Source organism: Chiloscyllium punctatum, chromosome 12 (assembly GCF_047496795.1).
Source record: "Chiloscyllium punctatum isolate Juve2018m chromosome 12, sChiPun1.3, whole genome shotgun sequence".
In the NCBI taxonomy this organism is placed as follows: domain Eukaryota; kingdom Metazoa; phylum Chordata; class Chondrichthyes; order Orectolobiformes; family Hemiscylliidae; genus Chiloscyllium; species Chiloscyllium punctatum.
In genome coordinates, this window is record NC_092750.1 from 892,501 (window position 1) to 963,768 (window position 71,268).

Sequence of the window (71,268 nt, forward strand, 5' to 3'; positions counted from 1 at the left end):
AAGCGGCTGGAGTGTGGAGGGAAATATCATTTTAGTGGTGGGGTTATTTGGTTGCAATGTGAGAATGGCGGCCTCTATCCTTGTTGTGGTTGGGGGGATGGAGTTTGAGGGCAGGGGTGTGGAAAATGGAGGAGAAGCTGTTGAGGGCATTGTTGATCATGGGGAAGAGAAAATTACAGTCCTTGAAGTAGGAGGACATCTGGGATATCCTGGAGTGAAATCACTCATCTTGGGAGCAGATTCGACAGAGGCAGAGGAATTGGGAGTATGGGATTGCATCTTTGCAGGAGGGAGGTGGTGGGAGGAAGTGTAGTTGAGACAGCTGTGGGAGTTGGTGAATTTGAAATAGATGTCAGTGCTGAGTCGGTTGCCAGAGATAGAAACGAGCAGGTCCAGGAAGGGGCGCAAGGTGTCAAAGATGGTCCAGGTGAATTGAAGGTCAGGGTGGAAGGTGTGGGTGAAATTGATGAAATGTTTGAGCTCCTCATGGGAGCATGAGGCAGTGCCTATACAGTCATCGATGTAGTGGAGGAAAAGGTGAAGGATGGTGCCGGTGTGACTGCAGGGGAGGAACTGTTCCACATCTCCTCTGAAGAAGCAAGCATAGCTCAGATCCACATGGGTGCCCACAGCCACTGGTCTGTAAGAAGTGGGAGAATTGAAAGGAAAAGTTATTAAGGGTGAGGACCAGTTCCACCAAGTGGATGAGAGTGTTGGGTGGAGGGGGACTGGCTGGGTCTGCAGGAGATAAGAAACAGCGAGCCTTGAGGCCCTCCTCATGCGGGTACAGGCGTAGAGAGATTGGATGTCCATGGTGAAGATAAGGTGTTGCAGGCCAGGGAATCAAAAGTCATGGAGAAGGTGGAGGGCACGAGTTGTGTCTCAAACATAGATAGGGTCTTCCTGGATCAAAGGGGAGAGACAGAGTCACGATAAGAGGAGATGAGTTCTGTGGGGCAGGAGCAGGCAGAAACAGGGGCAGTCAGGTTTATGAACTTTGGGTAGGATATAGAAAAGGGTGGTGCAGGGTTGGGAAACTGTAAGGTTGAATGCAGTGGAGCAGGACTGTTGGACAGTATAACCTGGTGTCATGTGACTTCTAACACTTATGAAAGGGCCAAGATTGAAAGGGCAAAGATTTAAAGACATTGATAAAAACAACATCAGGAAAACTTTTTCCATGCAGTAAGTGGTTAGAGTATGAAATGCCCTGTCAAACACTGCGGGGGAGACCAGTTCAATTGAGGCAATCAAACAAGGTATTAGAAAGATAGAAACATAGGAAATCGGAACAGGAGTAGGCCATTCAGCCCTTCCAGCCTGCTCCAATATTCTATATGATGTGGCTGTTCATCTAACTGAATATCCAGTTCCAGCTTTTCCCCATTCCCCTTAATCCCTTTACTCCCAAGAACTATATCCAACTCCTTCTTGAAAGCTGTTGACTGTATTTGAAAAGGAACCATGTGCGGGGTTGGGGTGAGAGGCAGGAAAATGTATTGAAATACTGATCCAGACCTAGCACAGGCATGATGGATTGAAAGTACTTTTTGTTTTGCTTTAACAATTCTATGTTACTGTAAACCTGAAGTGATTTGAATTTACTCCCTTACGTAAAACAAATACAGAGTAAGATTCCAGAGCCCCAACTTATGATTCAGCAGGAGACTGGGGGAGAGAAGACCATGTGGCAGTCGCTAACCCTAACCCTAGTCCTAGCCCTAACCCTAACCCTGACGCTAATGCTAACCTTAACTCTAACTCTAACCTTAATGCTAACCCTAACCCTAGTCCTAACCTGAGCCTGGCGTTGTGCAGACTTGGTGTAGAATGGAATCATTTGAGTTGGAGAGGATGAGACAGAGGCCATTGGAAAAAGGGCACGGGGAAGGCCTGTTCCATCTGAGAATTGTCTCTTCTCATTCACTGGGCAGCAGGCGGAGAATGGGGAAGAGGTCACTGCACAGAGTGGCCTCTGTTCATTCTACTGTTATCTCAGGATATGGGCATCACTGGTTGCTCTGAGAGATAGTGAATCCTCTCTGGCAGCTTCACAGAAAGCAAATGTCTCATTCGATTACAGCAGAGGGTCAGGTCAGGCCAGTACATTGCTGTGGGACTGGAGTCACATAGAGACCCAGACTGGATAAAGAAAGTTGGTGTTGGATAGTAATCTAACAGCTTCACAGACACTTTTCTTGACATCTACTCAGCTGAGCTTTGAACCATGGTCATAGATTCACAGAGTCATACAGCATAAAAAAAGAACCTTCAGTCCACCGTGTCTACGCTGATCAACAAACACCAAGTTACATTTACCTTAACTTCCCATAAACTTATGCCCTCTGGTTTTTAAACATGTCTGTCTTGGGGAAGGGACCTCACAATCTACTCTGTCTATACCTCCCATTATTTTGTAAACCTCAATCAGATCACCTTCAGCCTCCTTTGTTTCAAAGAAAAACACATTCTATCCAACCTGTCCTCATAACTGAGACTTTCCATCCCAGTGAATCTCCTCTGTGCTGTTTCCAGTGCAAACACATCCATGGTGCTGTGGAGTTTCAGACCTCAGGATCCCACCTAACCAGCACATGTCTTTTTCCTAGGAATGGGGAATTGAAAACTAGAGGGCATAGCTGTAAGGTGACAGGGGAGCGATTTAAGAAGGACCTGAGGGGCAACTTCTTCATGCAGAGAGTGATGCTTATGTGGAATGGGCTGCCAGAGGAAGTGGTTCAGGCAGGTACAATAGCAACATTTAAAAAACATTTGGATAGGTACATGGATGGAAAGGGTTTAGAGGGATATGGACCAATTGCAGGCAATTGCAACTAGCTGAGTGGATACCATGGTCGGCACAGACCAGTTTTGGCTGAACAGCCTGTTTCCATGCTGTATTACTCTACTCTTCTCTACTGTATGACCATACCCATCAAGAAGCAGGAGGTTGAAAAGTGAATAGAAAAGATGGGGGCAGTGTGTTTGAGGCAGTCATTATGGACGATGTCATTATTACCCTGCCAATGAGGGACAGATCTGTGTGAGTCACTGACCCTTCAAGAAGCCCCTTTCCTTTTCCAGGATTATCTCTGAGCCAGCTCCCACCTGCTTCCACAACCACTCATCAGTTTCCTTTCCAATGGAACTGCCTCAGCACTCACTGGAAGAAAACACTGAAACAAGCTGCTGTTGGAAAAACTCATTTCCTTCTTCCAGGCTCTGATCTGTGCTGTGTAATATCCTTCCTGATCCACATATGTCCCTCTGATAAGGTTCTCTGAGAGTTAAATAAGGTTTCCTCTCTTCTTTTTCCTCCTTGTACAAACTTTAGCTCGTTGTCCACTTTCTGCAATCAAGGAAACAGACTGGGAGTGGATACTGAAGACTCTTGCCCCCGGCTGACCACAATGAGTGGCAGCATGGTGGCTCAGTGGTTAGCACTGCTGCCTCACAGTATCGGGGTCCTAGGTTCAATTCTAGCTCGGACGACTGTCTGTGTGGAGTTTGCACATTCTCCGTGTGTCTGCGTGGGTTTCCTCTGGGTGCTCCGGTCTCCTCCCACAGTCCAAAGATGTGCAGGTCTGGTGAATTGGCCATGCTAAATTGCCCGTAGTGATAGGTGCATTAGTCAGAGGGAAATGTGTCTGGGTGGGTTACTCTTCGGAGGGTCAGTGTGGACTGGTTGGGCCGAAGGGCTTGTTTCCACACTGTAGGGAATCTAATCTAATCATTACACATTCCCAGATTGTTATTGCTGCGCCACTCCTTTGCGAAGGGGTCAATTGCTACTAAGTGGAATTTGTTAGTGCAAATCGCACCAAGATCAAATTAACTGAACGATAGAACAGGTCTGGTGAAGGTGATGAAGATGATTGATGAGGGAAAAGTGGCTGATGTTGTTTACATGTTTACAGTAAAGCTTTTGACAAGGTCCCTCATGGCAGACTGGTACAAAAGGTGAAGTCACGTGGTATCAGGGTGAGCTGGCAAGATGGATACAGAACTGGCTGAGTCATAAGAGAAAGTGGGTAGTGGTGGAAGGATGCTTTTTGCAATGGAGGATTGTGACTAGTGGTGTTCCACAGGGATCAGTGCTGGGACCTCTGCTGTTTGTGATCTACATAAATGATTTGGAGGAAAACAAAACTGGTCCAATTAGTAAGCTTGCAGACAATACAAAAATTGTTGGAGTTCCAGATCGTGAGGGTGATTGCCAGAGCACACAGCAATATATAGATCATAGAACATAGAACATTACAACGCAGTATACACCCTTCAGCCCTTGATGTTGCGCTGACCTGTTAAACCAATCTGATGCTCATCTAACCTACACTATTCTAATCTCGTCCATTTGCCTATCAACGACCATTTAAATGCCCTTAAAGTTGGCGAGTCTATTACTGTTGCGAGCAATGCTTTCATGCCCCTACTACTCTCTGAGTAAAGAAACTACTTCTGCCAGCTGTCCTATATCTATCGCCCGTCAATTTAAAGCTATGTCCCCTCATACTAGCCATCTCCATCCAAGGAAAAAGGCTCTCACTGTCTCCCCTATCAATTAAGAGTAGATTCCCTACAGTATGAAAACAGATCCTTCGGGCCAACAAGTCTGCACTGACCCTCCCAAGAGTAACGCACCCAGACCCATTCCCTTACACTATATTTACCCCTCACTAACACTATAAGCAATTTAGTATGACCAATTCACCTGGCCTGCACATCTTTGGATTGTGGGAAGAAACCTGAGCACCAAGAGAAACCCACACAGACATGAGGAGAACGAGCAAACTCCACACAGACAATTGCCTGAGGCAGGAATCAAACCCGGGTCCCTGGTGCTGTAAGATAGCAGTGCTAACCACTGAGCCACTGTGCCATCCTAAGTCACCTCTCAACCTTCTTCTCTCTAATGAAACTGCCTCGAGTCCCTCAGCCTTTCCTCGTAAGACCTTCCTTCCATACCAGGCAACATCCTAGTAAATCTCCTTTGAACTCTTTCCAAAGATTCCACATCCTTCTTATAATGCGGTGACCAGAACTGTACACAATACTGCAAATATGGCCGCACCAGAGTTTTGTACAGCTGCAGCATGACCTCATGGCTCTGAAACTCAATCCCTCTACCAATAAAAACTAACACATTATATGCCTTCTCAACAACCCTATCAACCTGGGTGGCAACTTTCAAGAACCTATGTACTTGAACACCAAGATCTCTCTGCTCATCTACACTACCAAGAATCAGTTGGAGGCATGGGCAGAAAAATGGCAAATGGAGTTTAATGCAGACAAATGTGAGTGATGTATTTTAGAAGGTAAAATATGGGTGGAAATTATACAGTAATTGGCAGAGCTCTTGAGTGTATTGATATGCAGGGGGATCTGGGTGTGCAGGCCCACAGATCACTGGAGGTGGCATTACAGGTCAATATGGTAGTATAAATAGGCCTATGGCATGCTTGCCTTCGTTGGAAAGGACATTGAGTATAAGGATAGTCAAGTTATGCTGCAGGTAAAAACAATGACTGCAGATGCTGGAAACCAGATTCTGGATTAGTGGTGCTGGAAGAGCACAGCAGTTCAGGCAGCATCCAAGGAACTTCAAAATCGACATTTCAGGTTCTTTAGTTAGGCCACACTTGGAATATTGCATGCAGTTCTGGTTACTATACCACCAGAAGAATGTGGATGCTTTGGGAAGGGTACAGAAAAGGTTTACCAGGATGTTGCCTGGTTTGGGTGGTTTTAGCTATGAAGAAAGGTGGGATAGGCTGGATTTGTTTTCACTGGAATGCAGGAGGTTCAGGGCGACCAAATAGAAATTTATAAGATTGTGAATGGCATGGATAGAGTGGAAAGTGTGAGGCTTTTTCCCAGGGTGGAGTGGTCAATTACTTGGGGGGGGTAAACAGGTTCTAGGTGTGAGGAGGGAGATTTAAAGGAGATGTGCGAGCCACATTTTTTGCGTAAGATGTGGTGAGTAGTTGGAACATGTTGCCAGAAGAGATGGTGGAAGCAGATGGAATAGCAGCATTCAAGAAGCACCTGGAGGAATACATGAATAGGAAGGGAATAGAGGGATACAGATACTGTAAGTGAAGACAGTTTTAGTATGGAAGGACAAAATGTATTCCTGCAGGCTTGGAGGGCTGAAAGGCCTGTTTTTGTGCTGTATTGTTCTTTGTTCTTTGGAATGGTCTCTTTCTGATTCTGTATTCCTAGCTATGATTTAATTATCAGAATATTTGTGCATTTTAAAAAAAATTGCACAGGATATGAGTTTGAAACCCTCTCAGCTAAAAACATTTGCCTCATGAACAAAGTTCATTGATTTTTCATCTTGACTATTGAGGCAATGGCAGTGCCCATGTCAATGCAGTCCTTTTGCCCAGCTGAGGTCTGAATGTTGGAGGCAGAATCTGAGTGCCTTCAGTTTGGGTGTTAGCAAAGGACAGTAAGCTCAGTGACACAAAACTTTCTGTCCACCTGTTCACTGCTCATTGCCAAGCAACTACCCCAAGTCCTGCCCAATTGAATTATCCATCCCCCAACTCAACTCCTCCCACCCCAAACTCTACCCAAACTCCCTGCTCTGTTGTCCCAACCCCACTGTACCCTCTCCTGATTCCCACTTCAATTCCAGCAGTTCCATTCCCTGTCCGAAACCAACTCTCCTCATCCCAAATCCCAAGTAACTCCATCCCACCCAGCCCAACCTCACCCAGGCCCCATGTCTGTCCCTTCACCCCACCCTCCCCAAACCTGACAGTATCAGCGCAAATCCATCATATAAAAACCAAAAGAACTGCATATGCTTAAAGCAGAAACACAAACAGAAGTGGCTGGTAAAGTTCAGCAGATCTGGCAGCATCTGTGAAGAGAAATTAAAGTTAACGTTTTGGGTCCGATGACCGTTCCTCAGAACAGATGGTAGCTATGAAATGTCAATTTATATGCAGAAGGTAGGGTAGAAGGGAGGGGGTAAGGAGTAATGACAAGTAGGAATAGAACCAAAGAAAGAGAAGAACAGTTGGACATACAAAGGAGTCGATAATGATCTGGCTGGGAGAGTGAACAGTCTGGGGACTATCAGTGGATAACAATAAGTGGTGGGTAATGACAGACCGTGAGCTATTCCTAATGAAGGGCTTATTCTTCTGCTCCTTGGATGCTGACTGACCTGTTGTGCTTTTCCAGCACCACACTCTCAACTATGAGCTAACAAGGATAGTGTGTGTGGTAGGGAGCTAGGCCTTGGAGGAGTTCAGGCCCTAAAATTATTGAACTTGATATTGAGCCTGGAGGGCTGCAGGGTCCCCAAGTGGAAAATGAGGTGCTGTTCTTCCAGCTTGTGCTGAGCTTCACTGGACACAGCAGCAAGCCTGAGACAGAGAGGTTGGCCAGGGAACAGAGTAGGGTGTTCAGGGAAGCTCAGGGTCTTTTTTGTCGGCAGAACATAGATGTTCTGTGCAGCAGTCACCAGTCTACGCTTCATTTCCCCAGTACAGAGGAGATCACATTGAGAGCAGCGAATGCAATAGACTAGATTGTGAGAAGTGCAGGTAAAGTGCTACTTCACCTGGAAGGTGTGTTTGGGTCCTTGGATACTGAGGAGGGAGGAGGTAAATGGGCAGGTGTTACACCTTTGGCAGTTGCAGAGGAAGGTGTAACGGTGCTGTGGGGGATATTGGGAGTGAAGGAAGCGTGGACCAAGGTATCCTAGAGGGAATGGTCCTTGCAGAAGGCGGATAAGAGAGGGGAGGGGAATGTGTCTGGAGGTGGGATCTCGCTGGAGAGGGAGGAAATTCTAGCTGATGATCTTCTGGATGTGGATGCTGCTGGGATGGTAGGTAGGTCAAGGGGAACCCTATTGCTGCTGTGGGAGGGAAGAGGGAGGATGAGAGTGGAAGTGCAGCAGATTGGTCAGACCCAGCTGAGGGCCCTGTTGAATATGGTGCTGGGGAATCCTCGCTTGAGGAAGAAGATGGACATTTTGGAGATTCCCTTGTTGAAATTGGTCTCATATGCGACAGAGATGGAGGGACTGGGAGAATGAAATGGAGTTTTTACACGAAATAGGGTGCGAGGATGTATAATCCAGGTGGTTGTGGGAGTCAGTGGATTGAAAGTGGATATTAGTGGTCTATCCCCAGAAATGTAACATCTGCCCATTTACCTCCTCCATCCTCATTATCCAAGGGCCCAAACATATCTTTGTGGTGAAGCAGCCCTTTATCTGCACTTCACGCAATCTAGTCTATTGCATTTGCTGCTCACAATGGGATCTCCTCTATACTGGGGAAATGAAGCATAGATTGGGTGACCGCTTCACAGAACATCTACATTCTGCTGCAAAAAAGACCCTGAGCCTCCAGTGGTCTGCCACTTTAACACTCCACCCTGTTCCCTGGCCAACATCTCTCTCTCAGGCTTGCTGCAGTGCTCCAGCGAAGCTCAACACAGGCCGGAAGAAAAGTACTTCATTTTCCATTTTGGAACCCCACAGCCTTCAGGCCTCAATATCGAATCCAATAATTTTAGGGCCTGAACTGTCCTAGGGCCTTAGCCTCTACCCCACAAACCAGGCCTTGTTATCACATGGTCTGCCATTACACACCACCTATTGTTAGCACTAACAGTCTCCATTAACAGCTATTCACCCTCCCAGCCAGGTCATTATAGATTCCTTTGTCTGTCCAACTGTTCTTCTCTCTCTTTGGGTTCTAACCCTACCTATCAGTTACTCTTTACCCCCTCCCTCAACCTATCTTCTGCACATGAACTGACACTTCCCCCCCTCGCTACCATCAATTCTAGGGAAGGGTCACTCAACCTGAAGCGTTAACTTTGATTTCTCTTCACAGATGCCGCCAGTCCTGCTGAGCTTTTCCAACAACTTAACTTCATAGTGTCTTACTGTCATAAAGTCATAGAAATGTACAGCACAGAAACATCCTTCGGTCTAATTCATCCATGCCAACTAGATATCCCAACCCAATCTAGTCCCATTTGCAGGCACTTGGTCCATATGCCTCCAAACCCTTCTTATTCAAATACCCATCCAAATGCCTTTTAAATGCTGTAATTGTACCAGCCTCCACCACTTCCCCTGTCAGCTCATTTCTTACATGCACCACCCTCTGTGTGAAAAAGTAAACCCTTAGCTCCCTTTTATATCTTTCCCCTCTCACCCTAAACCAATGCCCTCTAGTTCTGGACTCCCTCACCCCAAGGAGAAGACTTTGTCTATTTATCCTATCCACGCCCCTCATGATTTTATAAACTCTGTTTTTGTCAAATCTGCTGTATTGTGGGTGACTGTAGGATACAGAGGGAAGATTAAATGACCATTTTCTACCCTGGTTGACAACACAGCCACCATAAAATAATCTCCATTTTACTTTTCAATTAATTCTTGTAATTTCTCAACAAAGCTTCACTTTCAGACGGTTCCTGCTTCAAAGATGAGAGGGTGTTCTCAGATTGTGGAAAGGAATGAAGAATGACAGAGGCACCATCTTCTCAAGAGGCATTTCAGAATAGGCAATAAATAGACCTTCTAGGAGAAAGTGAGGACTCCAGATGCTGGAGATCAGAGCTGAAAATGTTTTGCTGGAAAAGCACAGCAGGTCAGGCAGCATCCAAGGAGCAGGAGAATCGACGTTTCAGGATGAGCCCTTCTTCAGGAGCCTTCCTGAAGAAGGGCTTATGCCCGAAACGTCGATTCTCCTGCTCCTTGGATGCTGCCTGACCTGCTGCGCTTTTCCAGCAACACATTTTTCAGCTCAGAATAAATAGAGCTTTGCCAGTGATGCCCACCTTCCAAGAAAGAAAAGAGAAACTTCAGGAAAGATGAGACAAAATTACAATGTATTTTTTGATCAATGTGTGTTAAACTCTCAGAAAGCCTTTTTTTAGACAACATCCACCCAAACTGAGAGAAACTTTGGTTCTTGATTTGTCCAATCCAGCAGTATATTTTTTGAGATGAATGCCCTCGGAGGTTATTACTAATTTGGCTCCAAATGTCAACATGGATCAGTAAAGGAATCTACCATTACATTTTTGCGATTCTTCTGGTTTCTCACTCCTCTCACCATTTCCTCACTGTTCCTCTCTTCTCTGTCCTCTATCTTTTCTTCTGGTTTCACTAATCTGGTCTCTCCTCTCCCCCTTGGGAATGAATGTGGTCACCTTCAAACAGGCATTAGGACATTCTCAGATGAGTCAATTCCTGGATTATATCTCTCGATGCAGAAGAAACCTTGGAATCATAAGGGAATAATTCGATGCTGCATTGGGATCTGCATATGAATAAGTAAAAATGAGTTCAAATGCTTCTCTTCTGAATGATGCTAATGACAGTTCAACAAATCTGATATGTGGTGCATGTATGTGTGTGTGTCTGCATGTATGTGTGTGTGTCTGCATGTATGTGTGTGTGTCTGCATGTGTGTGTGTGTCTGCATGTATGTGTGTGTGTCTGCATGTATGTGTGTGTGTCTGCATGTGTGTGTGTGTGTCTGCATGTGTGTGTGTGTCTGCATGTATGTGTGTGTGTCTGCATGTGTGTGTGTCTGCATGTGTGTGTGTGTGTCTGCATGTGTGTGTGTGTCTGCATGTGTGTGTGTGTCTGCATGTATGTGTGTGTGTCTGCATGTGTGTGTGTGTGTCTGCATGTATGTGTGTGTGTCTGCAGGTGTGTGTGTGTGTCTGCATGTGTGTGTGTGTCTGCATGTATGTGTGTGTGTCTGCATGTGTGTGTGTGTGTCTGCATGTATGTGTGTGTGTCTGCATGTGTGTGTGTGTGTGCGTGCAATATGAGGGTGGTGGTTGTTTGTAAACTGCTATACAAAGATTAAACAAGGCTGTGTAGGCTGGGGTAATGTGGGAGGATGTTGGGAGTGAGAGCCAGGTTACTGTGGGGGTAGGGGGGTGGGAGCGAAGGGTGAGGGGATTTAAGAGGGATTTATGGGTAAGAGCAAGCTGGAGTCCAGTCTGACACATGGAGATCTGTCCCACTCTGTCTCTGAGATCAGCTACAGCAGAGTTATCTCTTTCTGAATTTAAACTTTGCTTCAGGATGAGTGTCCCTGTTAGCAGCAACAGGGAGGTGTGAAGTAGCAGGGAGCAGAGTGGACTGACAGCTTCCTTTAGGGATAGCTTTGGTTTAACTGCTCTGCTGTCCTCAAACTCCAAAGATTTTGGGTGGGTTGATGGAAATCAGTAAGTAAAGAATGATCAGCATTTTGCTTGTCCTCAGCAGGAAACTGGACTGACGCAGAAGGAAATAGCTTTTAGTTGGAACTGGAACTTCAGAATCTTAAGGTAAAAGGGAATGTGCAATCAGTCGATTCAGTGTCTGCTTTACACAAGACTGAACAAAGCCAGCAGGTAGGAATTCCGTTGATTTCATCCACTCACCCTTCCTCACACCACTGTATGTTAGTATTTCAGTCACTGGGTAATTAGCTCAGTGATTCATACTTAAAAGTGGATATAAACTGGATTGTGTCAATATAAGGCAAAGATCTCTAGATATCTGAATTCTGAAGAAGAAATAGGAGAACATGTGAACAATTTAAATTTTTTTATTCACTCACAGGACATGGGTGTTGCTGGCTGGCCCAGCATTTATTGACTGCTCCTAGTTTCCCTTAAGAAGCACTTCATGTTCAAATGCAGCAAGACCTGGATCTTCCTTCTTGAATTGCTGCAGCCCTACTGCTGTGAGCTGACCCACAATGTCTTTAGGGAGGGAATTCCAGGACTTTGACCAAGTGACAGTGAAGGAACGGCGATACATTTCCAAGTCAGGTTGGTGAGTGGCTTGGAGGGAAACTTGCAGGGGGTGGTGTTCCCATGTATCTGTCAGCAGTAAAGGCAGTGAATGTTGAAAGTGGTGAATGGGGTGTTGATCAAGTTACTTTGTCCCTGGGTGGTGTCAAGCTTCTTGAGTGTTGTTGGAGCTGTACCTATCTAGGCAAGTGGGGATATTCCATCACACTTTTGACTTGTGCCTTGTAGATGGTGGACAGGCTTTGGAAATCAGGAAGTGAGTTACTTGCTGCAGGATTCCTAGATGCTCTTGTAGCTACTGTGTGGCAAGTCCAGATCAGTTTGCAGTTAACAGCAACCTCCAGAATGTTGATAGTGAGGGATTCAGTAATGATAAGACCATTGAAATCAAAGAGTGATGGTTATATTCTTGTTGGAGATGGTCACTGTTTGACATTTGTATAATGTGAATGTTACTTGCCACTTGTCAGCCCAAACCTGGGATACGGTCCAGGTCTTACTGCATTTGAACATGAACTGCTTCAATATCTGAAGAGTTATGAATGGTGCTGGTCATCAACAAACATCTGACCTTATGATGGAAGGAAGACTATTGATGTACTGTTCTGGGACTCCCCGATTGACAGATGTGTCCATGACTACTGCCCTAAGACTCTGAGAGCTGGCTGTTTGCTCGTTGGACATGTACTGTGTTTGCCATGTAAACTGTTGGCACATGGAGCAGATGTGAGATTGATGTAGCACCTGGCTGTACAGTAAGATGGGTGTCCCCTTGATTGAGCACCACTGAATAACAAGACAGGTTGCTGGGTTGTGTGTCTGTGAAGCAGGGATACTGTTAACCTGCGAATACTTGCTAATTAAGTGAGCAGCCCTGAGATAGAGTCTGGAACAGTCTACATAACCTATCCCTGCAGTAGCCTCTGAATGTTCATTGCTGGTATGCCCTGCAATGCAGTACCATGCTTCCTGAGTATACAGAGAGGTGCCATGATGATCCTGAGAGGGTGGATGAGGAGTGTGCATGGCTAGTGCCTGTGGTTCATGCCCCGAGATGCTGTTTGGTGCAGAGCAACATAAAGGCTCCTCACAGCCAGTATGAAGCTGAAATCACCAGGTACCAGGTCTTGGTCAGATCAGAATTTGAATTCCAATGAGGCGAGTTGAAGCATTAATGAGGCATTTAGCAAGCTATAACTCCCCATCATTGACAACTGCTGCCTCATGAGGAACCCACCTCGCTGCTTGTTAAGAGAGTAACAGATGGGTTAGTGAGGGGTCCAGATGTTGAGGTGAGTCTCACTGGATGACTCGTCCCATTCTGCCACAAACCTCACCATCACCCACTCAGTCAGATCCTGGTAAGATTCCAGCACTGAGAATTAGTGAAAAGCTAATGGTCAGAATTTAAATTGTCCTTGATTTGGACAATTTTAAATGTTTTTTGTTTTAATTTATTTGGAATCAGATGTTCAAGTCTGACAATGTGAGAAAGTCTGAAATTCATCCTTGTCATTAGATCATCCTACTTCAGGGAGCATCAGTCGTGTTGATAGGCAGGACAGCTGCTATCATCCCAAAAGGACATCAGTTCAAGACACTGGGAGACTCGTTATTTGCTGAGCACAGTGCTCCCTGTGATCACTGACCTTCAGAGAATTCCATCTGAATTTGCAGAATTCCTTTTTCAAAATCACTCACAAACCATTGGCAGCACAGGCACCTCACATCATAGATTTACACTTGCAGACAACTGTGTTCTCTATCCCATGCACTAGGAACACTGTGGTTTTACACCATATTATTAGGGAAGGTGGGATAAGATGGGAAGATGCATACGATGGGAAAGGAAACTGCGGGGGATGGGCACAATTGAAATGTGGAGTTTATTCAAGGAACAGCTACTGCAGGACCTTGATAAGTATGTGCCTGTCAGGCATGGACGAAGTTGTCAAGTGAGGGAACTGTAGTTTATTAAGGAAGTTGAATCTCTTGTCAAGAGGAAGAAGAAGGCTTAGGTTAGGACGAGATGTGAAGGCTCAGTTAGGGCACTTGAAAATTACAAGTTAGCCAGGAAAGACATAAGAAGAGTTAAGAAGAGCCAGGAGAGGACATGAGAAGTCATTGGAGGATAGGATCAAAGAAAACCCTAAAGCTTTCTATAGGTATATCGGGAATAAAAGAATGACTAGAGTAAGATTCCTAAAGAAGGGCTTATGCCCGAAACGTCAATTCTCCTGCTCCTTAGATGCTGCCTGACCTGCTGCGCTTTTCCAGCAACACATTTTCAGCTCTGATCTCCAGCATCTGCAGTCCTCACTTTCTCCTAGAGTAAGATTATGGCCAGTTAAGGATAATAGTGAGACGTTGTGCATGGAATCAGAGGAATTAGGGGAAGCGCTAAATGAATATTTTTCGTCAGTATTCACACTAGAAAAAAACAATGTTGTCAAGGAGAATACTGAAATACAGGCTATTAGACTAGATAGGATTGAGGTTCACAAGGAGGAGGTGTTAGCAATTCTGGAAAGTGTGAAAATAGATAAATCCCCTGGGCTGGATGGGATTTATCCCAGGATTCTCTGGGGAGCCAGGAAGGAGATTACTGAGCCTTTGGCTTTGATCTTTATGTTGTCACTGTCTACAGGAATAGTGCCAGAAGACTGGAGAATAGCAAATGTCGTTCCCTTGTTCAAGAAGGGGAGTAGAGACAACCCTGGTAATTATAGACCAGTGAGCCTTACTTTGGTTGTGGGTGAAGTGTTGGAAAAGATTACAAGAGATAGGATTTATAATCATCTAGAAAAGAATAAATTGATTAGGAATAGTCAACACAGTTTTGTGAAGGGTAGGTCGTGCCTCACTAACCTTATTGAATTCTTTGAGAAGATAACCAAACAGGTGGATGAGAGTGACGTGGTTGATGCAGTGTATACGGATTTCAGTAAGACATTTGATAAGGTTCCCCATGGTAGTCTATTGCACAAAATATGCAGGCATGTGGTTGAGGGTGATTTAGCAGTTTGGATCAGTAATTGACTAGCTGAAAGAAGACAGAGGGTGTAGTTGATGAGAAATGTTCATCCTGGAGTTCAGTTACTAGTGTTGTACTGCCAGGATCTGTTTTGGGTCCAGTGTTTGTCATTTTTATAAACGACCTGGATGAGGGCATAGTGGGATAGATTAGTAAATTTGCGGATGACACCAAATTCAGTACAGTTATGGATAGTGCCAAAAGATGTTGTAGGTTACAGAGGGACATAGATAAGCTGCAGAGCTGGGCTGAGAGATGACAAATAGAGTTTAATGAGGAAAATTGTGAGGTCATTCACTTTGGAAGGAGCAACAGGAATGTAGAGTACTGGGCTAATGGTAAGATTCTTGATAGTGTAGATGAGCAGAGGGATTTCTGTGTACATAGATCTCTGAAAGTTGCTACCCAGGTTGATAAGGTTGTTAAGAAGGCATATGGTGTGTTAGCGTTTATTGGTAGAGGGACTGAGTTTCAGAGCCATGAGGTCATACTGCAGCTGTACAAAACCTGTGCTTCCACACTTGGAGTATTGTGTACAGTTCTGTTCACCGCATTATAGGAAGGATGTGGAAGCTTTGGAAAGGGTTCAGAGGAGATTTATTAAGATGTTGCCTGATCTGAAGGTAAGGTCTTATGAGGAAAGGCTGAGGGACTTGAGAATGTTTTCATTAGAGTGAAGAAGGTTGAGAGGTGACTTAATTGAGACATATAAGACATTCAGAGGGTTAGATAGGATGGACTGTAAGAGCTTTTTTACTTGGATGGTGATGGCTAGCACAAGGGGGCTTTAAATTGAGGAGTGATAGATATAGGACAGATGTCAGAGGTAGGTTCTTTACTCAGAGAGTAGTAGGGGATTGGAATGCCCTGCCTGCAACAGTAGTAGACGCTCCAAGTTTAAGGGCATTTAAATGGTCATTGGATAGGCATATGGACAAAAATGGAATAGTGTAGGTTAGACGGGTTTCAGATTGGTTTCACAGGTCGGCGCAACATCGAGGGCCGAAGGGCCTGTGCTGCCCTGTAATGTACTATGTTCTATATTGTATGTACTCTTGGGACACTGTGTTATTGACCCCGTGCTGTCTTCTCCCCATAAGATTGCTGTTCAGCTGTAATTATTGATGGTGAAAGTTTGCTGACTTGAGACAGTCAGAATTAAAGACAATTATCGCTTAGCCACTGATTACCTGCAGAAATCATACAGAGAGTGATCAGGAACAGGTTGAGATGACATTTTAATCTGCGGGGCCAACTCTTAACTGAAAATTCAGGACTTATTCAATCTGAAGATGAGTTCTTCTCTGTTCACAAGGGTAATTGGCAGTGTGGCCAAACTCATTCTCAGGTTTTCCTTTTCCAATCAACAATTGTGGTCTGGAATGTCTCTGGTCTGATAATATGCTTATTTTCACATCATAGCCTCCATCCCCTAGACATCAGCTCCTACCTTAACCCTGATACTTCACTATAACATTTAGAAACTTTGTGTTAAACCTAATCTGACAATAAGCTTCCAATTACAGACCACATTATCCCTAAATCCATCCACTTTCAACCAAAATATCACCAAGCACCACCTCATCTCAGTTCATCTACTGCTAAGATCTCCTTCAGCCTCTAGACCCCTCCCTAACCCTAACACCTTCCAGTCTTAGAATCCTACACTGTCGGAGGGTCAGTGCTGAGGGAGTGCCACACTGTCAGAGGGTCAGTGCTGAGGGAGTGCCACACTGTCAGAGGGTCAGTGCTGAGGGAGTGCAGCACTGTCAGAGGGTCAATGCTGAGGGAGTGCCACACTGTCATAGGGTCAATACTGAGCAAGTGCCATACTGCACTTTTGAAGGTTCAGTACTGAGGGAGTACCACAAAGTCAGAGGTTCAGTACTCAGGAAGTGCTGTACTGGTAGAGAGTTAGTGCTGAGCGAGTGCCTCATTGTCGGATGGTCAATGCTGAGGGAGTGCCACACTGTTGGAGGTATTCCTTTACAAATGAGATGAACAACTGTAGCCTATTCTATCCTCACATGAAGTTGAGAAGTTCCTCTACATGACAGGGTGAAGTGCTGGGAAATTCTCAGGAGCGTCATGGGGTCGATAACTATCTTCCAACAAAAATCAACAGATTGTGTTCCTTAATTTGTGTTTTTTTGGATCTTGCTGTGTACAAGCTGACGGCTGTGTTTCTAGCAACAATGTCGTTATTTTGAAATATACTTTATTGATAGTATTAATACAGAAGGCACTTTCTGAAACCGAATTCCTCATGAGTGCAGGTTTCCCTCGCAGAACTTGAAGTTGTCCAATTAGCTCATCCAGTGTGGGTTCGGACAGGAAGTGACCAAGAGTTGTTAACTCAGAGCAGCAGGAATTCAAATTCTGTAATCTGATTTCCTGTCAAGTTCATACCGGATGCCTGACTTCCTGCTTTTCAAAGTGACTGGTGCACTTCTTGCCAAAAGCTTCACATTGACACTCCCTGTAGCCTCTGATAACGAATCGATCACTCAACAAATCTCGGAAGAAGCTACACAATTGAATGAAGTAAGAGCTCGCTAATAGTGGAGGACCCTCCCACATTGGGACAGATTTTCCGAAGGCCAGGCAATCCTTCTTCCAGAGTAAAAGGGAGTTGGTTTTGGGGAAATTCCAAATCCCGATCGCAGCAAATCCCGAAGGAATAACGGGAAATTGAATCTTCCGTTGGCTAATTCCTCACTACCTAGAAGCTTCTGAAAGTATCCATTAAAATCGGATAATTGGGGTGATTTTGTTGAAATTAAGTAAACTAGTTACTCAGAAAAAGTTACATTATTGAACACAGTTTCTCAGGAGTTAGCCTGTTGGAGAGATCTCCTACGTATTTCACTCACCGTCAACAACACATCCCCAGAGCAGAGCCTGAGTCCACTCCCCTGGGACTGACCCTAAGAGCAAGATCAGATCCCATCAGGGGTAAAATCCTGACTCCTCATCACATCCCCACCCCGCCAAACTACCTGAAACACTTATCTGTCCCTTTGCATCCTCTCCCACCCTAGCTGTCAGTGTACCCACCTATACCATACATACCTGGCACCTCACCCACCTGGTGCCCTCATACCTGGCACCTCACCCACCTGGTGCCCTCATACCTGGCACCTCACCCACCTGGTGCCCTCATACCAGGCACCTCACCCACCTGGTGCTCTACTTACTTGGTAATGTACCCCCGACCCATGTGGTACCCAGCCCTCCAGTGCTGCAGCACCCCACTCACCTCATGTACTTCCCTGTGTCTGCAGCTGTCAAAGTGTCTGTCAGGACGCTTTAATACCAGAAGGGGCAGCACGGTGGCTCAGTGGTTAGCACCGCTGCCTCACAGCACCAGGAATCTGGGTTTGATTCCAGTCTTGGGTGACTGTCTGTGTGGAGTTTGCACATTCTCCCTGTGTGTGCATGGGTTTCCTCCCACAGCCGAAAAATGTGTAGGTTCGGTGAACTTGACGGTGCTAAAATTGTCCATGTTGTTCAGGGATGTGTGGTTTAGGTGCATTAGTTAGGAGTGACTGTAGGGGAATGGGTCTGGGTAGGTTATTCTGAAGGTTGGAGTGGTCTTGTAGGACCAAATAACCTGTTTCCACACTGTAGGGATTCTGTGAGAAGACAGCAGCTGGCTGTTGGGAGAATGGTTTCCCTCTCCTTCCCCTGATTGTTTTACACCTGTCAGAATGGGAGTATAGCTACTTATTTCTGACAGAGCCCTGAGCAGAGTCTCTCTTCAAAAATGCAGAGCTCCCTTTTCACATAAAAACAAAGAACCAGAGTGACAATCTGCACTCACCTGGAAATCCAACCTAATATATTCCAGGCAGCAATGTTGATCCTTAAAATAAAAGCTGATTACTGACGAGGCTAGAAATCTGAAGCAAATACTAAATGTTGGAGAAACTCAGCAGGTCTGGCAGCACCTCTGGAGACAGAAACAGAGTTAATGCTGTGAGTCCAGGTTTGTAACTATTCCTGTAGTTACTGGACTCAAAATAATACCTTTGTTTGTCTGTTTCTCCATAGATGCCACAAACGTGCTGATATTCTCCAACAAATGAAAACAAAAAGCACTGATGTTTATTTTGATTACTATTTGCCAGCATTGGGAGAAAGTGAGGACTGCAGATGCTGGAGACCAGAGTTGAAAAATGTGGTGCTGGAAAAACACAGCAGGCTAGGTAGCGTCGAGGAGCAGGAGAATCGAAGTTTCGGGCATAAGCCCTTCTTCTTATGCCCAAAACGTCGATTCTCCGGCTCCTCGGATACTGCCTGGCCTGCTGTGTTTTTCCAGCACCACATTTTTCAACCATTTGTCAGCATTGTCTCAGTATCTCAGCCATTGCTGTGCCTGTCACACAAACCTCTTCATTGACCTCATGGGCACAGGTTTTTTGGGAGCTGTCTTTCTGTTGGTTAGTGATTCCCTGGATACAGATTCGCCAGGTACAGGATCTCCATGGGGGAAATGTGGGGTTAGTCCCAACCTCACCATCAAACCAGCAGATAAAAGGGGCGCAGTGGTAGTCTGGCGCACTGACCTCTACACCGCTGAAGCCAAACGCCAACTCGAGGACACCTCTTCCTACTGCTCCCTCGACCATGACCCCACCCCCCATCACCAAACCATCATGTCCCAGACCACACAGAACCTCATCACCTCAGGAGATCTCCCACCCAACCTCCTAGTGCGGGAACCCAGCACTGCCCGGTTCTACCTCCTTCCCAAGATCCACAAGCCTGACCACCCTGGCCGACCCATTGTCTCAGCATGCTCCTGCCCCACTGAACTCATCTCTACCTACCTCGACACTGTCCTATCCCCCCTAGTCCAGGAACTCTCCACATACGTTCGAGACACCACCCACGCCCTCCACCTCCTCCAAGACTTCCATTTCCCCGGCCCCCAATGCCTCATCTTCACCATGGATATCCAATCCCTTTACACCTCCATCTGCCATGACCAGGCCCACCAAACCCTCCATTTTTTCCTCTCCAGACGTCCCCAACAGTATCCTTCCAGCGACACTCTCATTCGTTTGGCCAAACCCTTAACAATTTCTCCTTCGAATCCTCCCACTTCCTCCAGACCAAAGGGGTAGCCATGGGCACATGTATGGGCCCTAGCTATGCCTGTCTCTTTGTTGGCTACGTAGAACAGTTGACTTTCCGTAATTACACCGGCACCACTCCCTACCTCTTCCTCTGCTACATTGATGACTACATTGGCACCACCTTGTGCTCCCGCGAGGAGGTTGAGCAATTTATCAACTTCACCAACACACTCCACCCTGACCTTAAATTTAACTGGACCATCTCTGACACCTCCCTCCCCTTCCTGGACCTCCCCATCTCCATCAATGACAACCGACTTGACACTGACATTTTTTACAAACCCACCGACTCCCACAGCTACCTGGATTTCACCTCTTCCCACACTACCTCTTGCAAAAATGCCATCCCGTATTCCCAATTCTCCGCCTCTGCCATATCTGCTCCCAGGAGGACCAGTTCTACCACAGAACACACCAGATGGCCTCCTTCTTTAGAGACCACAATTTCCCTTCCCAAGTGGTTAAAGATGCCCTCCAACGCATCTCGTCCACATCCCGCACCTCCGCCCTCAAACCCCACCCCTCCAACCGTAACAAGGACAGAACACCCCTGGTGCTCACCTTCCACCCTACCAACCTTCGCATAAACCAAATCATCTGCCGACATTTCTGCCACCTCCAAAAAGAACCCACCACCAGGGATATATTTCCCTCCCCACCCCTTTCCGCCTTCTGCAAAGACCATTCCCTCTCTGACTACCTGGTCAGGTCCACGCCTCGCTACAACCCACCCTCCCATCCTGCCACCTTCCCTTGCCACCGCAGGAAGTGTAAAACCTGCACCCACACCTCCTCCCTCACCTCTATCCAAGGCCCTAAAGGAGCCTTCCAGATCCATCAAAGTTTTACCTGCACATCCACTAATATCATTTATTGTATCCGTTGCTCCCGATGCGGTCTCCTCTACATTGGGGAGACTGGGCGCCTCTTAGCAGAACTCATTAGGGAACATCTCCGGGACACCCGCACCGATCAACCACACCGCCCCGTGGCCCAACATTTCAACTCCCCCTCCCACTCTGCCGAGGACATGGAGGTCCTGGGCCTCCTTCACCGCCGCTCCCTCACCACCAGACGCCTGGAGGAAGAACGCCTCATCTTCCACCTTGGAACAATTTAGTAAAGGGAGGTCATGCCTGACAAACCTGTTGGAATTTTTTGAAGAGGTAACAAGTAGGTTAGACCAGGGGAACCCAGTGGATGTGGTCTATCTGGACTTTCAAAAGGCCTTTGATAAGGTGCCACACGGGAGACTGCTGAGCAAGGTGAGGGCCCATGGTGTTCGAGGTGAGCTGCTGGGATGGATTGAGGATTGGCTATCTAACAGAAGGCAGAGAGTTGGGATAAAAGGTTCTTTTTCAGAATGGCAGCCAGTGACGAGCGGTGTCCCGCAGGGTTCGGTGCTGGGGCCACAGCTGTTCGCATTATATATTAATGATTTGGATGAGGGAACCGGGGGCATTCTAGCGAAGTTTGCCGATGATACAAAGTTAGGTAGACAGGCAGGTAGTACTGAGGAAGTGGGGAGGCTACAGAAGGATCTAGACAGGTTGGGAGAGTGGTCCAGGAAATGGCTGATGGAATTTAACGTGAGCAAGTGCGAGGTCTTGCACTTTGGCAAAAAGAATATAGGAATGGACTACTTTCTAAATGGTGAGAAACTTAATAAAGCCAAAGCACAAAGGGATCTGGGAGTGCTAGTCGAGGATTCTCTCAAGGTAAACATGCAGGTTGAGTCTGTGATTAAGAAAGCGAATGCAATGTTGTCTCTTATCTCAAGAGGGTTGGAATATAAAAGCAGAGATGTACTACTAAGACTTTATAAAGCTCTGGTTAGGCCCCATTTGGAGTACTGTGTCCAGTTTTGGTCCCCACACCTCAGGAAGGACATACTGGCACTGGAACGTGTCCAGCGGAGATTCACACGGATGATCCCTGGAATGACAGGTCTAGCATATGAGGAACGGCTGAGGATACTGGGATTGTATTCGTTGGAGTTTAGAAGATTAAGGGGAGATCTAATAGAGACGTACAAAATAATACATGGCTTTGAAAAGGTGGATGCTAGAAAATTGTTTCTGTTAGGCGAGGAGACTAGGACCCGTGGACACAGCCTTAGAATTAGAGGGGGTCATTTCAGAACGGAAATGCGGAGACATTTCTTCAGCCAGAGAGTGGTGGGCCTGTGGAATTCATTGCCACGGAGTGCAGTGGAAGCCGGGACGCTAAATGTCTTCAAGGCCGAGATTGATAGGTTCTTGTTGTCTAGAGGAATTAAGGGCTACGGGGAGAACGCTAGCAAGTGGAGCTGAAATGCGCATCAGCCATGATTGAATGGCGGAGTGGACTCGATGGGCCGAATGGCCTTACTTCCACTCCTATGTCTTATGGTCTTATGGTCTTATAATTCACCCCCAAGGCATCAATGTGGACTTTAACAGTTTCCTCATTTCCCCTTGCCCCACCTCACCCTAGTTCCAAACTTCCAGCTCAGCACTGTCCCCATGACTTGTCCGGACTTGTCCTACCTGCCTATCTCCTTTTCCACCTATCCACTCCACCCTCTCCTCCCTGACCTATCACCTTCATCCCCTCCCCCACTCACCTATTGTACTCTATGCTACTTTCTCCCCGCCCCCACCCTCCTCTAGCTTATCTCTCCACGCTTCAGGCTCTCTGCCTTTATTCCTGATGAAGGGCTTTTGCCCGAAACGTCGATTTCGCTGCTCCTTGGATGCTGCCTGACCTGCTGTGCTCTTCCAGCACCACTAATCCAGAATCTGGTTTCCAGCATCTGCAGTCATTGTTTTTACCTCGAAATGTGGGGTTAGACAACAACCTCCCAGAATGACAATGTTTTCTGGTATCAGGAGTGGTCTCCCTTTCTGACTCCAAGGGGAGACTGATGGCCACTCAGTCCCTGCTGTGTTCCCCAGACTATAATTACAAACTCCTTGCTGACTCTATACTCATTCCAATCTTGTACCAAAAATCAACAGTTTCAACAGGGCAAATTCTGAAACTGAATTCAATAAAATCAAATAACTTATCAGCTGTGAACAGAGAATTACCTTAAAATGTGCCAATTAAAGGTAACTGATTGTTTAATGTCACTCATTAATCAGGAGAAAGAAAATCAGAAAGCAAACATCAAACTGAGCTCTCTGGGCGACAGTGACTTCCATCCTGTGCAGTGTGCTGGTTCTTTAATGCATTGTGTGATGCCAGTGACTAGGGTAATGCCCTGATGATTGAATTGAATTGAACTCATTGTCACATGTACCAAGGCACAGTGAAAAGCTTTGTCTTGCAAGAAATACAGGCAGATCACATAGTTAAATAGCATAGATAAGTAATAGGTAAACAGCAGCAAAACAAAATCAAAGGTACAGACTAATGCTGAGTTTGTGAGTCCATTCAGTATTCTAACAACAGTAGGGTAGGAACTCTTTTGAAGCTGGCTGGTGCGTGTGTTCAGGCTTCTGTACCTTCTCCCCGATGGTAGAGGTTGTAGAAAAACATTGTCAGGGTGGGATGGATCTTTGAGAATGCTGGTGGCCTTTCCTTGACAGTTCTCTCCACGCTTCAGGCTCACTGCCTTTATTCCTGATGAAGGGCTTTTGCCCGAAACGTCGATTTCGAAGCTACTTGGATGCTGCCTGAACTGCTGTGCTCTTCCAGCACCACTAATCCAGAATCTGGTTTCCAGCATCTGCAGTCATTGTTTTTACCTCCTTTATTTCCTTGACAGTGAGCCTAGTAGATGGATTCTGTAGATGGGAGGTTAGTCTTTGTGATTGTCCGGGCCGAGTTCACCACTATCTGTAACCATCTCCGATCTTGAATGGTACAGTTGCCATACCAGGTAGTGATACATCCAGACAGATGGCGCACCTATAAAAGTTGGCAAGGGTATTCGCTATCATGCCAAATTTCTTCAGCTGCCTGAGGAAGAGATATTATTGAGCCTTTGTAACCAGTGCGTCCACATGAAGAGTCCAAGAAAGCTTGTTGTGAATGACCACTCCCAGGTGCTTGACACTCTCCACTCGTTTCACCTCTGTGCTGTTAATGTGTAGATGAAGCCCCCACTGGTCCACCAGCTGCGCCATATGTGTAAACATGTTGATTCCATCACCAACATAGTACAAAAAGATGTAACTGGCTATTACAGAATCACAGTGCAGAAGTTGGTCATTCAGCCCATTAACTATTATCTAGTGCTAATCTCCTGCCTTTTCCCCATTCTCTACACTTCATTACTGCTCAAAAAAATCCAATACCATGTTGAGCATCCTAATTAAACCTGTCTCCATCAATCCAGAACAAAAGAAATACCCACCAGGCCTCTTCAATCAATTCAAAATAATCCATTTATTAGAAACAAAACTTATTCTAAAGGCAAGTGGCAAACTCAGGTTAACACCTAAATTATCATCCAATATTATGAGTTTATCCCCTTAATCACACGCTTTGACACACACACACGTAACACAAAAATGCACAACTCTGCAGAGATGAGGGGATTTTTAAAACAATAAAAAAAGAGGTGAAACAATTCCTGCTGGCAAAAGGTCTCGAAATAAGAGCAAGATGATTTCTCTCGTCCACTAATTTCCTGCTGATGAAGATAAAATGATGACAGTTGTAGATTGATGATAGGTGTCTAGTTCAACCAACCAACTGGATTGGATCTTTGAGAATTGATCTCGTCCACTTAGAAGGATGTCAGGAGAGGGTCTAAACCACCTTTGTGGTGTTTTTTGTGGAACAGAACGCTAAGCCTGTTAAGCAACCATTAACATAAGGAGCCCTACACCTGTCATAACTAGGTTTCTCAGTTATTAAGGCAATAAACCTCTTATTTTCATTCTTCGAAAGTTTTACTTAACCATTTCTTCAAGTCACTTAATTTTTAATCAAAAGTGGGAAATCCACAGCACTTCTGTTAGCTTCATTTACAAGTCACGTTGTGAAATTCACTTTGATGCAGAGATAGTCCAACACCTTCCTGTTTCTTTTCCAGATAGTCCTTATAGATAAATAAGTATTCCCAACTGTTATAAACAAACCCTCAATAATAAGTTTAACAAGACAATTAATCAAACCTCATAAAGGAATATTGTGTTACTGGAAAAAATCATAAAAGACTGTTCTTCATCAAATTTCTTCATTTGTTCATTTATAAATACCAACTTAGCAATAGAAGCATCATACTCAATGAGCTCTCACTGCACCCTCTCTAGTGCCTTCCCTTAACCCCAGTTTGACTAGGATCTGGTTAGAGAATGGTCCCTTTATTGCTCAATAGATTATCTGCAGGGTGAGCCACAGATCATGAGATTTCAAGGTGCAGTTACTATGTTGACAGGGGGTGTGTTTTTAAAGTATCTACAGGGTTGAGGGGAAACTGTGATGATCAGAGAGTACAGTCCAGCTCAGAGAATGCTGATTCCAGTAAGTCCAGGTCCAACTTTTCCTCCAACTCAAAGCTCAGAACTGTGTACAGTTCTGGTTGCCACATTACCAAAAGGATGTGGACGCTTTGGAGAGGGTGCAGAGACATGAAGAGAGGTTGAGTAGGTTAGGTTTATTTTCATTAGAAAAAAGGAGACTGAGGGGGGACCTGATTGAGGTTTACAAAATGATGAAGGGTACAGACAGGGTGGATAGAGACAAGCTTTTTCCCAGGGTGAAGGATTCAAGAACGAGAGGTCATGCTTTCAAAGTGAGAGGTGAAAAGTTTAAAGGGGATACATGCAGCAAGTACTTCACACAGAGGGTGATGGGTGTTTGGAACGTGTTGCCAGCAGAGGTGGTAGAGGCAGGCACGGTAGATTCATTTAAGATGCATCTGGACAGATGCATGAGTAGGTGGGGAGCAGAGGGATACAGATGGTTAGGAATTGGGCAATAGGTTTAGACACTGGATTTGGATTGGCTCAGGCATGAAAGGCTGAAGGGCCTGTTCCTAGGCTGTAAATTTTCTTTGCTCTCAGTGCCACCACTAAACTCTGATACCATAAGGCTACAGTTTTCACTGGACAAAAGTGAGAGACAGGGCTAGTAATCACCAATTGCTCCTTTCACTGAGTCCACTCCACTTGAAAGGGACTTAGATTTTACAGCTGGAAAAGAATCCTACCAATAACTAGTCATCTCCAAGAAACTGACCCATCACCTTAAAAAGACCATAAGGTTTAAGAGCAGCCCATCAAGTCTGTTCAAGGGGAAGGGTAGTACTATTGGCTAAGGAGGGCATTGCAGTGCTGAATAAAGAGGACATCTAATAATTCTTTAAAAATGAAATTGATACATGTTGCCACACCACCTCAGCAGTATGTGATACCATTGTCGGAATTCACATCAATAAAATTTCATTTTATTTTATCAAAAAAAGGGATGTCCCAGAAGGTTAAATGACCGAATCAATTTGGTTACCGCTAAACAAAAAATGGTATAGTGTATAGACCACCACCAAGTGGAAAGGATATAGAGATCTCATCTGAAGGGCAATCCCAGAGAGATGCTAACATTGATGGGGAACTTCAACTACCCAAATAAAGACCCAACTGGGATAAATATTCTTCGATTGCGTTTGGAAGCATTTCCTACTGCACCATGAGTCCATTTCAACACAGAAGGATGCTTTGTTGGACCAGGTCCTTGGGAATGAGGTGGACCAAGTGGATCAAGTACTAGTTAGAAAACATTTAGGAGACAGTGATAGTTGTATCATAAGGTTCAGGAGGATGAATGAGAGTGACAATGGACAACCCAGAGTAAGAAAAATCAATTGGTGGAGATTGGATTTTGCAGGTGAGAACAAATCTAGGCAAGATTGACTGGAATGAGAGATTGATGGAAGAACTGTACATAAGCATTGGGCTACCTTCAAAGAGGGGAGGGGGGGGGGTAAGGGAGGTTGCTGGGTGAGAGGTGAGGCCACGTCCAAGGGTATGAGGAGTTGGTACTGGTGGAGGGGGAGATGGCGAGTGGGGGTGGGTGTAGATCCTCGGGGAGGGTGGGGGTGGCTGTAGGACCCTGGGAGGTGAAGGGTGGGTGAGAGTCCCTGGGGGGGGTTAAAGGGTGGATATAGGTCCTAGGGGAGGTGGAGGGTGATAGTAGAGGTGGGTGTAGGTCCGGGAGAGGTGGAGGATGGGGGAGGGTGTAGATCCCAAGGGATGGTGGGTGTGGGTGTAGGTCTCAGGGGAGGTGGAGGATGGGTGTGGGTTCCAGAGGAGGTGGAGGGTACATGTGGGTCTCAGGGGAGGTGGAGGATGGGTGTAGGTCCTGGGGAGGTTGAGGGTGGGTGTGGGTCTCAGGGGAGGTGGAGGGTGGGTGAGGGTCCCAGGGGGAAGTGGAGGGTGGGTGAGGGTCCCGGGGGGAAGTGGAGGGTAGGTATGAGTCCTGGGATGGGAGGGGGGGAACTGGAGGGAGGGTGAGGGTCCCAGGGTGATGTGGAGGGTGGGTGAGGGTCCCAGGGTGGGAGAGTGGAGGGTAGTTGTGGGTCCCGGGGTGTGGAGTGGAGGGTAGGTGAGAGTCCCGGGGGTGGGGGGATGAAGTGGAGGGTGGGTGAGAGTCCCGGGGGATGTGGAGGGTTGGTGAGGGTCCGGGGAGAGGTGAAGGGTGGGTGAGGGTCCCCGGGGGGGTGGGGAGGAGTGGGGTCCCGGGGAGAGGTGGAGGGTGGGTGAGGGTCCCGGGGAGAGGTGGAGGATGGGTGAGGGTCCCGAGGAGAGGTGGAGTGTGGGTGAGGGTCCCGAGGAGAGGTGGAGGGTGGGTGAGGGTCCCGGGGAGAGGTGGAGGGTGGGTGAGGGTCGAGGGGAAAGGTGGGGGGGGGGGGGGCGATGGTCCCAGGGAGAGGTGGAGGGTGGGTGAGGGACCCGGGGAGAGGTGGAGGGTGAGTGAGGGTCCCGGGGAGAGGTGGAGGGTGGGTGAGGGTCCCGGGGAGAGGTGGAGGGTGGGTGAGGGTCCCGGGGACAGGTGGAGGGTGGGTGAGGGTCCCGGGGAGAGGTGGAGGGTGGGAGTGTGTCCCGGGGGGAGTGGTGGAGGGTGGTTGTGTGTCCTGGAGGGGAGGTGGAGGGTGGCTGAGGGTTCCGGGGAGTGGTGGAGGGTGGGAGCGTGTCCCGGGGGGAGTGGTGGAGGGTGGCTGTGTATCCTGGGGGGGAGGTGGAGGGTGGGTGAGGGTCCCGGGGAGTGGTGGAGGGTGGGAGTGTGTCCCGGGGGGAGTGGTGGATGGTGGTTGTGTGTCCTGGGGGGGGGGGAGGTGGAGGGTGGGTGAGGGTCCCGGTGAGAGGTGGACGGTGGGTGAGGGTCCCGGGGAGAGGTGGAGGGTGGGAGAGGTGGAGGGTGGGTGAGAGTCCCGGGGAAGGGAGGAGGGTGAGTGAGGGTCCCGGGGAGAGGTGGAGGGTGGGTGAGGGTCCCGGGGAAGGGAGGAGGGTGAGTGAGGGTCCCGGGGAGAGGTGGAGGGTGGGTGAGGGTCCCATGGAGAGGTAGAGGGTGAGTGAGGGTCCCGGGGAGAGGTGGAGGGTGGGTGAGGGTCCCAGGGAGAGGTGGAGGGTGAGTGAGGGTCCCGGGGAGAGGTGGAGGGTGGGTGAGGGTCCCGGGGGGGAGGTGGAGGGTGGGTGTGGGTCCTGGTGAGAGGTGGAGGGTAGGTGAGGGTCCCAGGGGGTGGTGGTGGGTGGGTGAGGGTCCCGGTGGGGGGAGGGGAGGTGGAGGGTGGGTGAGTGTCCCGGGAGGGGGTGAGGTGGAGGGTGGGTGAGGGTCCCGGGTGGGGGGTGGCAAGAGGTGGAGTGTGGGTGAGTGTCCAAGGGTGGGGGTGAGGTGGAGGGTGGGTGAGGGTCCCATGGAGAGGTGGAGGGTGAGTGAGGGTCCCGTGGAGGGTGGGTGTGGGTGAGGGTCCCGGTGAGAGGTGGAGGGTGGGTGAGGGTCCCAGGGGGAGGTGGAGGGTATTTGAGGGTCCCAGTGAGAGGTGGAAGGTGGGTGAGGGTCCCAGGGAGAGGTGGAGGGTGGGTGAGGGTCCCAGTGAGAGGTGGAGGGTGGGTGAGGGTCCCGGCGGGGGTGAGGGTCCCGGGGAGAGGTGGAGGGTGAGTGAGGGTCCCAGGGAGAGGTGGAGGGTGAGTGAGGGTCCTGGGGAGAGGTGGAGGGTGAGTGAGGGTCCCATGGAGAGGTAGAGGGTGAGTGAGGGTCCCATGGAGAGGTGGAGGGTGAGTGAGGGTCCCGGGGAGAGGTGGAGGGTGAGTGAGGGTCCCATGGAGAGGTAGAGGGTGAGTGAGGGTCTCAGGGAGAGGTGGAGGGTGAGTGAGGGTCCCGGGGAGAGGTGGAGGGTGGGTGACGGTTCCGGGGAGAGGTGGAGGGTGAGTGAGGGTCCCATGGAGAGGTAGAGGGTGAGTGAGGGTCCCAGGGAGAGGTGGAGGGTGAGTGAGGGTCCCGGGGAGAGGTGGAGGGTGAGTGAGGGTCCCATGGAGAGGTAGAGGGTGAGTGAGGGTCCCAGGGAGAGGTAGAGGGTGAGTGAGGGTCCCAGGGAGAGGGGGAGGGTGAGTGAGGGTCCCAGGGAGAGGGGGAGGGTGAGTGAGGGTCCCGGGGAGAGGTGGAGGGTGGGTGAGGGTCCCAGGGAGAGGTGGAGGGTGGTAGAGGGAGGGTGAGGATACCGGGTGGGGGGTGAGGTGGAGGGTGGGTGAGTGTCCCGGGTGGGGGTGAGGTGGAGGGCGGGTGAGGGTCCCGGGTGGAGGTGGAGGGTGGGTGTGGGTCCCGGGTGGAGGTGGAGGGTGGGTGTGGGTCACAGGGAGAGGGTCCCAGGGAGAGGTGGAGGGTGGGTGACGGTCCTGGTGAGAGGTGGAGGGTGGGTGAGGGTTCGGGGGGGGGGGGGGGGGGAGTGAGGTGGAGGGTGGGTGAGGGTCCCGGGGGGGGGGGGGGGGGGGTGAGGTGGAGGGTGGGTGAGGGTCCTGGGGAGAGGTGGTGGTTGGGTAAGGGTCCCGGTGGGAGGGGGGGAGGTGGAGGGAGGGTGAGGGTACCCGGTGGGAGGGGGTGAGGTGGAGGGTGGGTGAGTGTCCCGAGTGGGGGTGAGGTGGGGGGTGGGTGTGGGTCCCGGGGGAGGGGGGAGGTGGAGGGGGGTGAGGGTACCGGGTGGGGGTGAGTGTGGGTCCCGGGGGAGGGGGTGAGGTGGAGGGTGGGTGAGTGTCCCGAGTGGGGGTGAGGTGGGGGGTGGGTGTGGGTCCCGGTGGAGGGGGGTCGTGTTGAGTGAGGGTGTGGTGTTGAAGTGGGCCTGGGGCGGGTCCCGTGGTGGGGGTTGGGGAGCTGGGGAGAGGTCGGTCCTGGGGAAGGTGGGTGTGTGAGGGGCGGGAGCAGCAGCCGGGGGATGGGCCGAGGGGCGGCGGGGGCTCAGGCCCGGGCCCGGGGAGGCGGAGGGGCTGCAGTTCAGGTCGGTGCCGGCGGCCGGAGGGCGGCTGCTGCTGCTGCTTCACGGAAGTGGATTTAAATCGATCTCCGGCCTGAGGCCGCCGTGTGGCCTCGTGTTCCGGCCGCGGACGGGGGGGAGCTGCACCGAGAAACAGGAGGAAACAACTGGATACAAAGTAAGAGGAAAACTGATACAAAATAACAGAGAACAATGGAAACTGAGACAAAGTAACAGAATCCAAGAGAGAAACATGATGTAAAACAACAGACAGACAGAGAGAGAATGACAGGGAGGGGAGGGGAGGGGAGGGTAACAAGGACAGGGACATAGATTGCGAGGGAGAGACGGTGGGGGAGTGTGTGTGAGAGAGAGAGTGTGGGACGGACAGGGAGACAGAGAGTGACAGGGATAGAAGGAGAAGGATGGAGACACAGAATGTGACAGGAACAGAAGGAAAATGACAGAGGCAGACACAGGAACAGGGAGAGATAGAAAGACAAAACAGCTAGAAACGAAGACACTGAGAGATGGGGACATGGAAAGAAAGACAGCGAGAGATAGGGCGCGGGAGAGAGACTGAGACAGCAAGAAAGAGGGACAGAGAGTATCTTAGTCATAGCAGCGACTGATAAGTAGCCCAGCCACTAACCAAACCCATGGCAAATTCCGGAGAAACCTTTCTCTCCCTAAACTTTGTTTAGAAAATTATTAGGACATATTTAAAAACAGTTCAATTTGAAATTTGCAAACTTCTTCCCACAGAGACTGGGGAGAATGTGAACATGCTCCAAATGTGGGTAACCAGTTGAATGCTGTGGATGGTGTTCAGAGTGATGCAGGTTAAACATTACAGGGAAGGAAGGATGGCAGGATGTAGTGACAACTTGTGGTGAACTAAGGACTGATGAGGTTTGTGGGAAGCAGGCTCATTCATATGGACCTGGTGAGCCAAATGGCCATGGCTGAGCTGGATTTTAGTTACATTAGAGAAATAAACTGTCACAAGATTACAAATACTTGAGAGAAGCCATTCAATTGATTGTGCCCATCCTAGCTGCTTGAAATAACTTTCCAAACAATCTCACTGTTAGCCTCCACTCGGGTTTCATGCTGGAAATCTAGCACCACTATTGGAGTCATCACAAAAATTAAAAAGATTTTATAGAGGTATAGAGACTTCTGATTTTCCTATTGTTTAGACCCAGGTTGACAGAAAGAACAGACCAGGTTTCTGCAATTAAAAAGAATGACTATTTATCATAACTAGACTCTAGCTACAGGTAAATGGTTATAAACCATTGACATGCGACTGTACTAATTAAACTCTAATCCCCTACACAGACTGACACTGTTAGACGTTCCTGTGCAGCATTTCAAGTAGCTGCCCCAGGTACTTAATAACACACTGGATAATTATTTTGTTCATTTGCTTGAAGCCTGTGTTCACTGCTCCCCCACTGACTCTTAGAGATGCCTTGGAAATAAGGAAGAACAATAAAACTTCAATTTTTAAGCAGCTCCCTCGAACATAGAGTCATAGAGATGTACAGCATAGAAACAACCTGTCCGTGCCGACCAGATATCCCAACCCAATCTAGTCCCACCTGCTAGCACCCGGCCCATATCCCTCCAAACCCTTCCTATTCATATACCCATCCAAATGTCTCTTAAATGTTGCAATTGTATCAGCCTCCACCACTTCCTCTGGCAGTTCATTCCATACACGTACCACCCTCTGCATGAAAAAGTTGCCCCTTAGGTCTCTCTTATATCTTTCCCCTCTCACCCTAAACCTATGCCCTCTAGTTCTGGACTCTCCGACCCCAGGGAAAAGCCTTTGCCTATTTATCCTATCCATGCCCCTCATAATTTTGTAAACCACTCTAAGGAGTGTGATCCCAGCTTGATCAAGTTTTTTAGAGTTGGCAACAAAGATAATTGAGGGAAAAGCAGTTGCCGTTGTCTACATGGACCTCAGTAAAATCTCTGACAAGGTCACTTATGGCAGTCTGGTATAAAAGGTGAAGTCACATGTTATCAGGGTGAGCTGGCAAGATGGATACAGAACTAAAGTAGTCATCGGAGACAGGGTAGAAGTCCCAGCAGTAGAAGGATGCTTTTCAGAATGGAAGGTTATGACTTGTGGTGTTCCACAGAGATCAGTGCTGGGACCTCTGCTGTTTGTGATCTACATAAATAATTTGGAGGAAAACATAATTAGTAACTTGCGGATGATACAAAGATTGTTGGAGTTGCAGATAGTGAGGAGGATTGTCAGAGAATATACCAAGGTATCGATCAGTCAAAGGCATGAGCAAAAAAATGGCATATGGAGTGTAATCTGGACAAATGTGAGGTGACGCACTTTGGAAGGTCAAGTGTAGGTGGAAATTTTTAAAGGGAATGGTAGAGCTCTTGGGAGTATTTATGTGCAGGCCCACAGACCACTGAAGGTAGATATAGTAATAAAAGGCCTATGATATGTTTGCCTTCATTGGAAGGGGCATTGAGTATAAGGATAGACAAGTTATGCTGCAGCTTTATAGAATTTTAGTTAGGCCACAGTTGGAATATTGTGTACAGTTCTGGTCACCACACTACTAGCAGGATGTGGATGCTTTGGAGAGGATGCAGAAAAGGTTTATCAGGATGTTGCCTTGAATGGCGGATTTTAGCTAAGAAGAAACGGAATGCAGAAGGTTGAGGAAAGACCTGATAGAAGTTTATAAGATTGTGAATGGCATGGATAGAGTGGAAAGTATGAAGCCTTTTCCATGGTGGAAGGGCCAATTACTAGGGCCACGGGTTCAAGGTGCAGGGGTGGGGGGTAAGTTTAACTGCGATGTGCGAGCCACATTTTTCACACAAAGGGTGGTGAGTGGCTGGAAGGTACTACCAGAGGAGGGGGTGGAAGCAGACACAATGGCAGCATTGAAGAAACATTTAGATGAATATATGACTAGGTAGGAATAGAGGGATACAGATCCTGTAAGTGAAGACAGTTTTAATGTGGAAGGACAAAATGTGTAGGTGCAGGCTCAGAGGGCAGAAGTGCCTGCTCCTGTGTTGTATTGTTCTTTGTCCTTCCCAGTTTTTCTATTTTGTTGAATTCCTTCATTTTAGTATTACCTGAGTCAATCGTTTCTCTGAGGCATTAAAACGTAGTGCCGATAACTTAATACAATATACCAGCTGGAGTTTAACTGATGTTTAATAAGGGGTTTGACATATTGATTAAGATGCCAGTCACTGATAAGGTTTTACATTTGAGCAAGGTCATTCAGTCATGTGACCCCGAGCTTTGTCAAAGGAGACTTTACCAAATGTCCTGTAGCCAGTGAGAAGTTTCTTTATTCATTTACTCACAGGATGAAGGCATCGCTGGCCAGGCTGTTGAGGTATTTAAGGAGGGAATTGCTGATCTTAGGATCCAGGCAGTTGGAGGCAGGGTAACAAGGGACGTGCATTAAAACCAGGGATGCTCAAGAGACCAGAATTGGAGAATCCAGAAGGTTGTGAGAGTGGAGACGGTATTGGGTAAGAGGACTTGGGGTGGAGTGTGTGGTTCTAATTAGTACTTCCCCAATCTCCATAAACCAAGCAGGTGACATCAGTGTTCCCTTTGAGCGGATTAACGGAATCATTGCATGTTCCGACCTCCCACCAACATGGTTTCCATCTTTTCAAATGATTTACGCGTGGACTACGCACTTCAAGAAGGCAGAACCTTCTCGCGAGCAACCAGGGACGGGCAATAAATGCTGGCCCAGCCAGTGATGCCCATGTCCAATGAAGTATCAGGAATGAATTAAACTCTGTCCTCCATCAGCCCTCACACTGAGGTCAGCTCCCACAGTACAAACTGCTGACGCAACTGCTGAGTTCTGCTGCTCCTGGCCTTGAGTGTACAATAACTTTAAAAGTTAGAAACTGCATCAAATAACTTCAGGCTCTTTTCATGGCCACATAGTTTGTATAAAATGTCCCTCACCCTGAACAAACTCTTACACTACCTCTGAACAAAGAGCGATTGAGATCTTCCAAATGACTTGATTGTAATAACTAGTGTTCAGGAAGGGTAGGGGGTCTCTAGGATGGTTGTGTAGGGTGTGGGCAGAGGGATACAGGGCCAGGCTGAATTCCTTTTCTCCCTCAGTCAGTTCCCAGACTTTAGAAGTGACCTTGATGATAGTTTGTTGTTTGAAATGAAACAGTTTTTCCTTTTAGTATCAAACTGGGCTATTGTGTCAAGGATCAGTGAATCAGACCCAGTGCAGGATCACAAACCTCGTGTGTGTAAGTGTGCAGCAGTCAGTAACACTTGCTAATTTATTTCCAGGACTTGACAAGACAGGTAGGTGTTTGATCTCCTGTCAGCTCAGAACAAGAACTGGGAGAATTCTTCCACCATCGTGTCTGAGTCTGCCCTGTTGCTTTGTTTATCTCGTGGGGTTTGCGCTTTGTCTCGGGCAGATGGGGTGGGGTGGGTGAGGTGTGGCATTCAGAGTGGAACTGTCTGGGGAGATTACATCAGTCTTGGAGTTCTGCTGCTGGCTGGTATGTAGAGCAAACTTGTCTGTAATTGGTATGTAATTTAAGACAGTGTTAGGCTAAGTGAGCTAAAATCTCACACCAGAAATTCCATTGTTTTGCACCGTGGCCCCATTTTCTGAATAGCTGAAGGTTGCTGGTAGATTTTCAAATCTGGGGAAAGGGGCTGGGAATTGGGATTAAGCAGATTCAGGATGAACAGAACAAAATTGGGATCAGGTGAAGTATGTTGGGAATGACTTGAGAGATTTCCTCGAATCGCTACGTTGTGGAAATGGGCCCTTTGGCCCAACAAGTTCATACTGACTCTGCAAGGAGCATCCCACACGCCAGACTTATCCCTGTACCCTATCCTTGTAACCCTGCATTTCCCAGGGCCAACCACCTGAACTTTGAACTGTGGGAGGAAACCGGAGCACCTGAAAGAAACCCACTTAGACACGGGGAGAACATGCAGACTCCCCACAGACAGTCCCCTGAAGCTGGAATTGAACCCATGTCCCTTGCACGGTGAGGCAGCAGTGTTAACCACTGAGCCACTGTGCTGCCCTGTAGAGCCAGTGGGGTCTATGTCCAACTTCCCCTTTGCAAGGATAGAAAAGACTTTCACTAACATTAATTCACTTTCCCAATATTTTCTGGTGCTATCTCTTCATAATCATTATGTTCAATTGTTGACTTAGGAACTGAAGGGAAAGGTGCAGCAGGTGGTGAAGAAAGCAAATGGTATGTTGGCCTTCATTGCGAGGTTTCAAGTCCAGGAGCTGGGATGTGTTCTTACAGTTATACAGGGCCTTGGTGAGGCCACAACTAGAATATGGTGTGCAGTTTTGTTCTCCTTTTCTGAGGAAGGATGCCCTTGCTCTTGAGGGAGTGTACCAGGCTGATTCCAGGGATGGTGGGACTGGCATGTGAGAGATTGACAAGATTAGGATTGTTTTCACTGGAGTTCAGATGAATGAGGGGGAATCTCATAAAGACTTACGAAGGTCTAACAGGACAAGACCGGGTGGACGCAGTGAGGATGTTCCTGATGATGGGTGTGTCCAATAACCAGGGGTCACAGTCTGTGCATTCAGGGTAGACCATTTAGGATGGAGATGAGGAGACGTTTCTTTACCCAAAGATTGGTGAGCCTGTGGAACTCATTAGTACAGGAAGTGGTTGATGATAAAACATTGAATGTATTCCAGAGGTGGCTAGATATAGCTGTAGGGGCGAGTGGGATCAAAGGTTATGGGGAGAAAGCAGGTTTAGTCTACTGAGTTGGATGATCAGTCATGATCGTGATGAATGGCGGAGCAGGCTCAAAGGGCCAAATGGTCTCCTCCTGCTCCTATAATTTATGTTTCTGTTGCCTCAATGAGAGTCTGTGTGTTGGGGGGGTGGGGGTTGGGGGGTTTGTGTGGATAAGCTGTGGGTAAAGGAGAGGCTGTGGCAAGGAGGTAGAAGGCTGGTATGGGCATTAGAAACCTGCCGGAGAGTGGAGGGTAAATGGAAGTAAGACAGTGTGTGGATATGATGTGACTGTACTCTGTACTCTCAATGGTTTTCTCTGTTTCAGGCTCTGGAGTTGAGGATAAACTGGAACCAGAGCTTCTCCAGAAACAGGAGGGTGACTGACTGAAAGGCAGAGGAGTCATGGCCCAAAGAGCCGCTTCTGTTGCTAAGGCTCTGGCCTGTGTGGTGACCCTCCTGGTGTCAAAGAGCAGAGGTCAGCTGAAACAAAGCTCCCGATTTGGGAATAAACCCTTTGTGACTGTTTGGAATGCACCAACACAGGATTGTGTCCGTCACTCAGTCAATCTGGACCTCAGCATGTTTGACATAACATCATCTCCAAATGAAGGCTTTTATAACCAGAATTTAACCATCTTCTACAAAGAAAGGCTGGGTAAATACCCTTATTACCAGGGTCAGCAAGCAGTGAATGGTGGTGTCCCACAGAACAGTAGCCTCCTGGAACACCTGACCGCAATGGAGAGAGACATTGAGCGTTATATGAGGTCACAGACCACCAAGGGTCTAGCAGTGATCGACTGGGAGGAGTGGAGGCCTCTCTGGATTCGGAATTGGAAGGACAAGGAGATTTACCGGAATAATTCCCGGCGTCTGGTGTCTGAGAAACACCCGGATTGGCCTGAGATTCAAGTCAACAGACAGGCCCAGTTTGAGTTTGAACAATCAGCGCAGAGGTTCATGGTCGAGACTCTGCGCAAGGCGAGAAACTTCCGGCCACACAGTTTGTGGGGCTTCTATCTGTTCCCCGACTGCTACAATCATGACTATAAGAATAACGTGGCCAATTACACGGGCCGCTGTCCAGACGTGGAGATATCCCGGAACGAGCTGCTGAGCTGGCTGTGGACCAACAGCACAGCAATCTTCCCCTCCATCTACCTGGACTCAATGCTACAGTCCAGCAGCAATGCCATCAGGTTTGTCCGCTCCAGGATCAAGGAGGCTCTGCGAGTGTCTGAGCTGCACAGTGTCAACTTCTCACTACCTGTGTTTGTGTACTCACGGCCGACTTATAGTCACACCTTCAAGCTGCTAACCCAGGTGAGAGCCACTTCCTATTCACCCTAATAATCACCTTCACAATTCCTTTTCTAAATACACAGTAAAGCTTCCTCAACACACTGCCCCATCAAACACTCCCAGGGCAGCGATCGCATGGGGGTAGTTACAAAGTAAAGCTCCCTTCACCCAATCCCCACCAACATTCCCAGGACAGGGACAGCACAGGGTTAGACTCAAGTGTAAATGTGCCTCCATCTGGGCCTTGCTGGAATACTCACTACTGCTGGACTGTGGTATTGTCCATTTCCCTCTACAGTTTTCGGCATCTTACATGGTTACAGAAATGACCACTTATGTAGAAATGCTTCCTGCCTGGCTCAAACTTTAACATTCTACTCCTGGTTCAGATCTACCCCCTTCCCTCCCACCAACCCAGCTGAAGAAATCATTTGTCTGCATCTATCAAATCCTTTTATCATTTAAAATATTACAATCTGCCAAATGGGAGGTGGTGACGTCACAGTTACATTGCTGGCCTATCTGTTCAGCTGTCAAGGATAATGATGTTGTGTTAGAGGAAGGTCAAGCCTAATGGATTTGATTGAATATTTCGAGGAGGTGATCAGGTGTATTGATGAATTGAGGGCAGTTGATATAGTTTATCTGGATTTCAACCAAGTTTTTGACAAGGTCTCACATAAACTGTTAAAGAAGGTGTAGAGAACAATACAGCACAGGAAGAGACCCTGTTGTCCTCTAGAACTGTGCTGACACATTTTGCCCTTCCATATTAAAACTGTCTTCATTTACAGGATCCGTATCCCTCTATTCCCCTCTTATTCATTTATTCATCCAGGTGCTTCTTGAATTCTGCTGTTGTGTCTGTTTCCACCACCACCTCTGGCAGTGTGTTCCAGATACTGGAAGATTGCTGCGAAACTTTCAGCCTTATCTTTTGCACTAATGTGCTGGACTCTTCCATCATTGAGGATGGGGATATTTATGGAGTCTCCTCCTCCAGTAGGTTGTTTAATTGTCCACCACCATACATGACTGGATGTGACAGGACTGAAGAGTTTAAATCTGATCCATTAGTTGTGGTATTACTCTTATGCTGTTTGCCATGCAAGTAATCCTGTTTGGTGGCTTCACCAGGTTGACACCTCATCTTCAGTTATGCCTGGTGCTGCTCCTGTCATGCCCTCCTGCACTCTCCATTGAACCAGGGTCGATCCTAGGCTTGATGGTAATGGGTGAGTGGGGCATATGCCAGTCCATGAGGTGACAGATTGTGCTGGAGTACAGTTCTGCTGCTGTTGATGGCCCACAGCGCCTCATGGATGCCTAGTCTGGAGTTGTTTGATCTGTTTGAAGTCTGTCCCATTTAGCACGGTGATCGTGCCACACAACACAATGGAGGGTATTCTCAATGTGAAGGTGGGACTTTGTCTTCAAAAGAACCTTGCAGTGATCTCTCTCACTGTCACGGACAGATGCATCTGCAGCTGGCAGATTGTTATGGATGAGGTCAGGCATGTTTTTCCCTCTTGTTGGTTCCCTCACCACCTACCACAGACTCAGTCCAACAGCTATGTCCTTTAGGACCCGACCAGCTTGATCAGTAGTACTGCTGCCAAGCAACTCTTGATGGTGGATATTGAAATCCTCCCAGAATACATTTTGTGCCCTTTCCATCCTCAGTGTTTCCCCCAATTGTTGTTCAACATGGAGGATACTGATTCATAGAACATAGAACATAGAACAATACAGCACAGAACAGGCCCTTCGGCCCACGATGTTGTGCCGAACTTCTAACCTAGATTAAGCACCCATCCATGTACCTGTCCAAATGCCGCTTAAAGGTCGCCAATGATTCTGACTCTACCACTCCCACGGGCAGCGCATTCCATGCCCCCACCACTCTCTGGGTAAAGAACCCACCCCTGACATCTCCCCTATACCTTCCACCCTTCACCTTAAATTTATGTCCCCTTGTAACACTCTGTTGTACCCGGGGAAAAAGTTTCTGACTGTCTACTCTATCTATTCCTCTGATCATCTTATAAACCTCTATCAAGTCACCCCTCATCCTTCGCCGTTCCAACGAGAAAAGGCCGAGAACTCTCAACCTATCCTCGTACGACCTACTCTCCATTCCAGGCAACATCCTGGTAAATCTTCTCTGCACCCTCTCCAAAGCTTCCACATCTTTCCTAAAGTGAGGCGACCAGAACTGCACACAGTACTCCAACTGTGGCCTAACCAAAGTCATCAGCCCAGGGAGGACGGTACATGGTAATCAGTAGGAGGTTTCCTTGCCTGTGTTTAACCTGAAACCATGAGACTTCATGGGGTCCAGAGTCAACGTTGAGGACTCCTGGAGCAAATCCCTGCTGACTGTATTCCACTGAGCTGCTCCCTCTGCTGGGTCTGTCTTGCCATTGGGACAGGACAATCAGGGATGGTGATGGTGGTGTCTGGGACTTTGTCTGTAAGCTATGATTCTTTGAGTATGCCTGTGTCAGGCTGTTGTTTGACTAGTCTGTGAGACAGCTCTCCCAGATTTGGTGCTAGCCCCCAGATGTTAGTGAGGAGGACTATGCAGGGTTGACAGGGCGGTATGTGCCGTTGCCTTTTCTGGTGCCTAGGCCAGTGTCCGGTCATTCGCAACGTTTCATTTCTTTGAGACTTTGTAGCAGTTGGTAAAACTGAATGGCTTGCTAGGCTGTTTCAGAGGGCAGGAGTGAGGACTGCAGATGCTGGAGATCAGAGTCAAAATTAGAGTGATGCTGGAAAAGCACAATAGATCAGGCAGCATCTGAGGAACAGGAAAATTGACATTTCAGGCAGGATTCCTAATGAAGGGCTCCTGTCCGAAACATCGATTTTTCCTGCTCCTTGGATACTGCCTGACCTGCTGTGGTTTTCCAGCCCCACTCTAATCTTGACTCTGTTTCAGAGGGCAACAGAGAGTCAACCAATTTGCTGTGGGTCTGGAATCACATGTAGGCCAAACCAGGTAAAGATGGCAGTTTCCTTCCCTAAAGGACATTAGTGACCCAAATGGGGTTTTCCAACAATCGACAATGACTTCCTGATTCTTAATTCCAGAGTTTTCTTTTATTGAATTCAAATTCCACCACCTGCCGTGGTGGGATCAAGGAACCCACCAAAGCTGGATGAATACATGAAAAGGAAGAGAACCCGGGGATACAGATCCTGTAAGGATCATCACAATAAGAAACGATTTAACCACCACCCCTCAACATTCAACAGTGTTACTATCATTGAATCCCCCACAACAACGTCTTGGGGAGTTATCATTGACCAGAAACTAAACTGGACTCATCTCATAAACACAGTGGCTACAAGAGGAGGTCAGAGGCTAGGAATACTGTGGCGATTAAATCGCCTCCTGACTCCTGATGTTCACCATCTACAAGGCACAAGTTTGGAGTGTGATGGAATACTCCTCACTTGCCTGGGTGGGTGCAGCTCCAACAATTCTCCAGAAACTTGACATCATCCAGGACAAAGCAGCCACTTGATTGGCATTGCATCCACATACATTCACTCCCTCCCCCACCAACACTCAGTAGCAGTGGTGTGTACTATCTACAAGATGCACTGCAGAAACTCACCAAGAATTCTCAGGCAGTACCTTTCAAACCTACGACCGCTTTCATCTAGAAAGACAAGGGCAGCAGATAAATGTGAACACCATTACCTTCAAGTTCCCCTCCAAGCCACTCACCATCCTGAATTGGAAATATATTGTCTTTCTTTCACTGTTGCTGGGTCAAGATCCTGGAATTCCCTCCTAATAGCATCGTGGGTCAACCCACATCACATGGACTGCAGCGGTTCAAAAAATCAGCTCACCACCATCTTCTCAAGGGCAGCTAGGGACGGGCAATAAATACTGGGCCCAGCCAGTGATGCTCATATCCCACAAATTATTTAAAAATTTAAAAAAAACTTCTCTGTACCTCTCCAAAGCATTCACATCCTTCTGGTAGTGTGGTGACCAGAACTGTACACAATATTCCAAGCGTGGCCTAATTAAAGTTCTATAAACCTGTAGTTTAACTTGCTTATCCTTATACTCAATGCCCCTTCCAATGACTGTCCAATTGTCCCACCTATCCACTCCACCCTCTGATCCGACCTATCACCATCAGTCCCCACCTGGATCGACCTTCCCAACAACTTGCCCATCCCCCACCCCCAGCACCACCCCACAACCCCTCCTATTTATCTCTCAGCAAACACCCATCATCCAAAATTCCTTAGGAAGGACATATACCTGAAAAGTTGATTCTCCTGCTCCTCGGATGCTGCCTAACCTGCTGTGCTTTTCCAGCATCACACTTTTCGACCTTTCCAATGAAGGCAAGCATGCCATAGACATTTATTACCATAACTACCTGCACTGTCACCTTCTGTGGACCTGCACACCCAGATCCCTCTGCATATCAATATTCCTCAGGGTTCTGCCATTCACTGTATAATTTCCACCTGTACTTGATCTTCCAAAATGCATCACCTCACATTTGTCTGAATTAAATTCCATCTGCCATTATTCTGCCCATACCTCCAATTGATCTATATCCTGCTGTATCCTCTGACAATCCTCCCCATTATCTGCCAAACCTCCAAACACTGCCAATCTTTGTATTGTATGCAAATTTACTAATTAGACAAGCCACGCTTTCTTCAAAATCATTTATGTAGATCATGAACAGCAGAGGTCCCAGCACTGGTCCCTGTATAACACCAATTGTCACAAACCTCCATTTCAAAAAGTATCCTTCTACCACTTCTCTTGGTCTCCAATGACTAAGCCAGTTCTGTGTCCATCTTACCAGCTAAACTCCATTCCATATGAGATAAGTGAACATATGGGATCCAGGATAACATGACAAGGTGGATCCAAAATTGGCTTCATAGCAGGAGGGAGAGGGTGGTGCGAGAATGTGGTGTGTGGAACCTGGTGTGCAGTGGTGTACCACAGGGATCAGTGATGGGTCCCTCATTGTTTGCAATATTCATAAAGGATATCAATGAGAATTGGTGTAGGAAGATAAATAACTTTGGATGACACAAAAATTGGCCAGGTAGTTGATAGTGAAGAGGAAGCTGTTAGGTTACAGGAGAATATAAATGGATTGGTCAGATCAGTGACAAATGAAATTTCACCCTGGTAAATGTGAGGTGATGCACTTTGGAAGAAGGAACAGGACAAGGGAGCACTCAATGGCAGGACAGTAGAAAGCTCAGAGGAACAGCGGAATCTTGGAGAGCTTATCCACAGGTCACTGAAGGTTCCAGGACAGGTTAATAGGATAGTTAAGAAGGACTATGGGACACCTACCTTTATCAGTCATTGCATTGATTATAAAGCAGAGAGGTTATGTTGGAGCTGTACAGCACTTTGGTCAGGCTATGGCTGGAGTACTGTGTACAGGTCTGGTCACTGCACTTTGGGAAGGATGTGATTGCACTGGAGGGGGATGCAGAGGGAGATTCACCAGGATGTTGCCTGGAATGGAGCAGCGTAACTATGACGAGAGGCTGGATAAGCACAGGTTGTTTTCTTTGGAACAGGGCAGGCTAAGGGAAGACCTGATAGAGATGGAGAGGAATCTGAGGGGCATGAATAGGATGAATAGAAAGTAACTGTTCGACTTAGTAAAAGGGCATAGTTTAAAGTGAAAGGAGGAGGTTTAAAGGGGATTTGAGGAAATGTTTTTCCACCCAGAAGGTGGGGGTCTGGAGTGCACTGCCTGGGAGGATAGTTAAAGGGGGAAACCTCACAACCTGTAAGAAGTATTTAGATGAGCAGTTGAAGTGTCATAACATTCGAGGCTATGGACCAAGTGCAGGAAAGTGGGATTATTGTAGAATTACTTTAGTCAGAGCAGATTCAATGGGCTGAATGGCTTAATTTTGCTCCTATCTATATCTTATAGTTTTATCTCTATCACTCTGTAGTCTAAGGCCTGCCTCTTCACGATTTAGCACACCACCCATTTTTGTCAGCAAACAATTGATCATATTTCTGATGTTAGGATTATTAATGTACACCTTAAACAGCAAGGGACACAGCACTAAACCCTGTGTATGCCACTGAGTGCAGGCTTCCAGAGAGCCAGACACTCTTCAATGATCACCTTCTGCTTCCTGCCACAAAGCCAATTTTGGCAGTTCCAATCTGTCACATTGTCCTGGATCTCAAGGGCTCTCAGGTTCTTAACCAGTCTGCCACTGTAAGGCTATCTTGTTAAAAAGCAGGAAAGTCAATGTTTCGGGCAAAAGCCCTTCATCGGGAATAGAGGCAGGGTGCCTGCAGACTGGAGAGCTAAATGAGAGGGGGGTGGGGTGGGGACAAAGTAGCATTGAATACAATAGGTGAATAGGGATGATAGATCAGAGAGGAGGGTGGGGGAAGGTAGCAAAGATTACAATGGGTGAATGGGTGTGTGGATGAAGGTGATAGGTCAGAGAGGAGAGTGGAGTGGATAGGTGGAAAGGAGGATAGGCAGGTAGGACAGGTCATGAGGGCGGTGCTGAGCTAGAAGTTGGAGCTGGGGTGAGGTGGGGGAAGCAGGACATGGAGGTCCTGGGCCTCCTTCACCGCAGCTCCCTCATCACCAGACGCCTGGAGGAAGAATGCCTCATCTTCCGCCTCGGAACACTTCACCCCCAAGGCATCAATGTGGATTTCACCAGTTTCCTAATTTCCCCTTCCCCCACCTTACCCCAGTTCCGACTTTCCAGCTCCGTACCGCCCTCATGACCTGTCCTACCTGCCTATCCTCCTTTCCACCTATCCACTCCACCCTCCTCTCTGACCTATCACCTTCATCCACACACCCATTCACCAATTGTAATCTTTGCTACCTTCCCCCAGTGCTCCTTGGATGCTGCCTGACCTGCTGTGCTTTTCCAGCACCACTGTAATCTAGAATCTGGTTTCCAGCATCTGCAGTCCTTGTTTTTACCTTATTAAAAGCCTGACTGAAGTACATCGACAAACTCAACTGCACTACCCTCATCCAAACATCTAGTCGTCATCTTGAAACATTCAATCAAATTTATTGGACATGATTTCCCCTTGACAAAACCATGTTGAATATCATTGATTAATTTTCTCTCCGTTCTGTCCCTCAGATTTTTTTCCAATGGTTTCCCTACCACAGCTGTTAGATTCACTGGCCTATAATTTCATGGATTTTCCCTTACTCCCTTCTTGAATACTGGTACCCTGTCAGCTTTCCTGCAGTCCTCTGGCACTCCTTCTATGGCCAGAGAGGATTTGAAAATTAATGTCAGATCCCCTGCAATCTCCTCCCTCGCCTCCCACACCAGCCTGGGATACATGTCATCTGGGCCTGGGGATTTATCCACTTTCAAGCTGCTAATGCCTCCTTCTGTCAATGTAAAATTGGTCAAGTATCTCACAGTCCCTCTTCCTTATTTCTAGACCTATGTCATCCTCCTAGAGTGAATATAGATACAAACGCTCGTTTATAACCTCACTTATGATTTTCAGCTCCACATTAGTCCCTAATGAGCTTTCTCTTTTCCTGGATATTTTCTTGCCTCTAATATACTTATAAAACACCTTTGGCTTTTCCTTAATGTTACCAGCCACTGTTTTATCATGTCTGCGTTTTGCTCTCCTCATTTCCTTTTTGAGCTCCGGTTTCCTCCCGCAGTCTAAAGATGTGCAGTTCAGGTGAATTTGCCATGTTAAATTGCTCATACTGTTAGGTGCATTAGTCAAAGGGAAATGGGTGGGTTACTCTTCGGAGGGTCGGTGTGGACTTGTTGGGGGCCAAAGGGCCTGTTTCCACACTGTAGAGAACCTAATCTAATCTAATATATATCCTCAATTGAGGAACCTTTGAAAATATCTTCCCTCTTCAGGGTAATAATAGATCAATATTGTCGTACCACCTCCTCTTTTACACCTCCTTGTATTGTCTGATGATTCTATACCCTGGAATATTGAGTTGCCAGTCCTGTCCCTCCTTCAACAGTGTCTCCCTGATGTCAATGATCCCTGTATGTTAATCAACCCTCAACTCACTTGCCTTACTCACAAAACATACATTAAAATAAATGCCACCCAGCCTTGCTATTCTCCCTTTGTGCCTTAACTTGTCAGTATTCTCACTGCCTTCCAGACTGAATTGTTTCTTCTTCAAAACTTGTTTGTGCATCACCCTGTACTGTACCTCCACTCTGTATCTCATTCCCCTCCATTGACTGCATTCACAAACTTCTCCGTGAGGATGCTGGACCCCTTCCGGTTCAAGTGTAATCCATAGGAAGTTGTTCAGGTCTCACTGTCCCCAGAAACGTTGACCCAGTGAACCAGAAATGTAAAGACCTACCAGCGGCTCTCGCTCTTTAGCCACAAGAGCATCAACTCTACGTACCTACTCTTATACTCAGTGGCACATGGCACTGGAACTAATTCCAGAGATTACAAATTTTAATCTGCTTCTCTGCTCTCTTAATTTGTGTTGCCGGATCTCATCCCTCTTTCTGCAGTTGTCATTGGTACCATGATCTGATAACACACTGTAAGCCACGCTGTCTGTCCTTGCCCTTCAGAGCCATTAGTAACATCCTTGACCCTAGCTCCACGGAGACAATACCCCATCATAGAGTCGTGTCTGAGGCTGCATAATCACCTGTCTGTACTCCCCTCTATTGAGTCTCCTACCACTATTGTTCTCCCTCTTTTTCTGCTCCCCACCTTCTGCAGCTGGGCTGTGACTGCACTCCCCAGAAGAATTGTCACTTTCACTGTTTCCTAACTAAGAGAAACTGTGAACAGTTTTGAACATATTTTTCAAGATGGCGGCAGTGGTGGAGTAGGCATCATCCAGGCTTTCTCTCGTTCTTTTATTTGCTATTTTCTCTTCTTAGTTTATTTTTAGTTTTTGCTTCTATTTACCTTCTAAAGAGAGCTGTTTTGATAGGAACACAGCTTTGATGTGATCTGGAGCGGTGGTGGCTACAGAGTCAGCTGCATTGTAACCCAGAGAAACTGCTCTCGGGTGCACCGCACTCTGGAGATTTCCTGCCTCTCTTCTTCTGACTGAGCACCCATTCCCCTTTCTGACTGCCCTTCTTTAAAGGCAGGGTGACCATGTTTAAAAATGTGCTGTCCACATAACACCCAGCCTCAAGGATGCATTGCTGTTTGTCCATCTGACATTGAAGCTGTGAATCCCTCTCTCAGGCTGATCAGATTGAGGACACCTCCTACAGATGTGGCCATTCAGAGTGCCTGGAGCAATGAAGATTTCCCACATGTTAGTCATGCACCACATGGGACTGAGCTCCCTGCCTTGCCATCACTTAGTCTTAAACTTACTACTCTAACATTGACTTTACTCTCCTTCCCTCTGCCTACTTTGGTTTACTTATGGTATTTCATTGTAACGTTTTGACTTTTACTTATCTCTAGTGCATAACAATAGACTTTTCTAATTTATGGAAACTTACAGATAGTCTCTAACAGCTGTTTCTTACCAGCCAATGAAATTATAGATTTTGTGTGATGTCACACTTTTAAACATGAACTGACTGCTCGCCTCACCCCATCTCACTCACTGCGATGCTCACTGATTAGATTAGACTCCCGACAGTGTGGAAACAGGCCCTTTGGCCCAACAAGTCCACACTGACCCTCCGAAGAGTAACCCACCCAGACCCATTCCCCGACCCTACATTTATCCCTGACTAATGCACCTATCACTACGGGCCTGCACCTGGCCTGCACCCAGAGGAAACCCACACAGACACGGGGAGAATGTGCAAACTCCACACAGTCAGTCGCCCGAGGCAGGAATCGAACCTGGGTCCCTGGCGCTGTGAGGCAGCAGTGCTAACCACTGAGGCACCATGCCACCTCAACTGTGCTCACTGCGACGCTGACTGTGGGACACTCTGCTCTGTCTGCTGTCAGGTATTTGTCTTTTGGCACAGTCTGGGTCTGAGCCAGTTCCTGAATAGGTCGCTGGTGAAAAGGGGTTCAGGTGATTCCTGGAAACTGATAGTGAGTGTGCAGGCTGGTGCCTACACAATCCAATAGTTTGCCAACATTTTTTAGGTTTGAACATAAAAATGGTAGGCTGGGGAACAGTCAGTGTGTAAGGAGACAATTTCCAAATTGGATCTGTGCTAGTTTGGTAACTTCAGTTCTGTTGTTCTCTTTTACACAGCGGGATTTGCTGACAACCATTGGAGAGACTGCAGCCCTGGGAGCAGCTGGAATCATTTTTTGGGGTGATGCAGATTACAGTAACAGTGAGGTGAGGATTAACCCTTTGTCATCCCTGCTAAACTGCTCAGTTGCTTTATAATTTTTGCTTCATGACCATCTTCCCCTTTAATGCACTGAGTGACTCCTCTGTTCTGCCTCCCCTGGGTTACTGGACCTTTCCAGGTCCAACCAAGACAGAGCTGCTCAATGATCTCAGTCAAGGGGAGTTTGTCACTGGGCTAATGGTTTCAGCCAGGATCCCACCTAGTGTTCATTGTCCCTGGGGCAGTCATTATACAGAGACCTGCAGGACATGGCACTGGCTTCATTGAATCTGATTATGTTTGCTGTGGGAGAAGGGGTGTAGAGACTCACTCCGCTGCTCTCTCCTCCTCCTCCTCCCATTCCCCCCATTCTCTATTTCAAATTTTCTGAGTTGCCTCAATGCAGGATATATCTTTGGTTTGATGATGGTCAGGTTCTGGAGGAGGTTTGACTCTTGTTCCCCTTTTGTTCTCTAGGATCACTGTAAGGTGTTAAGGAGGTACCTGGAAGGGCATTTTGGTCGATACATCCTGAACGTGACAATGGCTGCACAGTACTGCAGCCAGACGTTATGCCATGGCCAGGGTCGGTGTGAGCGCAGGGACAGTCAATCTGATGCTTACCTTCACCTCAATGCAAACAGCTTCCAGATCCTGGAGCAGAATGTGACTGCAGGACCCAAGCTGCTGCTCACTGGATCCTTGCGATCTGATGACATCAGGCAGTTCCAGGAGAATTTCCAGTGCCGCTGTTATCGGGGTTGGACAGGTCAAAGCTGCAGCACTGAGACCAGTGGCTGCCAGGTCCCTCTGTCTTCTGCTCTGAATCTCATCATAACCGTCCTGCTGCTCTCTTTGACGATCTAACACTTCCTCTTTTCAAGCCAGGATTGATGTTTCTGAGAAGGGAATTTGTTACAGTCAAAGTATTTCTGCCAATCATACAATCCAAAGCTCCTGAACCTTTCTAGATGGGAACATTATTTTTTAAGATATTGAATTGTATAAAGAGACATTGTTTGTTTGCTGGTGAACAATTTCTGAGATTTCTCCTGATATTTATTGGAAAAGCAGCTGTGGTAGGTGTCGGGAGTGGGAGCGGTGTGGAGGGGGCGGTGTCCAGGGTGGGGGCAGTGTGGGAGTACCGAGGGGGCAGCATGGGGGGAGTGATGTGAGGAATCGAGGGGGCAGTGTGGGTGGAGCGAGGGAGTGGTGATATTTTTGGCTTGGGGTGAGCTGTATTCTGTAAAAGTTCTTGTTGCTGAATGTGTCAGATTCATTGCTGCTTCTCACTGAGGGTAAAATACAAAACCAAAGACAAGTTTTCTGTCAGTTAATTGGGACACAATCTTCCAGAAACCATGCGTGTCAGTGTTAATAATAGTTATGTTGTTGTCAGTAAAACACTGTGGATCAGGATCAAAGTTGTACAGGTGTAATTTTTTAAAAGGACCAGTTTCTGTTCGGTGGCTTTAAAGAGATGCTGCAGATCCCATGAGAATATCTTCCCATCAGCCCAGGTTCTAGGTGGAGCTCAGTCTCTGAGTCAAGAGGGTATGATTAGGCTGAGGGGAGTGGCTGGTGGAGGCAGGAGGGGATGAGGGAGCATGAGGAGCAAGTGAAGGGGGAGCTAGGTCAGGGATGGTGGCGGGAGGATTGAAGGGCTGAGGAAGAAGTGAGGGGTGAGCACTGAGGGAGGGAGCACAGAGAGGGGGGAAGTGAGGGACCGACTTTAATTTGATGGAATTTCATTACATGACTGCATAATGTTGTTTCTTCGGTGGTCATCGATCCTTTCCTTTCAACAAATAGTGGTATTGGAGTGTGGGGGAATTTTTATTTCCATGGAAGAACTGAGAAGGTGGGAGCCAGTGGAAAGAATGATAGGAGTACAGAACATGACAGAGGGGGAGAGAGTGAGTGGTGGAGGGTGGGAGAGAGAGAATGACGGAGAGTGCGGGTGGGGGGGGGGGGGGGGGGGGAGAGTAAGACGTAAGAGAGAGTGTGTGACAGAGAAGGAAAGAGTTGTGTTTATAAAATGATCCCAGGAATGAAAGGGTTTGTCATATGAGGAGCAGTTGAGGACTCTGTGTTTGTACTCAGAGTTTAGGAGCATGAGGGGTCTGATTGAGACTTGCAGAATACAGAGAGATCCTGATACAGTGAAGGTGAAGAAGATGGTTCCACTAGTAGGAGAGACCAGGACCTGAGGGCACAGCCTCAGAGCAAGGGGATGACCCTTTAGAACTGTGATGGGGAGGAAATTCTTCAGCCAGAGGGTGGTGACTCTGTGGAACTCATTGTTGCAGGGGTTGTGGAGTCCAAGTCATTGAATGTATTTAAGACAGAGATAGACAGGTTCTTGATTTAGTAAAGGGATCAAGGGTCATGGGGAGAAGGGCAGAAGAGTGGAGTTGAGAAACACATTAACCATGATCGAATGGTAGACCAAACTCTATGGGTTGAATGGCCTAATTCTGCTCTTATGTCTGATGAAACAGTGATGGAGGTAGGGTAGAGAGAATAGAATAGAATAACATTTATTGTCACAAATACTCAATGAGTACATGTGCAGTGAAAACATTATACATCGCCAGTTACAAAGATACCCAGTCACACCTTTTAGTTGCAAGATTTTGGGCAATAGAGAAATAAACTCTCCAGCGTTGCAGAAATAAAAATTCAGTACAACAGACCACGCTGGACCCTGGTTCCAGTCCACGCAGATCAAATGCCATTTCTAGGAGGATGCTGCTGGAGGTCGGGAGTCACAGGCCTGAGAGAAGAAGAAGAAAACAAAAGAGGAAGGAAAAGAGAAGACAAGAAGAACAAGCAGAGTCAACAAGCTCTGGCTGGTGTGTCCTACTCCACTGCCATCCTGTATGGGCAGGAGCAGGGGGGAGAGAAACAGATTGGGGTGACAAGGGAAAGGGAGAGAGAGAGAGTGGGGTGTCAAGGAGGAGGGAGAGAGGGCTGACAAGGGGAGGTGGTGTGGGGGGGGAAGAGAAGGGGGTATGACAGAAGGAGAGGGGAGAGGGGGTGATGAAGGGAGAGAGAAAGGGATGATGGAATGGGGGGGGCAAGAGGGAGAAGGGGTGATGGAGGAGGCAGTGTGAAGGGGCGGGAAGAGAGTGATGGAGGTGGGGAGAGTGTGTGACGTGGAAGCGGGGAGAGAGACAGTGACATGGGGAGGGGGGAGGTGTGTGATGGAGGAGGCTGCGTGTAGAGTGGACTGGAGACCCTGCTGAATTGGATGAGCACTAGCCAGGCCGAGAGATTCCAGATGCAATGTCTTGGCAACAGACTGGGCAGGGGTCAACAAGCAGAGGTAATGAGGTCTAGATGTGGGGTCAGGGAGGTCAGGGCGATTTACCAGAATGGTTCAGGGATAAGGAGGTTTGGTTACAAGGTTAGTTAACTAACCAGGAGTAACAACCCTGTGAGCAAAGGAGGTTGAGGGGAGCTTTGTCACAGCAAGATGTAAAGACCAGGAACATCTTGATCAAGAAGGTGGAGGAAATTAAGATGGTAAAAGGTCTCAAAAGGAAATTGGACATGGGAGGGGCAGACAGCTGTGAGGGGTAAGGGAGGAGTGAGTAGATTTCTCTCTCTAAGTGGCATAGACTCATTGGGAGGAATGGCATCCCGTATCAAAAATGGCTATTTTTTTTTTCATTTATGGACCAGCGTTATTTGCCTATTACTAACTGTCCACAGAGCAGTGAAGAGTCAATCACATTGTGGTTATGGGTCTGGAGTTACACATAGACCGGGCTGGGTTACACTCTGTAAAGGCATTTATGAAGTAAATGGGTTTTCACAACAATCGACATTGGTCTGGTGGTCATAATCACTGTGAGTAGCAAAATTTTATTAAATGAATGTAAATTCAGACAGTGACAGTAATGAGCTGTGTCCCCAGAACTTTAGTCTGATGCCTTGTGTTAGAAAGTGGAGGTTAACCACCACCACCCCCCTGCGCTGATAACTAAAACCAAAACATCCAGAGAGGCACGCTTCACCTCATCGTGTGTTAAAAGAAGTGTGAACGATGGTATAACCTACTTCTCACTCCCCAGTCTGTTATAAAGGAGAGTTTAAATGAAATTAAATTCTTTCACTCACTCTATAATCAACAAATAACAATTTATTTATCTAACTCCTACAGTGACCAACTTACAGAACCACTAACACACTGAACAATTCCCCTCTGACTACTAACTATTCTCAAATTAAACAAAATCCTAATGGTTTGTTGTTTCAATAAATACAATTCCCAGTTATATAAACAAAACAACAGAACTTAGTTTCTCAAAATTACAGCTAGGATACATCTTCTGGATTGCTCCCCGCCCTCTCTGCTGATTTTCTTTTAGGGACATCTTTCTCCTTCGAATTCTTGAGTCAGGAACACCTCTCTGCAACAATGATTTGGAGAAGGAGCAGTGCTCCGAAAGCCAGTGCTTCCAATTAAGCCTGTTGGACTATAACCTGATGTTGTGTGATTTTTAACTCTCTGCATCAAATTCTTGTGTCAGTTCTTCTGTGAGAGGTATCCTCTCTGTGAATTCTGCTGTCTGGAATATTAGCTAAGAATGCAGTGGTACCTTTATTAATGAGATGGTACTTTCTGTAAGAGCTGCAAGTTGTTATCTCTTCAGACAGCAGTTGGCTCTCTGATTTTCCAACTGCCCTCAACTTTTATATCCTTAATAACCTATTAATTTCTATACAATTGGATTGGTTCTAGATAGTCAAAACCATCAGATTTAAACTTAATTGGCTTTTAATATCTAAGGGCTTGATTTAAATTGATTGGCTAAATTTAAAAGACTTGCTATCTTGGTGAAAATGCTGCTTGGCTGTTCAATACAAAATGTTTTAATTTGGGTGCTCTCTGGGCACGTGCACTTTAAACTGCTACTCAGACAATTTTACACACACCAACTTCACAACACTAGGTTACTAGTTCAGTGACGTCACGAGTACACCAACACCCTCCTGATGTTGAAACTTTGCAATCTCTCCATTCTGTGAATGCTTTTCCATCAGGTGCCCGTTCCCTGAGGAGATTCAAAGATGCAATGGGATATTTGGAATGATGGAATCTGGAGACTGACCACAAAGTGGAGCTGATGTTGAATTTTGAGCACATTCTTACTGAAGGCCAATCCCACTTCTATTCCTGACACTTCTATCATTTATTGGGGGGTCCCGTTAAAAGAATCTTTGTGCAAATACTTTACACTCATTCATTTTTCTGAACTTCAGAATGGTCTCCATAAACTTCTAATCAGGTTAGATTCCAGTGAGAAATGTGGTAGTCCTTGTTTGGGAATAATCTATAATTTAATTAGATTCCAGCTCCCAGATGTGAAAGTCCTATCCCGTAAAGGAATGTTCTAGAATATCCAATTAGACTATGGGGTGAAGACTGCAGCAAAATACAACTGGGAGTGGGATCCAGTGTTAATTGTTGGGGTGACGTGGAGTGGGGGGGTGCCACTTGAAGCACAGAAGAAAAACAAAGTCCATGAGATGGGGTAGAGACAAATGGCAACAGAATTGAGAAATAAGAGAGTTGTCTTAGGGTGATGTCCACTGGCTATCACAAGGTTCAACAGCATGTGTGTAAATACATGAAGCATAATGGATCTGGTGGGGAACATTAGGTACAAAATAGCACATGGAATTATGATCTTTGAACAATGACAGTGAGCTGTCTGAACACAGGGGAATGGGAACTTTGTGATGCCTTCTGAAATGTAAGCAAGAGAAAGTAGGAAAGAAAGACAGGAGAGTAATAAATATCAAAGAATCTGTTCCAAGGCGGGGAAGGGATAAGGAGACTGCAGATTCAGGAACAGAATCTATTAGCACAACAAAACCAGAAGAACTGCAGATGCTGGAAATCAGAAACAAAAAAATCAGAAACTGCTGGAGAAACCTAGTAGGTCTGGCAGCATCTGTGAAGAGAGAAAGTTAATGTTTTGGGTCAAGTGACTTCTTCAGGACAGAAGCTGGCAGATCTGCTGAGTTTTTGTAAATGAATCTATCAGGCTAGAATTAACATAAGAATATAAAGATTGGCCATCAGACCTGCTCCACCCTTTGATACAATACTGGCTGAGCCTGAGTTTCACCTCCACTCTCTCATTCACACACCTATTCCCTCGAGAAACCTTAACTCAGGCTTAAATATATTCACAATTCCAATGATTCACAATCCCCTGAGCAGAAAATGTACAGCCCAGGAACAGGCCCTTTGGCCCTCAAAGCCTGAGCTGATCCAAATCCACTGTCTAAACCTGTCGGTCAATTCCTAAGCATCTGTATTCCTCAGCTCCCCGTCCAACTCATGCATCTGTCTAGATGCATCTTAAGTGAATCTACCATGCCACAGGGATCAGTGCTGGGGCCACTGTTCTTTGCAATATATATAAATGATCTGGAAGTGAGCACTGTTGGTATGATCAGCAAGTTTGCAGATGACATGAAGATTGGTGGAGTAGCAGAGAGCATAAGGGACTGTCAGAGAATACAGAGGATGTAAATAGCCTGGAGAGTTGGACGGCAAAGTGGCAGATGGCTTTCAATCCAGACAAATGTGAGTGATGCATTTAGGCAAGACTAATTCTAGATGGAATTATACAATGAACGGAAGAGCCTTGGGAAAAGTTGATGGGCAGAGAGATCTGGGAGTTCAGGTCCATTGTACCCTGAAGGTTGCTGCACAGGTGGACAGAGTGGTCAAGAAGGCATATAGCATGCTTGCCTTTATCGGACGGGGTATTGAGTATAAGAGCTGGTAGGTCATGTTAAAATTGTACAAGACATTGGTTCAGCCTCATTTAGAATACTGTGTACAGTTCTGGTCGCCACATTCCCAAAAGGATGTGGACGCTTTGGAGAGGGTGCAGAGAACGTTTACAAGGCTGTTGCCTGGTATGGAAGGTGCTAGCTATGAAGACAGGTTGAGTAGGTTAGGTTTGTTTTCATTAGGAAAAAGGAGATTGAGGGGAGACCTGATTGAGGTTTACAAAATTATGAAGGGTAAATAAAGACAAGCTTTTTCCCAGGGTGAAGAATTCAATAACGAGAGGTCACACTTTCAAGGTGAGAGGTGGAAAGTTTAAAGGGGGGTATATGCGGCAAGTACTTCACACAGAGGGTGGTGGGTGTCTGGAACGCGTGGCCAGCAGAGGTAGTAGAGGCAGGCACGGTAGATTCATTTAAGATGCATCTGGACAGATGCATGAGTAGGTGGGGAGCAGAGGGATACAGATGCTTGGGAATTCACTGACAGATTCAGACAGTACATTTGGATTGGATCAGGCTTGGAGGGCTGAAGGGCCTGTTCCTGGGCTGTAAATTTTCTTTGTTCTATGTTCAGACATTGCTCCTCGTCTCAGTCCAAAAGCATCAGTCACTCGTCTGGAAACTCTGTATCTCCAAGTTCCAGATTACCTGGTAAAAAGGTCTGAACCGTTTCCGTTCACCACCATCCTCCTCTACCTGGGTGAGCTCATCCTCACCCTGAACAACTTCTCTTTTAGCTCCTCTCACTTTCTATAGTTCAGATGGGTTATTCCTTTCCCTTTGTGGGGTACATGTAACATTCCTGATTCCAGTCCTATTCTGGCCCAACCCACGGATATATCCATGACATCATCAGTGCTGCTTCCTTATCGGGAATTGGAAATGTTAATTAATTTTGCTTCGAATTTCTACCCTGCTCTCACCTTCACCTGGTCTATCTCTGAGTCCTCCCTTCCCCTCCTCAACATCTCTGTGTCCATTTCTGGGGATAGGTGGACCACCAACTCCCACAGCTAACTTGACAATCTATTCTCACAGTCTAGATTAGAGTGGTGCTGGAAAAGCACAGCAGGTCAGACAGCATCCGCGCAGCAGGAAAATCAACATTTCGGGCAAAAGCCCTTCATCTATCCTCACACCCTACTTCCTGTTGTTATGAAGGTGTTTTATCTTAGCCTGCTAGACACACTTTCCTCATTCCTGAAGAAGGGCTTATGCCCAAAACGTCAATTCTCCTGCTCCTTGGATGCTGCCTGACCTGCTGCGCTTTTCCAGCAACACATTTTAAGTGATGAAGGTGTAGGTATGTACAGTACCTTTAAGAGAGAGAGGAAACTAGTAAGGCTTGAAAGCAGACAGTGTGCTGAACAATTTAAACATGTAACATTTGGTTGACACAAACAGCTGGTTCTGTGTTGCCATGGCACAAAAACAAATTCAAATTTGGCCAATCAGTTTAAATTATTCCCCAGAGGCCAAAGTCTAATCGAATTTGAATTTTACTTTTTGGGATGACATCAAATCAAGGAAGTGATCCGATGTTTTTGGGGTATAAGACCAGACATTTTGAACAGTCAGAGGGAGAACAGCAAAAAGCTACCAAGCAACAACAGCCATCAAAATAGCTCTCTGAAAGGTACCTGTCGCTAAGAAATTTGTGCAGCAGAAGACCGAAGCTGACCTAGAGAAATCTACAGAGAAAGTTCAACATCTGATGATGACAACTAGGCTTGAAATTGATTTGCTGTAAAATTTAAGAGGGGATTTATCAGACCAGTATTGTAGAGCGGGAGGTAAAAGATAGGTTTAACAGAAAGGAGTTGTAAATAGTTGTTTAATGTTCTCTTTTGAACTTAAAGAATAAAACTTTTAATTGTTACTTTAAATAGTGAGATCTGGGATGGTTACTTCTCAAAATTTAACAGATTAAGGCACGAGGTTAGCTTCTCTGTGTGTCGGTTTTAAATTATCAGACGAGTTTACTCCGTGTCGTAAGAGTTTGGGGGCTTGTCGCAAGGAATAGAACAGTTTGAGTCTCAGATTCATGATTTGAACAGGTTTAGACAGGTTAGACAGTCTGAGATTTGGACAGATTTGAATAGATTTGGGGTACGAGAAAAGCCCAGTAGATTTAAACACTTACCGGTTAGTGTCCAAGATCTTTAAATACAACATAGGTGAGACAATTTGTTTAGTTTTGGTTACATGTGGTTGGTTAAATTAAAAGTGAGAGAAATGGCTCTTAAAATTAGTAAAGAGGTTCTGGGATTTGAAAATGATTCCCAAATTTGCCAAGAAAATTTAGAAAGAAATGACCCTATTCTTAAAATTAGCAAAGAGGCTAGAATTGGGTTAAACTCAGGACAAACATAAAGCTGAAATTGTAAGGGAATTACTCAAACACTTAGATGTGTCAGAGAAACAGACAAGTGCAGTAGAGTTAGAAAAACTTAAATTACAATTGAAGAAAATGGAGTTAGAAGATGAACAATGGGAGAGAGAAGAGAAAGAGGAAAAAGAGGGAGAGAAAAAAAGGAGAGAAAGAGAAGACAGGAAAAAGAGAGAGAAGGTTCTTAACTGAGCAAAAAGAGAGAGATTTGAACTTGAGAAGTTGTGACTTAGTCATCAAAGTCAAGTTAACAGGATGGAGATTAAAAGAGAAGGTAGCGATATATACAAATATCAAAAATCTGCCACATTTTGATAAGAAAGATGCTGAAGCCTTCTTTATTTCATTTGAAAATTTGACTAGGCAGATGGAGTGATCCAAAGATTTATGGGTAATGCTAGTTCAGACTAAACTGGTCGGCAGAGCTAGTGAAGTATTTGTCGCACTGTCAGATGAGGAGTCAAGAGATTATGAAGAGGTTAAAACAGGCTATTTTAAGTGCTAATGAATTGGTAATAGAAGCATATAGACAGTGGTTCAGAAACACAAAGAAGGAACCAGGTCAGATTTATGTTGAGTTTGAAAGAATTAAACATAGTCATTTTGATAGAAGGGTGTGGGCCTTAAAAATGGATAAGACCGATGAGGCTCTACGAGAGATTATTCTGCTGGAGGAGTTCAAAAACTCACTTCCAGAGATGGTAAGAATTCACATGGATAAACCGAAAGTTCAGGATGTGAGAAGGGCAGCAGACTTAGCAGATGAATACATGTCGGTGCGTAAGACAAGCTTCCAGCCAGAATTTCATCATGTGACACATAGAAGTTAGGAGAAGGGGAGATCCTACACTATAAAACAAAGAGTATAGAACACTGGTAAGTATTCATCACAGGTTAAAGAAAAAGAGTGAAAAAGTAGTGAAAAGTCTCAGGTGTTTTCACTGTAATGGGACACAGAAAATTACAGTGCCGGTTGTTTCAGATAGATAGAAATTTAGCGCTCCCCTGTGTAAGATCAGGTTGGAGTGCCAACTCAAGACTGGGGAAATAACAGTGGGAGTGATTGACAGAGTGTCAGTTCCAGGAATCCAGTTTGTTCTTGGAAATGATTTAGCAAGATCCAAGGTGGGAGTGACACCCCTTGTTGTGGAGAAGCCCAAGGAAGACCACGAAACCGAGGAGTTAAAACAGAAATATCTTGGTATTTTCCCAGACTGTGTGGTAACCAGATCCCACTATCATAAGTCACAGCACAAAGTGGAAAGTAAAGAGAAAGATGAAGGAGTTGAGATTCAGTTACCGGACACCCTGCTTGACGTAATGGTGCAGGAAAAACCTGAACAGGCAGAGGGTCAGACAGAAGTGTTTACTCCTGAAAGGCTAAGAGACTTGCAACAGCAAGACAAAACAATAAAAGATATGTATGTGGATGTACTCTGAAAAGGAGGCAGAGAATATTCCTGAGGGTTAATTTCTGAAAGATAAAATCCTAAGACGAAAATGGAGACCACGACAGGTTAGTGCAGAGGAGAAATAGGCTGAAGTGCACCAGTTTGTGTTGCCAGTAGTATACATACAGGAAGTGTTACAGGTAGCACATGAACTACCTGTAGGAGGTCATTTAGGGGTATGAAAGACTCAGGCTAAGGTACAAAAACATTTTTATAGCCTGGAATGCACAAGGATGTGGTTAACTTTTGCTGTACATGTCATACATGCCAAATGGTAGGTAAGCCACAGGTGGTAATAAAACCAGCACCTTTGTTACCAATTCCCACATTTGAAGAACATTTCATACGGGTTATAATTTATTGTGTAGGTCCCCTCCCGAGAACTAAACATGGGAACAAGTACTTGTTAACCATAATTAATGTGTCTACCAGATTTCTGGAGGCAATTCCATTATGGAGTATTAAGGAAAAAAGGCTGTAGTAGAGGTGGTATCCCATTTGTATTTTTTGCCGTTAGGGATGCCCCAAATGAATCTACTCAGTTTATTCCCTTCGAGTTAATATTCAGACATGAAGTGAGAGGCCCTTTGAAATGAATTAAAGAAAAATTCACAGGACTGAAGTCAGAGATCTCACACTTAGATTGAGGACCTAAAATTTGAATTTTGGTTATTGTCAGAAGCAACAAGTATATGTAGGTTTTTACTAACCACAAAATGGTTTTTCAATTTAAAATAATACAACAAAATGGCTAAGAATAATGATTGAACTCTGTGAACTTGTACTGCTGTTTTGCCGAATTAAGCTAAAATCCAAAGAGGATGTTGGAGTTTTCATAAAATGAAAACTGACACATTAATTGACCATTCAAACTAATCTTGAAGTGCTACCATAGCATGATGATTTACATAATTAAGATTTCTTTCCAGGGAATATCATTGGATTAGCCTGTTGTAAATCATGTCACCTTGTAATATGTGATTGGTATTTTCCTGTAGTTAAGGCTGTACTGTCTCTTAAAGAAAAATAAATAATGTGTAATTTTCTAATGTAATTGTGAAACTTCACTACGGAACACAGAAGCTTCAACCTCTGTGTTGCTGGACAGAATTGCGTCAGGTGCCTTAATTTAATAAACTAATGAACCTTGCTTTGTGTAGACCGCATTCTGTTGATTCTTTTGACCGATTTCAAACCAAGAGGCCTCTCTTGAGGGGTTCAGATCTTCAAGATTATGTATTGGAGGTGAGGGAGAAATTAAATTGAGTAGGTAAGTTAGCTAAACTGCACCTAAAGAGGGCACAGCATAGAATGAAGCGGGTGTCAGATAAAAGCTCTGAGACTTGCACGTTTTTCCGAGGGGATGACGTGTTAGTACTGTTCCCAGTGATAGGAGATCCCTTCAAAGGCAGGTTTAGTCGTCCCTATCAAATTGAGAAAAAAATTGAGTCAGGTGAACTATCTGGTAAAGAGCTGAAAATGTGTTGCTGGAAAAGCGCAGCAGGTCAGGCAGTATCCGAGGAACAGGAGAATCGACGTTTCGGGCATAAGCCCTTCTTCAGGAATGAGGAAAGTGTGTCCAGCAGGTTAGGATAAAAGGTAGGGAGGAGGGAGTTGGGGGAGGGGCGTTGGGAATGCGATAGGTGGAAGGAGGTTAAGGTGAGGGTGATAGGCCGGAGAGGGGGTGGGGCGGAAAGGTCAGGAAGAAGATTGAGGTTAGGAAGGTGGTGCTGAGTTCGAGGGATTTGACTGAGACAAGGTGGGGGGAGGGGAAATGAGGAAACTGGAGAAATCTGAGTTCATCCCTTGTGGTTGGAGGGTTCCTCGGCAGAAGAATAATATTGTTAATTTTTACTTTAAATAATGAGATTTGGGAAGATTCTTTACCTTTTGAAATTTAACAGATTACGGCAGGAGGTTAGCTTCTCTGTGTGTCTGGTTTAAAGTAGCAGAAGGGTTTTAATACTAAAGACTCTATTCCATTCTCACAGTTCCTCTGTCTCTTTGCACATGTTCCGACGAGGCCAACTTTGACAACAGGGACCTCCGGGGCTGAAGGAGGCGCTGTCCAGGGAGGACTGAGACCTCCGGGCCTGAAGGAGGCGCTGTGCCGGGAGGAGTGAGACCTCCGAGGCTGAAGGAGGCGCTGTGACGGGAGGAGTAAGATCTCCGGGGCTGAAGGAGGCGCTGTGCGGGGAGGAGTGAGACCTCCGGGGCTGAAGGAGGCGCTGTGCGGGGAGGACTGAGACCTCCGGGCCTGAAGGAGGCGCTGTACAGGGAGGACTGAGACCTCCGGGCCTGAAGGAGGCGCTGTACAGGGAGGACTGAGACCTCCGGGCCTGAAGGAGGCGCTGTGCCGGGAGGAGTGAGACCTCCGAGGCTGAAGGAGGCGTTGTGACGGGAGGAGTAAGATCTCCGGGGCTGAAGGAGGCGCTGTGCCGGGAGGAGTGAGACCTCCGAGGCTGAAGGAGGCGCTGTGACGGGAGGAGTAAGATCTCCGGGGCTGAAGGAGGCGCTGTGCGGGGAGGAGTGAGACCTCCGGGGCTGAAGGAGGCGCTGTGCGGGGAGGACTGAGACCTCCGGGCCTGAAGGAGGCGCTGTACAGGGAGGACTGAGACCTCCGGGCCTGAAGGAGGCGCTGTGCCGGGAGGAGTGAGACCTCCGAGGCTGAAGGAGGCGTTGTGACGGGAGGAGTAAGATCTCCGGGGCTGAAGGAGGCGCTGTGACGGGAGGAGTGAGACCTCCGAGGCTGAAGGAGGCGCTGTGACGGGAGGAGTAAGATCTCCGGGGCTGAAGGAGGCGCTGTGCGGGGAGGAGTGAGACCTCCGGGGCTGAAGGAGGCGCTGTCCAGGGAGGACTGAGACCTCCGGGCCTGAAGGAGGCGCTGTCCAGGGAGGACTGAGACCTCCGGGCCTGAAGGAGGCGCTGTGCCGGGAGGAGTGAGACCTCCGAGGCAGAAGGAGGCGCTGTGACGGGAGGAGTAAGATCTCCGGGGCTGAAGGAGGCGCTGTGACGGGAGGAGTGAGACCTCCAGGGCTGAAGGAGGCGCTGTGCGGGGAGGAGTGAGACCTCCGGGGCTGAAGGAGGCGCTGTGCGGGGAGGAGTGAGACCTCCGGGGCTGAAGGAGGCGCTGTGCGGGGAGGAGTGAGACCTCCGGGGCTGAAGGAGGCGCTGTCCGGGGAGGAGTGAGACCTCCGGGGCTGAAGGAGGCGCTGTGCCGGGAGGAGTGAGATCTCCGGGGCTGAAGGAGGCGCTGTGCCGGGTGGAGTGAGACCTCCGGGGCTGTAAGAGGCGCTGTGCTGGGACGAGTGAGACCTCCGGGGCTGAAGGAGGCGCTGTCCGGGGAGGAGTGAGACCTCCGGGGCTGAAGGAGGCGCTGTGCCGGGAGGAGTGAGATCTCCGGGGCTGAAGGAGGCGCTGTGCCGGGTGGAGTGAGACCTCCGGGGCTGTAAGAGGCGCTGTGCTGGGAGGAGTGAGACCTCCGGGGCTGAAGGAGGCGCTGTGCGGGGAGGAGTGAGACCTCCGGGGCTGAAGGAGGCGCTGTGCCGGGAGGAGTGTGACCTACGGAGCTGAAGGAGGCGCTGTGCGGGGAGGAGTGAGACCTCCGGGGCTGAAGGAGGCGCTGTGCCGGGAGGAGTGTGACCTACGGAGCTGAAGGAGGCGCTGTGACGGGAGGAGTGAGACCTCCGGGGCTGAAGGAGGCGCTGTGCCGGGAGGAGTGAGACCTCCGGGGCTGAAGGAGGCGCTGTGCCGGGAGGAGTGAGACCTCCGGGGCTGAAGGAGGCGCTGTGCCGGGAGGAGTGAGAGCGCTGGCAGTGATGGCGGTGCCGGGTGTTTTCCGAGCGGGCTGTGCGCTCCTCCGGGCTGGTGCGGTGAGTCCCGGGGTCTGAGGTCGGGGATGGGGATGAGGTGGGGGTCGGGACAGGGCCAGTGGATCCCGCGAGCGGGAAAATGGTCAGCGGGAGTCGGGCAACAGCGGCCTTCGGAGTGAGGCCGAGCTCGGACACCAGGAAGGTCAAACCCTGGGGCGGGTTCAGGGACCGGGGGGGGAGGGGGGGGGATAACGGGGCAGGGTGGGGGGGGGGAAGGGGGTGAACGGGGCAGGGGGGGGGAAGGGGGTGAACGGGGCAGGGTGGGGGGGGGGAAGGGGGTGAACGGGGCAGGGTGGGGGGGGGGAAGGGGGTGAACGGGGCAGGGTGGGGGGAAGGGGTGAACGGGGCAGGGTGGGGGGGGGGGAAGGGGGTGAACGGGGCAGGGTGGGGGGGGGGGAAGGGGGTGAACGGGGCAGGGTGGGGGGGGGGGAAGGGGGTGAACGGGGCAGGGTGGGGGGAAGGGGTGAACGGGGCAGGGTGGGGGGGGGAAGGGGGTGAACGGGGCAGGGTGGGGGGGGGAAGGGGGTGAACGGGGCAGGGTGGGGGGGGGAAGGGGGTGAACGGGGCAGGGTGGGGGGGGGAAGGGGGTGAACGGGGCAGGGTGGGGGGGGGAAGGGGGTGAACGGGGCAGGGTGGGGGGGGGAAGGGGGTGAACGGGGCAGGGTGGGGGGGGGAAGGGGGTGAACGGGGCAGGGTGGGGGGAAGGGGGTGAACGGGGCAGGGTGGGGGGAAGGGGGTGAACGGGGCAGGGTGGGGGGAAGGGGGGAGGAAGGGGTTCAATTGGGCAGAGACAGGGAAGCGGGGAGAAGGGGGCGGGGGGGAGGGGGAGAACGGGGCAGAGGATGGGGAGGGGGGGAAATGGGGCAGAGCGAGGGTGGGGAATGGAGGTGGGGCAGAGCGAGGGTGGGGAATGGAGGTGGGGCAGAGCGAGGGTGGGGAATGGAGGTGGGGCAGAGCGAGGGTGGGGAATGGAGGTGGGGCAGAGCGAGGGTGGGGAATGGAGGTGGGGCAGAGCGAGGGTGGGGAATGGAGGTGGGGCAGAGCGAGGGTGGGGAATGGAGGTGGGGCAGAGCGAGGGTGGGGAATGGAGGTGGGGCAGAGCGAGGGTGGGGAATGGAGGTGGGGCAGAGCGAGGGTGGGGAATGGAGGTGGGGCAGAGCGAGGGTGGGGAATGGAGGTGGGGCAGAGCGAGGGTGGGGAATGGAGGTGGGGCAGAGCGAGGGTGGGGAATGGAGGTGGGGCAGAGCGAGGGTGGGGAATGGAGGTGGGGCAGAGCGAGGGTGGGGAATGGAGGTGGGGGAGGGGAGGGAGTGTCAGGGGGTGGAGCGGGGCAGTGTGGAGGGAGTGGAGTGGAGCAGTGTGACAGTGTGGAGGGAGTGGAGTGGAGCAGTGTGACAGTGTGGAGGGAGTGGAGTGGAGCAGTGTGAGGGAGGAGTGGGGATTTGAGTGAGCAGTGGATGGGCTAAATGAGGTGGGGTTATGGGTTTTTGTTGATTGCTGCCTTGCTCATTGCTCTGTCTCTCCCCCTCTCCATCACAGCCGAATCTGCTAAGAGCAAAGCGATTTCAGAGTGCAGTGTCTTACGCTCAAACCGTCAGCAACATTCCCGAAACAAAGCTGTCAACATTGGACAATGGGCTCCGCGTGGCCACAGAAGAATCTGATCAGCCGACATGCACTGTGAGCAAACTTTGCTGCTAACCATTTCTTCAATACTGTCTGTTCAGGTATATCCCCTAATGCCCACATCCTGGGCACTGGAAATCTGAAATAAGGTCAGAAAATGCTGGAGAAACTCAGCAGATCTGCAACATCTGTGGAGAGAAAGAAACAGATTTAATGTTTCATGTCCATTTCAGTTTCCAAGTTTTCAGATTTCCAGCATCCACAGTATTTTGCTTTAATTTGTGTAGAATGATGATTCCTAAAGCAAATCAGGTCTAAGACATTGCAAATGGGGGTGAGAGTTGAATCTTTTAGCCTCCAAAGTTCATTATACATTATACCAGCTCATTTTCGATATATTGTTCCCAGTCATTCCAGTTGCAACTCTTCACCTCCAGATTTTCCAGACACGCCAGACCCTCTGCCAGTTCTTTGTGATTTTGGGTAGTGAATCTCATTGAGCCATTTGACTGTTGAAGGCATCACAGCTAACTTCATGCAAGACTTCATGCATTGCTGTGTTTTGATGGGTGCCCTATCCTTGGCTGAGTTACCTGCTTAGCCAAATGCTCTGAATCAGCTCATTCTGCCAAAACTTTTCTTCACTTAGTGAGCTGCAGCACAGTGCACCTTCCCTGTAATATCTTAGCCACGAAGCTGACATTAAGCTCACTGTTCCTATCTCTGTGCAGGTCGGCGTGTGGATCGATGTTGGCAGCAGGTACGAGAATGAGAAAAACAATGGAGTTTCAAACTTCTTGGAGCACGTAGTCTTGAAGGTAGAGTATGAGGTCCTAGTGTCTGCTGTGCATCTGAGGAACGGGGTTGAGCTTTGATGGCAAAGCCTGTTATGAAGAGTTTTTCATCTTGTACTCATCAGGACAATTTTGGTGGCCAGGTTTGATTCTATCCTAGGGCGACTGGCTATGTGGTGTTTGTACGTACTCCCCGTGTCTGTGTGGGTTTCCTCTGGTTTCCTTCCACAGTCCAAGGATGTGCAGGTTAGGTGGATTGGCCATGCTAAACTGCCTGTAGTGTCCAGGTTAAGTGAGTTAGCCATGGTCAATATGAAGTTATGGGGATAGAGTAGGCGTGGATCTGGGTGGGCTACTCTTTGGTCCATTAGTATGGACTCGATGGACCGAATGGCCAGTTTGTGCACTGTAGGGATTCTGTACTAATTTGCAAGAATGCCATTTTAAGGGGGAACCAATATTTATGTTGTATGAGAGGAGAGTTCTGATTAGTGAATGTAAAGTCCACTTGCCAGTCAGAGTTTAGAAAAATGAGGGCAGGACAGATGAGGTGCAGAGAGAATGTTTCCCCTGAATGGGGACCAGGCACCAGGCTATTCATGCGATCTATTGCCACCATGATTTTATAAACCTCAATAAGATCACGCTTCAGCCTCCTACGCCCAGGGAAAAAAGTCCCAGTCTATCCATATAACTGAAATTCCAGTCTCGATAAGACCCTTGTAAATCCTTTTTGCACTCTTTCCAGTTTAATAACATCCTTCCTATACCAGGACAACCAGAACTGTGTCGCACCAGGGACACGGTCTCAGAATTTGCGATAGGCCAATTAGGATGGACATGAGGAAGTATTTCATCACTCGGAGGGTGGTCAGTTCTCTGCTACAAAAAGCTGTGGAGGCCAAGTCACTGAGTATATTTTAAAAAAACAGGTGGGTGATTTTAAAGATATTAAGGGTTATTTGGGGGTGGGGGGCAAGCAAACTAGGAATAGTGAGAGAACGGCCTACCCTTGTTTCTAGTTTTTGTTTCTATGATTGGTAGAGATGCTGTCATGGAGAATCTATCAATTAATGATGACAGACAGAGAACTGGTAGATTTTTAAAATGTTTTAAACCACATAGGTTGACTGTGATTGGTCAGGGTATTGCTTTGAGAAATGAACCAACAAATGACTGTCCTGTTGGTGTTGAGTTGAAATGAGTGCAGTGTATACACATGATCTTTCTATGGGCTCCCAGGTGAGCCAGGATGGCCCATAGTTGGTAGAGCGTCAGATTTCCAGTCTGAGTGTCCACAGTTTGTGTCCCTGTTTAGGTGATACTTTGAGGGACTCTTGTGGTATAGTGGTATTGTCCCTATCCCTGGAGTGAGAGACCCGGGTTGAAGTCCCAGCTGCTTCAGAGGTATGTAATAACATCTTTGAACGAATGGATTAGAAAAACAGATATGGGCTCCCAGTGGTAATTCCCCTAGCACTGAACCAGGAGACCTGGGTTCAAGTTCCACCTCCTCTAGAATTTTGCCATAACATCGCGTAACAGGATGATTAGGAAATATCTGCAATGCCCTATGTGTCAGTATATTTTACTTTGTTACGTAAGGAACCTAGCTGAATATTTCTGATGCTATGTACATTAATTGTTTTGTAGACCACAAGATAAAGGAGCAGAATTAGGTGATTCAGCCCATTGAATCTACTCTACCATTTGATCATGGGCTGATATGTTTCTGAACCCTACTCTCCTGCTGTGTCCTTGTAACCCTTGATCCTGTTACCAATCAGGAGCATTCTACAGTCCTCTGCAGCAATGAGCTTCACACAGTCAGTACGACACAGTTCTGGTTGTTCTGGTATAGGAAGGATGTTATTAAACTGGAAAGAGTGCAAAAAGGATTTACAAGGGTCTTATCGAGACTGGAATTTCAGTTATATGGATAGACTGGGACTTTTTTCCCTGGGCGTAGAAGGCTGAAGCGTGATCTTATTCAGATTTATAAAATCATGGTGGCAATAGATCGCATGAATAGCCAATGTCTTTTCCCAGTGTAGGGGATCCAAAACTAGAGTGCATAGGTTTATGGTGAGAGCGGAAAATTTTAAAAGGCATCTGAGGGGCAACCTTTTCTACACTGGTGGTTCATGTATGGAAGGAGCTGCCAAAACAACTGGTAGAAGTGGGTACAATTATAACATTTAAAAGACATTTAGACAGGTACATGATTCTGAAGGTGGATATGGGTTCTAGATTAGAGTGGTGCTGGAAAAGCACAGCAATTCAGGCAGCATCCAAGGAGCAGGAAAATCGACGTTTCGGGCAAAAGCTGGTGAAGGGCTTTTGCCCGAAACGTCGATTTTCCTGCTCCTTGGATGCTGCCTGAACTGCTGTGCTTTTCCAGCACCACTCTAATCTAGACTCTGGTTTCCAGCATCTGCAGTCCTTCTTTTTAACTTAGATGGATATGGGTCAAACAAAGGCAAATGGGGCTGGTTCAGTTTAGGAAACCAGATTGGGCCGTTAGGCCTGTTTCCATGCTATATGACTCTGATTCTGGTTGAAGAAATTCTTCCTGACCTCAGTTTTAAAGGTTTATCCCCTCACCCCGAGGCTGTGCTCCCTGGTTCTAATTTCTTACCATGGGAAATATCTCCACATCCACTCTATCCAGGCCTCTCAGCGTCTTCTAAGTCTCAATCAGATTCTGCCTTTCATCCTTCCAAACTCCATCGCGTACAGACTGAATCCACCACCACTCTGCATATGAATGCCCTTCATCCCCTTCATGGGCTCTTATCTTATTTCGCAGTCTCATGTCGAAGGCACCTTGTCAGAAGCCTTTCAGAAATCCAAATAGGTTACATCCACTGGTTCTTCTTTGTCTAACTTGCTCATTATTTGCTCAAAGAATTGTAACAGATTTGTCAGGCATGACCATCATCTTGTATACCTCTATCAAGTCACCTCTCATCCTCTTTTGCTTCAGTGAGAAAAGCCCTGGCTTCCTCAACCTTTCTGGTGACCAGAACTGAACGCAATATTCCAAGGGTGGTCGAACAAGGGCTGTATAGAACTGCAGGATAACCTCGCAGCTCTTAAACTCAATTCCTCTGCTAACGAAAGCCAACACACCATACGCCTTCTTAATAGCCCTATCAACTTAGGTGGCAACTTTGAGGGATCTGTGGACATGGACCCCAAGATCCCTCTGTTCCTCTATACTGGGAAAATAAGGTACATAAGGTCCAGGCAGCTAAGAACAGAATGGACCTTGGAAGAATATCGGGAGAGTAGGACCAATCTTAAACGAGGAATCAAGCAGGCTAAAAGGGGTCATGAAATAACTTTAGCGAGCAGAATGAAGGAGAATCCCAAGGCCTTTTATTCATATATAAGAAGCAAGAGGGTAATTAGAGAAAGGGTTGGTCCACTAAAGGATAAGGAAGGAAGGTTGTGTTTTGAACCTGAGAGAATGGTTGAGATTCTCAATGATCACTTTGCATCAGTATTCACTGAGGAGAGGGGCATGATGAATGTTGGGATTAGAGATAGAAGTTTGTCTACTCTGGATAACATTAACATAAGGAGGGAAGATGTGTTGGGTAGGCTAAAAGATATTAAGGTGGACAAATCCCCTGGACCAGATGGAATCTATCCCAGGTTGCTGAGGGAGGCAAGAGAGGAAATAGCTGGGGCTCTGGCAAATATCTTTGTAGCATTCTTAAACACAGATGAGGTGTCGGAGGATTGGAGGGCTGCTAATGTTGTTCCCCTGTACAAGAAGGATGGTAGGGATATTCCGGGTAACTACAGACCAATGAGCCTGATGTCATTGGTGGGAAAATTGCTGGAAAAAGTACTGAGGATAAAATCTATTTATATTTGAAAAAGAATGGGCTTATCAGTGATAGGGAAGATGGTTTTGTGTGGGGGAGATCATGTCATACCAACTTAATAGACTGCTTTGAGGAAGTGACTAAGTTGATAGATGAAGGAAGGGCTGTAGATGTCATGTACATGGAATTTAGTAAGCTGTTTGATAAGGTTCCCATGGTAGATTAATGGAGAAAGTGAAGTCACATGGTGTGCAGGGTGTTGTAGCTAGGTGGATAAAGAACTGGTTGTGCAACAGGAGACGGAGAGTGGTAGTTGAAGGGAGTTTCTCGAAATGGAGAAAGGTGACCAATGGTGTCCCACAGGGATCACTGTTGGGGCCACTGTTCTTTGTGATATACAGAAATGATCTGGAAGAGGGTATTGTTGGTTTGATCCATAAGTTTGCAGATGACACGAAGATTGGTGGAATAGCAGAAAGCATAGGGGACTGTCAGAGAATATAGGAGAATATAGATAGACTGGAGAGTTGGGCGGAGAAGTGGCAGATGGGGTTCAATCCAGACAAATATGAGGTGATACATTTTGAGAAATCTAATTCTAGAGCAAATTATACAGTAAACGGAAGAGCCTTGGGAAAAGTTGATGAGCAGAGAGATCTGAGAGTTCAGGTTCATTGTGCCCTGAAGGTTGCTGCACAGGTGGATAGAGTGGTCAGGAAGGCATGTGGTATGCTTGCATTCATTGGACGGGGTATTGAGTATAAGAGCTGGCAGGTCATGTTAAAATTGTACAAGACTTTGGCTCGGCCGCATTTAGAATACTGTGTACAGTTCTGGTCGCCACATTATCAAAAGGATGTGGATGCTTTGGAGAGGGTGCAGAGAAGGTTTATGAGGATGTTGCCTGGTATGGAAGGTGCTAGCTTTGAAGAGAGGTTGAGTAGGTTGGGTTTGTTTTCATTAGAAAAAAGGAGACTGAGGGGGAACCCGATTGAGGTCTACAAAATGATGAAGGGTATAGACAGGGTGGATAGAGATAAGCTTTTTCCCAGGGTCAGGGATTCAGTAACGAGAGGTCATACTTTCAAGGTGAGAGGTGACAAGTTTAAAGGGGGATACACACGGGAAATACTTCACACAGAGGGTGGGGGGTGGCTGGAACATGTTACCAGCAGAGGGAGTAGAGGCAGGCATGGTAGATTCATTTAAGATGTGTCTGGACAGATGCATGAGTAGGTGGGGAGCAGAGGGATACAGATGGTTAGGAATTGGGCAATAGGTTTAGACAGTGGATTTGGATCGGCTCTGGCTTGGGGGGCCAAAGGGCCTATTCCTGGGCTGTACTTTTTCTTTGTTCTTTGCCAGGAATCCTGCTTTTAATCCTGTATCCCGTATCCCGTATCCCGTATCCTGTATCCTGAATTCTGTATTCAAATTTGACCTTCTGAAATGAATCACTTCATACTTTTCCAGGTTAAACTCCATCTGCCACTTGTCAGCCCAGTTCTGCATCCTGTCAATGTCCAGTTGCAACCTCCAACAGCCCTTCACACTATCTGCCACTCCACCAACCTTTGTGTCATCGACAAACTTTATAACCCATCCTTCCATTTCCTCAACCAAGTCATTTATAAAAATCACAAAGAGCAGAGGTCCCAGAACAGATCTGTGCAGAACATCACTGGTCACTGAGCTCCAAGCTGAATACTTTCAATCTACTACCACCCTGTGTTTTCTATGGGCCAGCCAATTCTGTACCCAGACAGTCAGATTTCCCTGTATCCCATGTCTCCTTACTTTCTGAATGAGCCTACCTTGGGGAACCTTATCAAACGTCTTGACCACATCCATGTCTCTACTTTCTTCACTGTGTTTTGTCAGATCCTCAAAGAATTCATTAAGGCTTGTGAGGCATGAGCTGCCCTCAAAGCCATGCCAACTATCTGTAACCAAACTACGGTTTCCCAAATAATTATAAATTCTGTCTTGTAGAATTCTCTTGGAACAATTTACCCACCACACCCCTAAGACTAACTGGTCTCTAATTCCCAGGATTATCCCTGTTCCGTGTCTTGAACAAGGGAATAACATTTGCCCTCCCCTGCTCATCTGGCATTACTCCAGTGGACAGTGAGGATGCAGAGATCATCGCCAAAGGCACAGCAATCTCTTCCCTCACTTCCTGTTTTAACTTTGCGTCTATCTCGTCTGGACCAGGGGACTTAAGTATCCTTATGCTTTTCAAAATTTTCAGCACATCCTCCTTCTTAACACCAACCTGTTCAAGCATATCAGCGTGGTTAATGCTGTCCTCACGAACATCAAGGTCCCTCTCACTCGTGAATACTGAAGTAAAGTATTCCTTAAGGACTTCCCCTACTTTCTCCGAGTTCAGGCACAATTTCATTCCACTATGCCTGATGGGCACTACCCTCATTCTGGCCATCCTCTTGTTCCTCACGTAAGTGTAGAATGTCTTAGGGTTTTCCTTAATCCTACCCACTAAAGCTTCCTCATGTCCCCTTCTAGCTCTCCTAAGTCCATTCTTCAGTTCCTTCCTAGCTACCTTGTAACTCTCTACAGCCATGTCTGATCTTTGCCGCCTCAGTCTTAAGCTTCCTTTTTCCTCTTGACTAGATGTTCCGCATCCCTTGTCACCCAAGGTTCCTTCACCCTACCATATCTTCCTTGTCTCAGTGGGA

General features: G+C 47.4%; 2 protein-coding genes across 3 annotated transcripts in view; both read left to right on the plus strand.

Annotated features, from left to right (window-relative positions):
• Nucleotides 1-11,273: 11,273 nt before the first annotated feature.
• LOC140483537 (hyaluronidase-2-like) lies at nt 11,274-48,877 on the plus strand. 2 transcript variants are annotated; one of them, XM_072581720.1, is made up of 4 exons: nt 11,274-11,397; nt 36,492-37,489; nt 47,695-47,784; nt 48,257-48,877. In XM_072581720.1, the coding sequence occupies exons 2-4, from the start codon at nt 36,569-36,571 to the stop codon at nt 48,644-48,646; spliced, it is 1,401 nt and encodes a 466-aa protein (XP_072437821.1). In that variant the 5' UTR covers nt 11,274-11,397; nt 36,492-36,568; the 3' UTR covers nt 48,647-48,877. The 2 variants fall into 2 exon arrangements, with proteins under 2 accessions (XP_072437821.1, XP_072437818.1); XM_072581717.1 differs by lacking the exon at nt 11,274-11,397 and adding an exon at nt 30,373-30,551.
• Nucleotides 48,878-62,178: 13,301 nt separating this feature from the next.
• The window catches only part of LOC140483538 (cytochrome b-c1 complex subunit 1, mitochondrial-like), a 57,958-nt gene continuing 48,868 nt past the window's right edge, over nt 62,179-71,268 (plus strand). The window contains exons 1-3 of the mRNA XM_072581721.1: nt 62,179-62,310; nt 63,850-63,990; nt 64,668-64,754. Of these exons, the coding sequence (XP_072437822.1) occupies nt 62,257-62,310; nt 63,850-63,990; nt 64,668-64,754 (282 nt within the window). The 5' untranslated portion in view covers nt 62,179-62,256. The remainder of the gene's footprint in view (nt 62,311-63,849; nt 63,991-64,667; nt 64,755-71,268) is intronic.

Excerpts from the sequence above, each read along its gene's own strand:
- LOC140483537 (XM_072581720.1), top strand. The coding sequence starts at position 36,569 with ATGGCCCAAAGAGCCGCTTCTGTTGCTAAGGCTCTGGCCTGTGTGGTG. Across the intron at positions 37,490-47,694 it reads CCTTCAAGCTGCTAACCCAG|CGGGATTTGCTGACAACCAT; the intron begins GTGAGAGCCACT and ends TCTTTTACACAG. Across the intron at positions 47,785-48,256 it reads CAGATTACAGTAACAGTGAG|GATCACTGTAAGGTGTTAAG; the intron begins GTGAGGATTAAC and ends TTTGTTCTCTAG.